General features: G+C 37.2%; 3 protein-coding genes, 1 long non-coding RNA gene and 6 pseudogenes across 5 annotated transcripts; 4 read left to right on the plus strand and 6 right to left on the minus strand.

The window, feature by feature from the left end:
* Window positions 1-13006: 13006 nt before the first annotated feature.
* On the minus strand, window positions 13007-14157 carry LOC122341466 (annotated as a pseudogene).
* Window positions 14158-22973: 8816 nt separating this feature from the next.
* On the plus strand, window positions 22974-26331 carry LOC122341468 (annotated as a pseudogene).
* A 685-nt stretch (window positions 26332-27016) lies between these two features.
* On the minus strand, window positions 27017-29832 carry LOC122341459 (annotated as a pseudogene).
* A 1710-nt stretch (window positions 29833-31542) lies between these two features.
* LOC122333903 lies at window positions 31543-35143 on the plus strand (annotated as a pseudogene).
* Window positions 35144-36619: 1476 nt separating this feature from the next.
* LOC122341455 lies at window positions 36620-37543 on the minus strand (annotated as a pseudogene).
* A 1888-nt stretch (window positions 37544-39431) lies between these two features.
* On the minus strand, window positions 39432-40850 carry LOC122341457 (annotated as a pseudogene).
* A 1730-nt stretch (window positions 40851-42580) lies between these two features.
* Window positions 42581-47777, plus strand: fbxw9 (F-box and WD repeat domain containing 9). Its single transcript, XM_043234865.1, is given in 12 exon segments — window positions 42581-42645; window positions 42879-43030; window positions 43171-43318; window positions 44202-44223; window positions 44226-44261; window positions 44264-44787; window positions 44789-44942; window positions 46097-46245; window positions 46328-46376; window positions 46379-46527; window positions 46603-46671; window positions 47694-47777. Coding segments are annotated over 11 exon segments (1494 nt in total). The 5' UTR covers window positions 42581-42645; window positions 42879-42920.
* On the minus strand, window positions 47432-50072 carry gng14 (G protein subunit gamma 14). 2 transcript variants are annotated; one of them, XM_043234859.1, is made up of 3 exons: window positions 49724-50072; window positions 49514-49640; window positions 47432-48397 (listed from the first exon to the last, which is right to left on the minus strand). In XM_043234859.1, exons 1-3 carry the CDS (start codon window positions 49837-49839, stop codon window positions 48272-48274), a joined length of 369 nt encoding a protein of 122 aa, XP_043090794.1. In that variant the 5' UTR covers window positions 49840-50072; the 3' UTR covers window positions 47432-48271. The 2 variants fall into 2 exon arrangements, with proteins under 2 accessions (XP_043090794.1, XP_043090795.1); XM_043234860.1 differs by having other exon boundaries at window positions 49514-49629; window positions 49724-49766.
* Window positions 50073-50583: 511 nt separating this feature from the next.
* On the plus strand, window positions 50584-54490 carry dhps (deoxyhypusine synthase). Its single transcript, XM_043234867.1, has 10 exons — window positions 50584-50715; window positions 50995-51209; window positions 52107-52264; window positions 52381-52502; window positions 52654-52762; window positions 53386-53472; window positions 53538-53643; window positions 53724-53827; window positions 53906-54031; window positions 54106-54490. Exons 2-10 carry the CDS (start codon window positions 51005-51007, stop codon window positions 54199-54201), a joined length of 1113 nt encoding a protein of 370 aa, XP_043090802.1. The 5' UTR covers window positions 50584-50715; window positions 50995-51004; the 3' UTR covers window positions 54202-54490.
* Window positions 54491-59887: 5397 nt separating this feature from the next.
* On the minus strand, window positions 59888-65788 carry LOC122341478. Its single transcript, XR_006250466.1, has 2 exons — window positions 61023-65788; window positions 59888-60218 (listed from the first exon to the last, which is right to left on the minus strand). It is a non-coding gene; the product is annotated as an uncharacterized LOC122341478 (long non-coding RNA).
* Between the last annotated feature and the right edge of the window lie 6301 nt (window positions 65789-72089).

The raw sequence follows: 72089 nt of genomic DNA on the forward strand, positions 1-72089 counted from the left end.
CAGTCCATACGATGATGCATCTGCGGATACTTTGATTGGCTTATTTGCATCGTACAGAGTCAGTACTGGTGCAGATGACAAGTCTTTTTTCAGATCTTGAAAAGCTTTGACTTGCGCTTCCCCCCAGAACCAACTGTTTTTCTTGGACAGAAGATCCCTGAGGGGTTTATCTTTTTCAGCCAGATGGGGGATAAATTTTCCCAGCTGGTTGACCATCCCAAGAAAGCTCCTGAGCTCGCTGATGTTTGATGACTCAGGCATCTTTTGAACGGCAACAGTCTTAGCTGGGTCTGGTTGCACTCCTGAGTCTGAGATAATATGTCCGAGAAACTTGACTTCATGCTGTGATAAGGCACTTTTGTCTAAGTTGAGGGTAACGCCAGCATTTTCCATCTTTTGCTGCACCACGTGAAGGCGTGTATCATGCTCCTCTTGAGAATGCCCCCACACGAGTACATCGTCCATGTGACAAACCACTCCATCCAGACCCTCAGTGACTTCAGTTACCATACTATTTTGGAAGTGTTCAGGTGCCGATGCGATACCAAAGGGCAGTCGATTGAAGTAAGTACCGCCCAAGCGGTGTTATGAAAGTTGTCAGCTTATGGACTGCTCAGCTAGAGGATTTGCCAAAATCCCATGTTTGCATCGAGCTTACTAAAAACTAGTCCGAGGGTCTGTTCAACAGAGGGAAGAATGTATTTTTCCCTTCGCACCGATTCATTTAGCTTTGTTAAGTCGACGCAGATTCGTGGGTCGCCGGACTTTTTAGGCACTACAACAATACCTGCACACCACTCAGTCGGTTCTTCAACCCTGCTTATGACCCCCAAACTCTCCATGCGTTGTAGTTCCTTTTTAACTTTTGGCATGAGTGGAAGAGGATGCGCCGTGGAGTTTTGAGCGAATATGGGACAGCTCCAGGGCTCAGTTTAATAGTGTACGGTCTCTGTAACAGTCCTAGGCCACTGCACAACTTTGGATAACGTTCTTGCAAAGTGTGTATGCTTATGTCATCAACACGTGTGACAAGTCCCAGTTTGGTGATGGCAGGTCTGCTTAGCAGTGCTGAATGCAGACTCTTAACAACATACACTTCCTCTAGTGTATGCTTGTCACCTTTCTGAAGTAGCATGTTTGAAACTCCAATCACATTAAGCGGTGCACACCCAGGTCCAAGTAGGGGCTTAGTCACTCTCTGGAGTGCAGGTTTCTTGCCGTCCTTGAAAATGTCACAGAACATGTGGTCTGGCATAACAGTGACATCAGCACCTGTGTCAATTTTGAACTGCACCTCACAATCTTTAATTTTGATATCAATTAGCCAGGGGTCCCCTTCCGTGATCACAGTGCCTAAAAATATGCCAGGGTCCTGTTCTTGGATCTCTGTTCACCTTTCTGGATGAAACACAAACTGTTTGGTAGTGACCCTTTTCCCACAGGCATGACACAGTACTGTATTTGCAGGGCAATGTGCTTTTTAAGGTGAAATGGGCTTTTCCACACTTATGGCATCTGTGACTGTTTACAGCGGCTCCATGGCCGCTTTTAACTCTTTGCCTGTTGTGAGATGGTTTGTTTCTGCTTATGATTCTGTCTACAGAGCCATGTGTTTTAGCAGCACATTCACCACGCAGGTTACTCTGCTGCTTCGGTCTGTCTTGCCATGTCAATAGCTTTTTCCAGCGTTAGATCTTTATCTAGCTGCATTCGCTCTGACAGACGTAAATCATTCAAACCAACGACTAACCTGTCCCTGATGAGTTCGTCGTGCAATGGTCCATATTTGCAGTGCTCTGCCAAGGAAAACAATGCAGTCACGAAAGAGTCGACCGACTCGTTTTCCCCTTGTTTTCTCATATTAATGTGTGCTCTTTCGTAGATGACATTTTTCTTTACAACAAAGAATGCGTGAAACCCCTCCTTCACTGTGTCGTATTGCTGCATGTGTTCGTTTGTCAAATTTAATCCTTTTAAAATATCATCCGCTTCATCGCCCGTACAGTACATGAGAGTATTTATTTGATTGTCTTGCGAGGAAGTGTGAAAATTGCTGGCCTGACAGAAACGTTCAAACCGTCTAATCCATTTTTCCCATTCGTGGGGTTTGGAGAAGTTGAATGGCTCAGGTGGCTGGATGCTAAATGTAGCACACGGGCCCGGCGCGGGCAGCTCTCTCCTCCCGGCTGTTGCATCACCTGGAGCTTGTTGACTTCTTGCCGCTTGTTTCATGACTTCGCGACTTCACTTACAACATATAAACTTCACCAGCGCTTCAAAAAACCTGCAAGCCTCTTAGAGTATCCCACTCTGACACCATGTTGTGTTATCTAGTGTATAACGTGAGTAAAACAGCACACAAACTCTTCATGACTTTCAACTTAGCCCTCCTTTATTGTTCTCCCCCCCAGTGCCCCCTGCTGGACCGAAACAGTATCTTGGACTCCAACTGTGGAACATTAATATGTAGCTTCACTACATAGATTATCCCACAGGAGCTGCACTCAAAAAAAATTAAACACTGCTAATGTACTTCTCAGAAATATACATAAATTTTCATTTGGACAACTCAGTCTTTGTGGTGTTGATCGACTCGACATCTAACTTATGTTTTGATTATCATTGTAAATCCAACTCAGCCATTTGTTGCCCACATTCAAGTGTTAAAAATGCATTAAGCTAAAAAAATGTTTTTGATGGTATGTATGTTTAAATATTCCTAAGAAAATATATAAAATATTAAAGGGTTACTCTATAAAAAAAAATGTCTTTAATAACCCCCATGTTGTTCTAAAGCAGTAAAGCTTTGCTCGACTCTGGTCTTCAGAACACAATTTAAGATATTTCAGATTAAAAAAACCGGGATGTTTTGGTGCCAAATTGTCAGATTACATACAAAAAGTCTCGTAGCTTCATAACATTACTGTTGAAGCACGGATGGCAGATGAACTATTCTGACGATCTCTCTCATAATTTTCTACACCTTGAAGCTTTTAGCACGCAGAATTATAATTATAACACTGCAAAAACGATAAAGAGCTTGAATGGTCGTGTCTGGTGTTTAATAAGACGCTTGTATTAATTCACAGCACAAAATACACGACGACATTAGACCGTTTTTACTTGTAAACAGCTTAAATTTCCGTGAAATAATAGCAAAGTATTTATTGACCAAACAGACAGCATGTTATGATAATTTCCTAAATAATAGTTTTATTTCTGCTCCTCCTAAAAGCACTTTAAAGGACTAGCGCTGAGTTTCGCTGTGTAGAAGCCCCGCCCACGGCGCAAAACGGACCAATCACGTGGCAGCTCTGCAACGGCTCCCCAGCAGCGGTGGAACGTTGATTCGATTGTGACGTCGCAGTTAGAATTGTCCCTCGATTCTTTGCTAAATCACTGGCAGTTAGTTGCTCGTTTTGGTCTTTCTAACTTTGCTCGTGTTGCTGTCTAAGATAGTCCGTCGTTTAAAATGTTGTTTACCGTGCTTGGAGTAATTGCTTTAGTTCTGAGAGAAAGGAGAAAAGTCAACAACATCGACTCAGGTGAAGATGGAGAAGTGGAGAACAGTGATGTTCCTCCTGTGAGGAGTCCTGATGGTAAATCAGCTGTCACTTTTTCTGGAGAAACAGCTCATCAGTTCAGTTTTATAAAGTCTGTAAAGTTGCAGCTTAAAGTTACAGAATCAGAAAATGTAAAATTCACAAAATATTAATAAAGTGACACAATAACCTAGAAGTTTACCAAGCAGCTAATATTCACATGACTCAAGCACCAAGACATGCTTTTAACAGTTAAACCGACACTTAAACACTACTTAAACACACAATGCTCAAACTAACTGAAAGCAAATAAATAAACGTTGAAGTAAGAATGTGTCTGGTGTGAATGCTGGCCAAAGTAAACTTCATCATTTAGATTGAACTTAAATGCAGTAATATGAGTATTTATTAATACTGCTGTGTGTATGTCATTATCCTCCTTAGGTCAGACTTCTGAACATATCAGCAGTGACCCTGCAGTCCTCTCCTCTGCTGATGAACCACTGACCGGTCACCCTGAGGTCGATGAAGAGCGGATAGACCAGTCGCTGGTCCAAGATCACAACGGTGTCGTGCGTGAATGTGATGTTGACCCGCTCTGGATTGTCCCTGACTTGGTTGTGGACGTCCCGACTTCAGAGGAGCCTATCGCTAGTGACCCTGAAGTCAGCATTATTCTGGATTATTCTGAAGCCCTTCCGTCAGAGCTGCAGGATCAGCCCTCGGAGGACGAGGACACTGAGACTAATTCAGAGGTTCCTGAAGTCCCCGTCCCTCCTGACGACCCTCCAGAGGCTCTCAACGCTGTCCTCTTAGGCCTTTCCCAGAGATGGAGGAACTGCTGTGTGAAGGGGGTCCTCGCTCTGGCTATGATCCTCGGCGTCTTCTGCAGCATTTATCTGGGTCCCATGGCCCTGATGACGATCGTGCTGTGCGTTCAGATCAAGAGCTTCACTGAGATGATGACAATCGGTTACCTCTGGCACCACCTCCCATGGTTCAGCACGTTAAGCTGGTACATCCTGATGTACTTGGGCTGTTTCCTCTCTGGAGAAACTCTCTCGGATAACTTCTTCAGTCTGGTGCAGAAGGAGGAGCCTATGCGCCTGCTCGGCCAATCCCAAGGCTTCATTCCCTTAGCCCTGTACCTCGCTGGGTTCTGCGTGTTTGCTCTGAGTCTGCTGAAGAGACGCCGCCGTCTCCTGAAGCTCTACATGCTCGGCTGGACTCTAATGATTTTGGCGACTCTCTCAATTAGTCATTCGTAACCTATTTGACGGCATGATCTGGTTCATAGTGCCCGTATCTTGCTTTATTTATAAAGGCTTACGAGTTTGGTTTCTTTTTTGGTCGCACCCCTCTCTTCAAGTCGTCTTTTAAGAAGACATGGGAGTGCAGTATATTTTATCTACTCGGCTGTGTTAAAATGACACCACTTTTATTTTAATTGTTTAATTGTTAATTGTTCTATTTAAGTTTCATTTCAAGTGTTTATGCCATGTGAGAGCAATGTCTTAAATAAAGTGCAAAATAAAAATCCAAAAAAACTTGGTTCAGTGCAATTTAATCAAATCAAATATACATTTGTGTGCTTCACATTTTTTTGTGTGTGTACGTTAAAACGTGTCGAAGTGAATAACATGCTTTTTTAATTCAAAGTGCATGTCTGATAATTATTGAATGTCACCGTCTTCATTCTTCGAGAGGAGGCTCACTTTTTTGAGCAGGACTCGTTGAACCACTGAATCAGCGTTAAAGGAACACTCACACTTTTTTGGAAATAGGATCATTCTGCAAACCAGAGTTAATAAGTAGAGTTTTACTGTTTTGAATCCATTCAACAGATCTCTGGGTCTGGTGATAGCATTTGTAGCATAGCTTAGCATAGATCATTGAATCAAATTAGACCAGTAGCATCGCGTTCAAAACAATCAAAGAGTTTCGATATTTTTCCTATTTAAAATCGGACTCTTCTGTAGTTAAACAGTGTACTACGATCGCTTAAAAATTAAACGTTGTAATTTTTAGGCCGAACTGTACTCTTACTCCAGTGTAATAAATCCTTGAAAGAATGAGAGCATAGATCCTAATCATATATACAGATATACAGAAGAGTCAAGTTTTAAATAGGAAAAATATAAAAACTCTTTGGTCGTTTTTTTGAACGCGATGTTACTGGTCTAATTAGATCTAATGATCTATGCTGAGCTATGCTAAAAGTCCTATCACCAGACCCAGAGATTGTCTGAACGGATTCCAAAAGTGAATGTGGAGTGTTCTTTTAAAAAGAGTTTTTTCAATGCTAACTGAATCAACATCACTATTCCACCCACAATTAACGTTAAAATAATGTTGAAACTTCAACAAACCACCATTATTGTAATCAGTGTTTGCTTTGGTTAACTACAAACTAGCGTAGTATTTTAATGTTGGGTTTTAGTTATCACTTGCAACAATATGCTAAAAAGTGGAAAAAATGGAAGCTAAGATCTATTGGGATGAGGTGATGGTGAAAAATAGTTTGTTAAACCGTGGAATCATTTGGACATCAAGAAACAGCATATAAAACTCAATATTATGATATTATTTACTTTATTACAGCTGGACACCCATCACAAAATGTAGTCTACTTCAAAAGAACCTTAACATCTCTCTTTGTTATTGATGCGTAAATGTTTCTGTTGAAACACGACTGCAAGCACTCCAAGAAAATTAACTGAATGAAAAGCAATAGTCGAGAGCCCTTAATATATTGATTCAGTGAATGGGTGCCGCCAGAATGAGAGTCCAAACAGCTCATAAAGACATCACAATAATCACACCACTCTCCAGTCCATCAGTTAACATCTTGAGAATACAGAAGCAGTTTTTCTGTAAGAAGCAAAGACATAATTTGGATGTTTTTATTTGTTTTCATCTAGAATATGAGTCCATAATCCATAAAAACGCTTTCCTCCAGGAAGAAAAAAAAAAATCAGTTGTCTCTCACATTAAAATCTGCACATTTGTTTGTTTTGGTTAGTAAATCTTTTTTTTTTTTTAACTGCCCTCACAAAAGAAATATGTTTAAGTTTGTTGATATCTCTTTTAAACTCTAGGGAAGTACACTCTCAAAAAACGAAACATTGCTGTTGTTGGTTCAACGAATATAAATAAATTCAAATGATGTAATGCACTTAAGTTTGTGCTTAAAAATAAGACATTTCTTTAGACAAAATTATAAAAAGTTATTTTAAATTGACACAATTCACTTATGTTAAATGAACAAAATAAAGTTGTGTTTCTTCTGCAGTACCGCAGTTATGGATCAGGTATGTTCTCTAAACTCATCACTTTAATTCTTCAACATTTCTTTTCTTTATTCAGTTATAATACACTCAGCCTCATGTTACTGCATGTCATTTTCTCAGCAGCTGCCACACGTTTCCTTTCTTTAACGCACTGCCCAGAATCAAACATTTGCAACTCTATTTTCTCTGAAGTCGTGGTCGCTGCTCAAACCCAAACTATCCAGCACCAGAAACATACAGATATTTTAGTCTTTACAACAACGTGGAAAACTGGCAATTAGTAGAGAAAAAAACAACAGTCAGCGTATTCAATTTAATGTGTTCTGTTTAAATAAGTTGTAGTTTAATATGTATTCAATCATCTACACACCCAAGCTTACAAAGGCTATTGCTTTGTTGCACATAATCTGTATATTATATGCTAAATATTGTATATTATAACTAAAGGTCTGCATGAGCTACTGTGATGGATACCCCTTTTTCTCTTCTCAAGTATTATATTATTAATAAATAATAATAAAAATCAACACTCAACACAGTTATCTCCTCTTCTGTCTTTACTTTAGTGATGGCCTCACCTGTTGTGTTCATCCTGAAGCATCAGAAAGAAAATAAATCTTGATGTACACACGAAGATGGGCGAACCTGAACTGACAGTAAAAGAGAGGAGGAGAAAGACAGATGTGGCGGAAGAGACCGAAGGAAGGAGTAACGCAGAAAAACATCAAATGTAAAAAAGGAGAAGTGAGAAGTAAACATGCGGTAAACACCATCCTCACATGTGCATAACTGTTCTCACAAACTTAGTGGTTCTCAGTCTATTTTAACCATAATGACAGCATCAGAGGTGTCATATGATGACTTTGTATTTGGTGTAATGCAATGTTTTTATGCGGTTGAAGGTTCAAAAAACATTGTACGTTATTGTTACTCCACTTCTGAAACGGGCCAATTTGTACAAAACTCATCTTTCTGGGAAGCGAGGTGTGCTCTGATTGGCCGGGTATCCAGTGCGTTGTGATTGGCTGAATATCTCACGTGTGTGACGAAAATTTTATGCCCCTTACCATATTCGTATTGTTGTGTCCTGGTGCTATGACTCAAAAACAATAAAAATAAATAAAAATTTAAAATAAAATAACTATTCAGCTGCAGCTCTGCCGGGTTCAAAAATGATACGGTTTTATTGTTGCCAGCCACTTTAATATCGTAAATACACAGTTTGAATATTAACACAGCACAGTGCTTGCATACAGGTGAATGAAAACCTAAATAATGCTTGATCAGAATGTGTTGTACTGTGCTGGAGCTGCACTCAAAAAAATGAAACACTGCTAATGTTGGTTCAACGAATGTACTTCTCAGAAATATACATAAACTTTCATTTGGACAACCCAGTCTTTGTGGTGTTGATCGACTCAACATCTAACTTATGTTTTGATTATCATTGTAAATCCAACTCAGCCATTTGTTGCCCACATTCAAGTGTTAAAAATGCATTAAGCTAAAAAAAATGTTTTTGATGGTATGTATGTTTAAATATTCCTAACAAAATATATAAAATATTAAAGGGTTACTCTATAAAAAAAAATGTCTTTAATAACCCCCATGTTGTTCTAAAGCAGTAAAGCTTTGCTCGACTCTGGTCTTCAGAACACAATTTAAGATATTTCAGATTAAAAACCGGGATGTTTTGGTGCCAAATTGTCAGATTACATACAAAAAGTCTCGTAGCTTCATAACGTTACTGTTGAAGCACGGATGGCAGATGAACTATTCTGACGATCTCTCTCATAATTTTCTACACCTTGAAGCTTTTAGCACGCAGAATTATAATTATAACACTGCAAAAACGATAAAGAGCTTGAATGGTCGTATCTGGTGTTTAATAAGACGCTTGTATTAATTCACAGCAAAAAATACACGACGACGTTAGACCGTTTTTACTTGTAAACAGCTTAAATTTCCTTGAAATAATAGCAAAGTATTTATTGACCAAATAGACAGCATGTTATGATAATTTCCTAAATAATAGTTTTATTTCTGCTCCGTCAAAACGCACTTTAAAGGATTAGCGCTGTGAGTTTCGCGGCGTGGAAGCCCCGCCCACGGTGCAAAACGGACCAATCACGTAGCAGCTCTGCAACGGCTCCCCAGCAGCGGTGGAACGTTGATTCGATTGTGACGTCGCAGTTAGAATTGTCCCTCGATTCTTTGCTAAATCACTTGCAGTTAGTTGCTCGTTTTGGTCTTTCTAACTTTGCTCGTGTTGCTGTCTAAGATAGTCCATCGTTTAAAATGTTGTTTACCGTGCTCGGAGTAATTGCTTTAGTTCTGAAAGAAAGGAGAAAAGTCAAGAACATCGACTCAGGTGAAGATGGAGAAGTGGAGAACAGTGATGTTCCTCCTGTGAGGAGTCCTGATGGTAAATCAGCTGTCACTTTTTCTGGAGAAACAGCTTATCAGTTCAGTTTTATAAAGTCTGTAAAGTTGCAGCTTAAAGTTACAGAGTCAGAAAATGTAAAATTCACAAAATATTAATGAAGTGACACGATAACCTAGAAGTTTACCAAGCAGCTAATATTCACATGACTCAAGCACCAAGACATGCTTTTGACAGTTAAACCGACACTTAAACACCACTTAAACACACAATGCTCAAACTAACTGAAAGCAAATGAATAAACGTTGAAGTAAGAATGTGTCTGGTGAATGCTGGCCAAAGTAAACTTCATCATTTAGATTGCACTTAAATGCAGTAATATGAGTATTTATTAATACTGCTGTGTGTATGTCATTATCCTCTTTAGGTCAGACTTCTGAACATATCAGCAGTGACCCTGCAGTCCTCTCCTCTGCTGATGAACCACTGACCGGTCACCCTGAGGTCGATGAAGAGCGGATAGACCAGTCGCTGGTCCAAGATCACAACGGTGTCGTGCGCGAATGTGATGTTGACCCGCTCTGGATTGTCCCTGAATTGGTTGTGGACGTTCCGACTTCAGAGGAGCCTATCGCTAGTGTCCCTGAAGTCAGCATTCCCGAAGCTTCGGAGGGTCCAGCGGAGGACACTGTGGCCCCTCAGTCCAGCCAGCTGGAGGACGAGGCAACAGCTTTGGGTCAGTTTCTACCATAAACACACGTTCGACACGAGTACAAATATCCCATGTAGTATCTCAAACAATATATGAATCGCATTTCAGAACAGCTCTTATTTTTCTTGAAACAGCCACTATTTCCTGCGGCGAAAAGGGCTTTGAGCTGAACGATGGAGGCTTTGGATGCGGCCATGGAGAGATTGGCACGGATGATCAGGTTGCAATGAATTTTCCCTCCAAAAATGATTTCAAATATATCTGCTTTGTAAGTGACTTTATTTGTGAAACGGTCTAACCATCATTTGATCATCTTTGTTCTAGGAGGATTATTCTGAAGCCCTTCCGTCAGAGCTGCAGGATCAGCCCTCGGAGGACGAGGACACTGAGACTAATTCAGAGGTTCCTGAAGTCCCGTCCTCCTGACGACCCTCCAGAGGCTCTCAACGCTGTCCTCTCAGGCCTTTCCCAGAGATGGAGGAACCGCTGTGTGAAGGGGGTCCTCGCTCTGGCTATGATCCTCGGCGTCTTCTGCAGCATTTATCTGGGTCCCATGGCCCTGATGACGATCGTGCTGTGCGCTCAGATCAAGAGCTTCACTGAGATGATGACAATCGGTTACCTCTGGCACCACCTGCCATGGTTCAGCACGTTAAGCTGGTACATCCTGATGTACTTGGGCTGTTTCCTCTCTGGTGAAACTCTCTCGGATAACTTCTTCTGGTCTGGTGCAGAAGGAGGAGCCTCAATCCCAAGGCTTCATTCCCTTAGCCCTGTACCTCGCTGGGTTCTGCGTGTTTGCTCTGAGTCTGCTGAAGAAGAGACGCCGTCTCCTGAAGCTCTACATGCTCGGCTGGACTCTAATGATTTTGGCGACTCTCTCTCAATTAGTCATTCGTAACCTATTTGACGGCATGATCTGGTTTATAGTGCCCATATCTTGCTTTATTTATAATGGCTTACGAGTTTGGTTTCTTTTTTGGTCGCACCTCTCTTCAAGTCGTCTTTTAAGAAGACATGGGAGTGCAGTATATTTTATCTACTCGGCTGTGTTAAAATGACGCCACTTTTAATTTAATTGTTAGTTGTTCTATTTAAGTTTCATTTCAAATGTTTATGCCATGTGAGAGCAATGTCTTGTGCATGAAATAAAGTGCAAAATAAAAATGCAAAAAAAAACTTGGTTCAGTGCAATTCAATCAAATCAAATATACATATTAAATATACATTTGTTGTGTGCTTCACATTTTTGTGTGTGTACGCTAAAACGTGTCAAGTAAATAGCATGCTTTTTTTAAATTTAAAAACATCACAATAATCACACCACTCTCCAGTCCATCTGTTAACATCTTGAGAATACAGAAGCAGTTTTTCTGTAAGAAGCAAAGACATAATTTGGATGTTTTTATTTGATTTCATCTAGAATATGAGTCAATAATCCATAATAACGCTTCCTCCAGGAAAAAAAAATCAGTTGTCTCTCACATTAAAATCTGCACATTTGTTTGTTTTGGTTAGTAAATCTTTTTTTTTTTTTTTTTTTTTTTTTTTTTACTGCCCTCACAAAAGAAATATGTTTAAGTTTGTTGATATCTCTTTTAAACTCTAGGGAAGTACACTCAAAAAAACGAAACAGTGCTGTTGTTGGTTCAACGAATGTAAATAAATGCAAATGATGTAACGCACTTAAGTTTATGCTTAAAAAATAAGACATTTCTTCAGACAAAATTCTCAAAAGTTATTTTGAATTGACACAATTCACTTATGTTAAATGAACAAAATAAAGTTGTGTTGCTTCTGCAGTACCGCAGTTATGGATCAGGTATGTTCTCCAAACTCATCACTTTAATTCTTCAACATTTCTTTTTCTTTATTCAGTTATAATGCACTCAGCTTCATGTTATGAAACCATAACTCCAAAGGTAATATAAATGAATGATTTTTTTACTCTGAAAAGCATCTAAAGCCTGACATGTATTGGAGTTCAAATGCAAAGCACTTTATAAGTCACCTTAGTCAAAAGAAGGTGCATTTAGAGAGCATTGCATCTGAATTCTTCAAAAAAATTGGGATTTATGCATCTACAATTAGAACAAATATTGCAATTGTGAATAATAATAATTATAAAGCAAACTGCTAATAATGGCTTCTTTGTCAGCATGTCCCTGTCGAAAAAGACGTGAATGCATTCTAAAATCTTTTATGTGAGTGAACCTTGTGAAGGAGTACATGGCAATTTAAGTCATCATTGGCATCATTGTTGAAGGCATCAAGATACTTGAAAACCTACTGTACTTAAATTTTAAAGAAGAAACTTTACTCAAAGATTAAATTAAAATGTGATGTTTTAACACTAGCTTTTATTTAATTTAGTGGTTCCCCTGCAACCACTAGAGGGATCCTGAGTATCACTAGTAGTACTCATTTCTGCTCTTTGAAGTAAGAAATTGTTTCACGACGCCAGTCTTTTGTCTGCGACAGCCGGAAATCGTGCAGTGTGTTTCTGGCTTTAAAACAGAACTATTTTTTTAAAAAGTATACACGGTACATTGACGACTTTAAGAGATTAATCACAATTAAACGATTTCTTCTTGTCATTCCAGGCAGACTAATGATGAGACCAGATCTCTGCTTGGAGAATTAACTAGAACTAAGTCTATTCGTTTATTTAGCTGGTAGAAATATGATGTTCTAATAATGTTGGCCACCAGTAGACACACACACATACACACACATATATGCACACACACATACACACAGACACACGTATACACACACACACACACACACACACACACACACACACACACACACACACACACACACACACACACACACATACACACACACACACACACACATACACATACACACACACACATACATACACACACACACACATACACACACACACTCACACACACACATACACACACACACACACACATAAGATTATATACCCATTAGAATGTTAAAAATTATTAGTAAATAAAAGGAAAAGGGATCATGAAATTTGCATGTTATTGCTTATTTAATACTGTCTTCAAGCTATTTCAAGTATATATATATCCTCAGAAAATAGAAAATTCCTCCAGCTCTTGTACATTCTTTGTTTTTCCAGCATCTTCTGCACATTTCCAAAGGTGACTACATGACACTGAGACCCATCTTTTCACACGGAGGACAGTCGAGATACTCATTACGAGATCGATGAGAGCACTGAATACAGAATAATGATTTAGAGAAGATTATTAACATTTGGCATATTCTGCAAGTGGCGTGCATGAACACAACTGCATATAGCCACAACAATTCAAACGCTCAGCTCAGTGAAGTCATCTGTACTTTTATTGTGTTTTTCTTTCCTCTTCATGCTCCACACAGCAACTTCATTTAAGACAGCATACAGTAAAAGAACACACAATCACGGGCGTGTCCCTCCCTCCGTAAAGTCCGCCGGTCACCTTCTCAAAGTTATAAGGGTGTGTGAAAGGAACAAGTCCTGTAAAGTCATGCCCAGACGTAAAGAGATGACGCTATAGGCACGCACAGCCGCACTGTGAGATCACCGGGTAGCGCGCGCGGATCCACGAGCAGCGCCTGAGCGCGCGCGAGCCCTGCCGGCAGCGCCACCGGAGGAGCGTGACGCTCACAGACCGCACCGGCTTACAAAACATGCCCTCCGGTAAAGAGCACGAGCGTTCGGCTGAGCATTGCCCCTCTTTGACGTATCGCGGCCAGAAACGCACGCCCAGATCTTTCCACGCCGAGAGCACCGGGCACCGGGTGTACGACCACAGCCACCGGCGCACTCTGCGCCCGTTTTCGCCGCCGCTCTGAGACCGGTGAAATCCAGCAGGCGGAACGCTTCGTCGAGACCCGCGTCGTCCTCTCGCGTGATTTCCGAACCGTTACCGGGATTCGGTGGACCGACCGACGAGAAGACGGGGTCGAAGCTGCTGCCGAGCTTACGCCGCAGCGACCGAGGGGACAAATCCTTCTCTCCCGGTTCCAGCGCCGGGTCGGGGTCCTCGCGCAGGTCCGGTACCGGCAGGTGGTCGCTAGATGACGGGCGCACGCGCAGCTGAAGCTGAGCGAGCGCGAGGTGAACTGTAACGGTCACGCAAAGCACGAGCGCAGGAGACGCCTTCATTTCCATTCAAGTCGAGAAAAGTTCACCCAAAAGTCCGATTTGTTGAAGAAAATATAACCTGGGTAAAGATTAAGAAAGAAAACCTGTGGGAATCGCGGTTCTTGCGAAATGCTTTTCTGAGAAACGAATCGCCCGAAACAGTAAGATAGACGCTCCCTGTATCCTTTAAACCGCATGCCAGTGACAGGTGATTTAGCACAGGCTAGAGGTTTTTAATGTGAGGCAGTGTGCCGTTCTTTGCTAACTGAAGCCGGTCCGCTGATGAACGGAGGTTTTCTCTGGAGACGCCGAACGCGTCACGAGCGTCGCCCCGGGCTTCGGCTGACGCGTGTCACCCGGTACAACTAACACCGGACACCCCTCAACACAAAACATGGCGATTTTAGTGCTAACTAGCCACTGTTCTCTCTCAAAGTCTAATTGAACAAATAGCTTTTATGTGCATGCGTGTAAATTGCCAATAAACACGCAAGCGCTGGAGGACATAAACATAATACACACATTACACTCAATTTAAATTCATTCCATGGTAATACTGTATTTTATATATATATATATTATTTATTATCTTCATTTTTTTTCCTTTTTTTTTTGCTTTGAGGCGGAGAGAAGAGGAGGTGCACATATATTAAATAAACCTTTTTAGCTTTTCAACTAAATAGGATGCCAGAAATATACAGGAATAGATATACTCCTAAAAATAAAGGTGCTGCACAATGCCATAGAAGAACCTTTTTGTCTAAATGGTTCCATAGAAGAACCATAATATCTGAAGAAGCTTTTTTTTTTTTTTTTTTTTTTTTTTTTTTTTTTTTTTTTTTTTACAAAAGGTGAAAGAAGGTTCTTCAGATTATAAAAACGGTAAAGTTAACTTTAACTGAATGGTTCTTTGTGGAACCAAATAAGGTTCATCTGTGGCATCATTGGGAAGAACCTCTTGATGTAACTCTCTCAAAATAATATATATTATACAAAAAATAAATGGCAATTCATAATTTAGGCATGAAAGGGTAATATGCGTTAATGAGCAGGTTTAGCTCTTTAATAAATTACCTTTTAATGATTAATTAATAATGTTAATATTTAATAGTAATCATTTAATATATAATATTAAATCATTTAATATATATTTATTATAGGAACATATTTTATTGTTTAATTATAGTATTGTTTAAAGCATTTTATGTATAATAAATGTAAACAATTATAGACCTATACATATATTATTCACTATTTTATAAATTACTTTTATTTTAGTTTAATTTAAGTTATTTTTTATATTTAATTTATTTATTAATTTAAATGTCAAAAATAGTCCTTTTAATATTTTTGTTATATTTCTGTTCAGGCTGAATTTTTATTTCATTTTTGGTTTTATTTCCTTTTTCCAGTCACTTCCACTTAAGTTTATTTCATTTAGCTGCAAAGCCAAACATTGCGAACTAAAGCAGACAGCGGGACATTTATGAAATTTTACAGTAGCATACTATAAAAGGTACATTCGGTTTTTCTGCTTATAGTTCCATTGAAATAACTACATTATCAGTTATGCATCAGGGGTTTATCTGACGTCTTATGTTGCTATAGAACCTTCATAGCATTTTTCTATATGCTTAAATGTAAATTTATTGTAAATTTCGACGCTCAATGAATCACATTTAGTTTATGGCCGATGTTAAACGGGACTGGCTCAAACACCTTAGGTTCCCTGTAATATCCGGGGCCCTGAGATGCTGAAGGTTTGAATGTCGGCCGCCTCTGTGACAGATACACAGCCTTCAATGTGACACTGGCCACGCGTTGAATGAATGACGATTTTATCACTTTAAATTAATCAATTAGCTCACTTCTCAACCTCTGACCTATAACGAGCTCTGACTTTACGCCTTGAGGATCTACGTCACTGACACCCCCTTAAGACATCCGCTCACACACACACACACACACACACACACACACCTCACCCACGCGTTTTATAAATCTAATCATCAGGTCAAGCATGCTGGAGCGGCCTTCGGTGAGGTGATGCTTGAGCAAAACAACACACATGCAGAAATACACCAATCTAAATATACAAAAGACCATTAACAATATCCGGTCATTAACATTTTAAGGAAATTTATTTTCTTTGATTGTAATATGAGTAATAGTTTTTAGGACGCTATATTTGAACTTTAGAAAAGTTAATTAACAATACATTTATAATGCAATCATTTTGGTTTATTATTGTTATTATCGATGCTGTTGTAATTGATACGATTTATTATTACTTAATTTTGTTCGATAATTTTATTCCCAAAGAACCTTTCAGCGAGCCGTTTTTATCAGTGTAAAGAATATTTAAAAAAAAATACATGCATAAATTTCCACTGTAAAATAAAGCATTTTCTGCAATGAAAAAAATCAAGGGATGCTGAAGGTTTGCAAAAATGCAAATATAAAATGTAAAACTAAATATTTTGATGGTGTTTTTAATGTTCTGTTAATAATGGTCTTTTACATCTTGCCATAAAGTACCTTAAGTGTAATTTTCCTTAAGATCGCCCCTCAGGTTTCCTTTACAGCGTAAAAATATCCCTTAAATAACTCTTAAGAGTTTCTTTCGTGAAACGTCATAAACCCTTTGAATTCTCGCCTTAAAGCCCTTAATCTTTCTAAATATAATATAAGGTATGAAAAATGTCACTTTAAGTGTTGCACAGCGAGCAGATTAAATCCAAAGGTCTTCTACAAGACATTTTAATTTATATTCACATGAATCAAATTACACGTGTGTGATGCGAGAACACATTTATATTCTATAATGTTTTATTTCTGCATTTTCCTGCATAATACATACGGCATGAAAGCACACGCATAAACCATATACTGTTGCAATCGTCTGTTTATTGAGTTTGCATTTTCAGCTTTTGCTGCTGCTGTGTTTCATCATAAGATGCTTCAGAGTCCAGATTGGGTATGAATGGATACAAATAAAATCTCTTTGCATTTAAATATAGATTTATTCACATAAGCCTCTGAAAATGAGAACGTAAATATAACGTACATACAATGTAAATATTTTCTAATTAAATAGTGTATATGTGTGTCTTTATATATACATAATAAATACACTCACACACACACACACTGTTTATATATATGTATATATATATCATTTTTACATCATTATATTTTAACCCTTGATTATCTGTTTCACTGTTTCACTCTTAGTTTTTAGTTTTAACCTCGGTTAATTTCAGCACTTTGGTTATTAAGAGTATCACAATGCTTAAAAATGTAGTTGCGTTTACCAATAATGCATACCAATGCACTTGTTAGCAAAATGTATTTCATTTGAACGAACTTCAACCACGGCAGCGTAACCTCAGAGGCTCTGCCGTGTTGTTTTAGTAATGAAGAGAGTTTGTTTGCTCTGTTTTTCTTAATGTGTGATGTTGTGAATGTGAGAGGCCCGCTGTCTGACACAGGTTAGAGGTTGGCGGGAAATGACGGCGCTTGTTTGGCCTGCAGGGCTGTTCCTAGCAGTAATGACGTGGATGCGAGGGGTTTGCGTCTGACGGTGAAGCCAGCAGCTCACGCCCGCCCTTTGACGTTAATGTGCACCGAGAACAATGTGTAGCCTCGCCGCACATGCACAGAGCGTCTGAGATAAAGTAACCTGTGCTTGACATTATTAGTGTCAGTGGCTTACCGACACACACGAGTGAACGAACGGCACTCTTGTCATTTTGGATCAGGTTTCCACACTACATTTGGCTTGTATTTTACGTATACTGTGTGTTTGTGTGAGTGTGTGCGTATTTATATATATAGAAACATTATATATGATTATATATATATATATAATGAAATAAAATTATGTATGAAACTAATATATCAAATATATTATATATATTTAAAACAAAAACAAAAACAAAAAAAATATATATATATACTGAAATAAAATTATGTTTGAAACTAATATATATAAACTTATATATGACACTGTAATGCAATAGATTTTTTGGCTTTAATGATTTTATACAACTACAAATACAGCCAGGGGTACATTAGCATAGACAATAACACATGAATAATAATAATAATAATAATATCAAATATATTATTTAAAACAAAAAACAAACAAAAATATATACATACTGAAATAAAATTATGTATGAAACTAATATATATAAACTTATATATGACACTATAATGCAATAGATTTTTTTGGTTTTAATGGTTTCATACAACTACAAATACAGCCAGGGGGTATATTAGCATAGACAATAACACATGAATAATAATAATAATAATAATAATAATAATAATAATAATAATAATAATAATAATAATAATATCAAAGGATATTATTTAAAACAAAAATGTTTACAAATAATAAAATTTATTTTAAAACATTTATTTTAGCTTTTCTTTTAAAAATAAATTTATTTATATATGAATATTGATTCTTATTATTATTCTCGTCTTTCTGCTTTAAGCACGATCAGAGCGCGTGTTTTGGCCACGCCTCCCATCAGCTGACAGCGCGCGTGACTCAGTGCCGTTCTGACTTCCTAGAGAACACCAGCGAGCGGAGCATCAGAGTAAAAGCATGTGAATTAACGGTAAGGGCGTTTATTAAACTACAGCCGGTGATCGTGCCCCTATCATGATCCGGTATCTGTGAGACGAGTCAACGAAGAGTTTGATCAGGACTTCCGGTGTTTTTGTTTACCTTCTGCTTTAACAGTAAAAGCACTCTTGTTGTTTTAAAAACGGTGCCATTATGTGCTGAATAAAAAAGACCGGTAATGATAATGCTGCAGATGTTGACAGATCTGGTTTGTTCGTTTGCACGGCAGTTTTTTTTGTTTGGAAAGTATGCTTGACAGTACAAAGTTAAATACTGTGCCATAAAAAGCGATAAAATGTGTTCAAAAGGGCAATGATTGTTTGGCCATTGTATTTTTATGGATATCAAGTCAGTTTATAAGCAGTTTTAATAAAACATATATATATATATATATATATAAAATATATAAATGCAAATTGCTGAAGTCATAATTATATATAAAGCTAAAGAATGGACCTTCAAAATGTGTGCATCATGCAAGTTTTTATTATTATTAATATTATTTTATGGAAGTACTTTCTGTTTTGCATGCGTTCTGTTTGGGTTTGGAATGTCCAGTTAATAAATTAAATCAAAATGTTCCTTCGAAGACCGTGGCATTACATTATTTAAGTTGTCACAATGCATAACAGTCACTAAATTAGTTTTATTATGGAAGTGTTTTTTCTATTTTCATGTGGTTTGTGTGTGTTCGATCACACCAAACCAAGACGATCCACTAGGAAGACTTGTTAGTTCTGCTTTCTCTTTACAGAGTGCTTTTAGGTGTCGGGGTGGGATTTCGGAGATGCCATCCAATAAGAGTGTCTCGGATGCCCGATCACACAGTTTGTGAACTGCAGGATACTGAAAGATCACAAGCTGCAATGGTAATATATAATAACACACCTCTGATTTCTTTACAGTTACGATTATAGTAATATATCGATTTCTTAACATAAGAAGAAGAAGACACATATTAGACTGGCTTTTACATTGTTTGATGAAGTAAATATTAAATGTTAATGACTACTTGTTCCATGCGAAAAAGATGGTTTGAAATATTAAGAGCTTTAATTGACTTCAATCATTTCAACATTCGTTCTGAAGGAAATCTTTGTGATTGTAGGGAAGACCTGTGGGTTCGCGAGGGCAAGATTTTGAACCCGGAGAAGCTGTTCTTCGATGAGGAGGGTTTGGTGGATCACAGAGTTGACTGCAAGAAAAATAATTGCGCCTGGCTTCATAGACGCATACAGCTAAACGGTAAACAAGGCCGGCATAAAACTAATGTAGAAGTGCACAGCGAGTTGACATTGTTACAAGCCTCTGTGTTCTTACTGATGTCTTGTAATGCTAAGCTCCTGCCTCTCTCTCTCGTTTATAGGGGATATGGCATTGACTTCTCCCAGGCCAGCAGTGACATCAGAGGAGGCGTGGCTCTGGTAATAAAAAGATTCTAGAACACGGTGTCACTTCCTTCTGCCCGACCCTCGTCACGCCTCCCAGACATATACCATAAGGTACAATGCATATATAACCACTAACCACTCTGCATTGTCTCTTGGATGCACACATAAATACATCTCTGCAATGTTTCCTTGAGATTTTATAGTATTTGAGACCGCATCCAGGATTATAATGGCGATAATTATGCTTTTGTGCTCGTAAGCTTATCAAGACTGCAGTTATTTGATCAAAAATACAGTAAAAGTAATTGTATTATGACTGCGTTATTTGATCAGAAGTACAGTAAAAGTAGTTGTATTATGACTGCGTTATTTATTCAGAAGTACAGTAAAAATAGTTGCATTATGAGTGCATTATTTGATCAGAAGTACAGTAAAAATAGTAATAGTGTAGCCACGGCAGCGTTATTTGATCAGAAGTACAGTAAAAATAGCAATATTATTATAAAGGTTGCATTTATTTGTATTAAAAGTACATAAGATATAGTAATATGATGACCAAGCTGCATTTCTTTGATCAGAAATACAGTAAAAATAATTATATTTTTGGTCAGAGCGGCATTTATTTGATCGATAGTACAGTACAGTAAAATTTTTTATATTGTAATATATTTTTATTGTAATATTTATTTAATTTGTTAAACAAAATACAGTAACAATAGTAGCATTTTTGCTCAAAGCTGTATTTATTTGATTGAATATACAGTAAAACAGTAATATTAGAAGCGAGGCTGCATTTTTGATCAGAAATACAATGAAAATAATTATTTTGTGCTCAAGGCATTTATTTAATCAAAAATACAATAAAAACAGCTTTTTCAAAGTACTGTTTCTATTCCAGTGTGATGTTAAAGCTGAATTTTTAGCATTACTTCAGTCTTCAGTGTCACATGATCCTTCAGGCATCAGTCGAATACGCTGATCTTCTGCTGTTGCTCAGTGCTTAATATTATCAGTGTTGCAAAAAGTTGTATTGCTTGATCTTTCAACGCGCCAGTAATGTTGCTGTGTTTCGTCACAGGTCATTCCTGAGCTCAAAGTTCAGGATGGAGGACCTGAAGGGCAGGTGTTTTAGGTAAGATGCACACAGACATAGTGTGCACTGTGCACACCAAATAAATAGACTTTAATTTATTTATTCAAATGTATGTTGGACGGGATTATTAAACTAAGATTATAAATAAAATTAACCTTAACTGAATTAAAGTACCATATCAAAACATTTCTTATTTTATTTAGTTTAAATTGATTTACCAAAATAGTAAATTAAAATAAGATAGATATATAAAAATCTAATAAAATGACTAGAACTAGATATACAGAAAATATAAAAATTAGTCCTGTCAAATGATTAATCTAAACATTTTTGATTACATATTATATGTGTGTTTGTGTGTAATGTGGATATTTATTATGTATATATAAATACGCACAAGTACTATACATATTTAGAAAAATATTTGCATGTATATATTTATAAAATGTTATATGTAAATATATTTCATTTATAAATGTAGCATATGTGTCTTAAACATATAACTGCATGTGTGTTGTATTTACAAATACTCTAATAAATATACACAGTATATACACATATACTATGCAAACAAAAACCTTTATTTTGGATGCGATTAATCGCTTGACAGCACTAAAATGTACATTTATGAAAAAACTCAATTTGGACCTCAATTATAATTTCTCAGCTGAAGACATGATGACATGTCTTTAGCTGTGTTGATATGTTATTTCACGTATTTAATGAGATTTTCTGCTAAATAAATTTTTTTATGATTTACCGTTTGTGGTATTCATCTGGAGGGGCCATTCATCAGTGAAGAGAAGAGAGGCGCTCACCCTCCGAAGTTCCTCCGCACCTTTAAAGCAGGCGGCGTGGCCGACCTGATGGAGACTTATGGGCTCCTGGAAAATGTCGCCATGGTAACCCTCGCCTCCAGAACTAGCCAATAGCGCAGCAATCCGCGAACTGTCAGGAAGAGGCATAGCGGTGTCACTCAAAAGCGCATTTCTTAAAGTATTATTTCAATCCCACTTTTTGTTAGGTGGCCTTAATTACTATGTACTTACATTTAAATTGATCATTTCGTCCAATGCACTTACTGTGTCCATACATGTTTTACATTGTACTTAAAATACCTATATGCAATTACATCATATCACCAAACCTCTCCCTAACTTTACCAGTATCCCTCCTCAATAGCAGCAACACAAAATGAACACAATTAATACATTGTGCGCATGTTTGGATGCAAATACATAGCAGTTAAGGTCAACTAATATGAAGTGGTCATTGTTTCTTATTATTTTCTCAACTGGCCGAGCATTTCTGAAGTGTTTCTCTGTCCAGGTCACTCTATGGCTGATCTCTCTCAGGCAGAAGAGGCTGTGCAGAATGGAGCCACGTTCATTACACACTTATTTAACGCCATGTTGCCTGTTAGTATCACACACACACATTAACGGGAAGGCATGCACACACCGATGCACGTTCAGTAATTAATTGCATTAGATCACATTTTTGTGAATGTACCTGCCTGTTTAAAATAACATCATATTCCTAGTACGCTGAAATACACATGAAAAATGAATCAGTTTGAAAACACGAATATGCATAACGTGAACGAGCGCACGCTATTTTGTTTTGCTGTAGTTTCACCATCGGGACCCAGGCATTGTGGGATTGCTCACGAGAGCGATCGTGTTCCAGCAGGTCGGACGGTTTACTACGGGATGATCGCAGACGGGATACACACACACCTGCAGCGCCGCGCATCGCACACAGAGCTCATCCATGAGTCTTCACACACACACACACACACACACACACACAAATACTACAAACCTGTTTGTAATACTGGCTAAATATGATAATATAAAATATATGAAAGAAAAGCATGTCAGGTTTTCACTGTATTAAAGTGAGTGTAAGAGTAGTGTGTGTGTGTGTGTGTGTGTGTGTGTGTGCAGGGTTGGTGTTGGTCACTGATGCTGTGGACGGCGATGGGTCTTCCTCCTGGTCGATTACACACACTGACAGCAGCAGATAGACATCCAGGGGCTTCATGCTTACGTCGCAGGTCAGCCCTCAGTGTGCTGGAAATGAACCCAGATGCATCTTATGTTTGGTGACAAAGAAGTGTCGAGTTGGACGGTTTCTTTTCTTCTTTTAGATAAATTCTATTTAGAAAGTGAAAGGCATTTCAAACCATACATATATTATATTATTTAAACGACTGAATAACAAGTTAAAACAGATATAAGTTTGGGGTATATTCATAAAGAATTATTTTAAATGTAATTTATTCCTGTGATGCAGGATTATGGCAGTCTTCAGTGTCAAAAGATCATTTGCTGCTTAAAATTAAAAAAATTTTTCAGGAGATAAATTTTGTCTCATTATAAATGTCTTTATCGTCCGCTTTGTTCAATTGAATGCACGTCCTTTCTCAGTTTAAAGTATTAATTTATTTAAAAAAAAAACTTGCTGACCCCAAACTTTAAATGTTAGTGTATTGTATGATTTTATCATGCATTTCTATTGTGTTATTTTGCTGTCAAATGCTTTGTGTGGTATTATTATTTATTTAAATGATGACTTTGAGTGTTTTGTTTCAGTAGATTTCAACTGCTATAATACAAGTAAAGATTTCTTTTTAAATTCATTCATTCTTGATTTCAGGCACTACAACTTTAAGTGGCAGCATCGCAACCATGGACATGTGTGTGAGACACTTTAGAGAGGCGTCAGGTCAGTGTAGGAATCCCGAGGAACTGGCTATTGTCTGTTATAGAGGTTTTATACTGATGTGTGTGTGTGTGTGTGTGTGTAGGCTGCACAGTAGAAGCTGCATTAGAAGCTGCATCGCTGCATCCCTGCTCAGCTGCTGGGCATCAGTCACAGGAAGGAACGCTGGAGTACGGCACAGATGCAGGTATCGGCGTGTCTTTTGAGGCTCATTTGATTTATTTTAAAATGTACCTACTTGTTTATAAAAGGATTGTGTGTTGAAATCTGCTCGCCTTCAGGCCATCCAAGATGTACAGGTGCATCTCAATAATTCAACTCAAACTCAGTGTATTAAATAAATTCAGTGCACACAGACTGAAGTAGTTTAAGTCTTTGGTTTTTTTATTGTGATGATTTTGGCTCACATTTGGGAAAAAACCCACTAATTCACCATTCAATCTCAACAAATTATGCTTCCAAAAATGTTTTTAGTAAATTGTTGGCCTTCTGGAAAGTATGTTCATTTACTGTACATGTACCCGATACATGGTAGGAGCTCGTTTTGCTTTAATTACTTGCATGGAGGTGATCAGTTTGTGGCACCGTGCCAGTGCAGTGTGGGCAGGTGCCAAATCCTGCTGAAAAGGAAATCAGCATCTTTAAAAATCTGGTCAGTGCTCCAAAGTTTCTTGATAAATGGTTGCAGTGATGTTTGTTTTCAAAAATCACATTGGACCAACACCAGCAGACATCGCATCTCAGACTGTGGATTAATGCTGGACTTCAAGCAACTTGGGCTATGAGCTTCTCCACTTTTCCTCCAGACTGAAATTTCCAAATGAAATACAGAACTTTTCTTGACAGTCGTCATAAGGGTGCTTTATTCTTTTCTTATTCATAAGGGTTGTGCATCTTTTTCTTCCACACTCCTTCCTTCCACTCAACTTTCTGTTAACATGTTTGGATATAGCACTCTGAACAGTCAGCTTCTTTGGCAATGACTTTTTGTGGCTCACCCTCCTTGTGAAGGGTGTCAATGATTGCCTTCTGGACAACTCTCAGACCAGCAGTCCTCCCCATGATTGTGTAGCATAGTGAACCAAACTTAAGAGACCATTTTGAAGGCTCAGAAACCTTTGCAGGTGTTTTGAGTTGATTAGCTGATTGGCATGTCACCATATTCTAATATACTTATTAGGCCAAAATCATCACAATTAAAAGAACCAAAGACTTAAACTACTTCAAATATGTCGCATTAGCCCTAACTGAAATGAATAAACTTTTCCACAACATTTTAATTTATTGAGATGCGCCTGTAGTAGAGCTTTTTTCTCTGTCAGAACAGATTTGGACAAATAGGTAGGTACCTACCTTATTGATCCCAAAGGAAATTTCAGTATCCAGCAGCTTACACCATACAGGTAACTCTTACACAAAAATACTATCTAAAGTGAAATATAAAACTAAGACTAAGTAGTTACAGATGCCACATGGATAATAGGATACAAGATAATAAAAACAGGAGGTAAATAAATATATACCTATATAAGAATACTGGTTTACAATGATAAATTATCCTCCTGAATTAATTACATCTATAGAATGATATCTATCATAGCAGTAGTAGTGTGGTAGTTAGTGGAGGTAGCAGGTTAAGTAGATGACAAAGCAATGCTATTTCTGTTTTTGGAAAATGCAATAGCAGCCTGCATGCATAATTACATTAGTTGCTCACCAATAAATCCTCTGCAGTGAATGGGTGCCGTCAGAATGAGAGTCCAAACATGCCCTAATTACTGTGTGTGTGTAGATTACTTGTGGGTTATTGTGATTATTTGTGGATTATTTGATCAGCTGTTTGGACTCTCATTCTGACGGCACCCATTCACTGCAGAAGGTTCACTGGGCAGCGATGCTAAGTTTTTCCCCAAAACCCATTTACATCTTGGATGATGTGAGGCTGAGTAAATATTCATTTTTGGTGAATTACTGGCGCACAATATTCAAAAATATCCTATGCACATTTAATGTTTTGATTGCATATCACAGCATTGCCACTCTTGTTTTTTTTATTTCCTTGCCATCACTTTTTTTGAGAAGAATATACTACATATATGAAGATCTAACTGCACATTTATAGCAGTTAAATACATATATATTTAAAATAACTATTTTGTATTTTGGTGTATTTTAAAATCAATTTACATGTTTTAAAAAGGTAAACGTTTTTTTCTCTTATTTATTATTAGCGCTTAAGGTATTATTGTGTTTTGATATGAAATGCATAGTTATACGTGTTGTTTTGTAGATTTTGTAGTACTTGATGACACACTGACCATCAGGGAAACCTACATTGCTGGACAGCAGGTCTGGAGGAAGTGACATCATCTGGAGGACAGTCTTCTGCTGGGATCATTAGAGTTTTTTGATTAGAATTTCTTTTTCGTATCACTAAAAGATGCGTTACTGCAAAAACATGTTATTCTCATTAAATCGAATTCTATTGATTAATTTCTGAATATCTCTTTATGCTCATGTACTGTAATGCATCTTGAGGCATTTAAAAGAGCCAGAATGATTTTTATCACATACTGCATGAATGGATTTCTAACGCAGATCGAACTTGTTCATATGTGAAAGACAAGAAAATCTTAAGGGTTCAGTTATTTCAGTAATAACCTACATAATTCAGTGTTCCCAATCTGATGTGAAAAGTGGAGAGTTTAACTAACTGATTTCAATAATGTTTCTATTCTATTCTTTTATTTGTTAGCCTTAAGGTTTTATCCTCTTTTTAGTCTAACTTTCTTTTATTGATAAAAATGTATTTTGTGAGTCTGAATGAGAAAGATGCTTATATAGTGGACGTATTAAAGATATCCAGCTTACTTGAATTGATTATCTATTTAGTTCATTGCAACATAAAAAAAACCCGATATAAATCACAAACAAAGCATTATTCAAATCATGTTTCGCAATACAACTTCATTAAAAACTACCTCAATCTCACAATAAATGCAGCTTCTATTAAAAAAACATTGTTCAAGTTAATGGATGAATGGCTTGACTTTCTCTTTGACCCTGGAAAACAAAACCAGTCTTAAGTGTAACTTTTTCAAATTAAGAATTATATATTATATAAATAAGTTACTATAGGACAATATTTGTCCGAGATACAACTATTTGAAAATCTGAAAATATAATATTAAAAAAAAATCACTAAGAAGTCTATAGCAGTGCATATTACTGAGCAAAAATTTAAATATCATGGAACACGATGTTTAACATCACAATAATTTTGACCCATACAATGTATTTTTTGGCCATTGCTTCAAATATACCCGTGCTACTTATGTCTGGTTTTCTGCTCCAGGGTCACATTTGGTCCTCTGAACATTGAATCCTTGCTCGCAATCGCACTCGGTGTGTGTCCACCACGTCAGTCTTCACCCCAGAAAAGTCGAAATGAAGACGCTGGCGTCCAGATTTAGAGTGGCATGCCACCAACGATCTGGAAAATACAGCACCTGCGCGAAGACGTGCTGTTTTATCTCTGAAATACAGGACTTGGACTATTTTTACGTGTGTAAATGGGTTAAACCTCACCTCTCCGGGGCGTATGGTGCACTCCAGGGGCCTCTGGTGGAGCTCCAGGTTTGGGTAGGACAGAGAGACCCAGGAGAGAGTGGTGTGGTTGGGATGGAACTCGGGCGCCTCATCAGGGGGGTAAAGAAACCATCGCTGGGAAACACGAGCACATCAGTATGCAGACACGAAAAATTACACCTGTACTGAAGCTGTAAATAACACATTTGTGTGAGTTTGGCGATGCACAGACCTTTCTGCCATAAACAACTTCAGAGTAGCCGGGACCGTGCCAGTGAAACGGGACGCCAGTACCTGGTCCTGCAAGAGAGAGATTCTGGTTTTAAAGGAATAGTTTGCCCGGAGACGACAACTTGCCAACAATGTACTCATCCGCAGGCCATCCAGGAAGTAGATTAGCTTGATCCTTCATCGGAAGAGAAGCCTCAGATCACTTGCTTACCAATGGATCCTGTGCAGTGAATGGGTGCCATCAGAATGAGAGTCTAAACTGTTTATAAAAACATCCATTAAGTAACGCCTTGTGAAATTAAAAGTTGCGTGTTTATAAGAAGTCACTGGAGAGCCTTTAACTGATGGCCTGGAGTGGTGTGGATGACTTTATTGTGTTTTTAAATCAGCTGTTCTGACGGCACCCATTCACTGCAGAGGATCCACTGGTTACTGATGTGATGCTGAATTCTTCCACATCTCTTCCGATGAAGAAACAAACATTACAACTATTAGATGGCTTAACGATGAATACATTTTTAGGCTTAACTATTCCTTTAATGGGTGAAAATGCGTGTATGTGCGCTCCAAAAACGAATTAGCTGGATCAGAGAGTACGTATTTGTACATACCGGCAATCCCAAAGCTATAGGCAGGATGCATGAGTGGAAGAGAAAAAGGTGGCGCTTTATACTCCTCAAACAGAGAATGCCACTCCGTGAAGTTATTGTCCCCAAAGAAGTACAGAGTATCTGAAATAAAAAAGCGCACACATTGTGAAACGATCAAAAAGCTTGTAGGAGGAGTAGATTTGGGGTCTGTGTGTGTGTGTGTGTGTGTGTGTGTGCATGTATGTGCGTGTGTGTGCATGTGTGTGCGTGTGTGTGTGTGAGTGTGTGCAACAGAGAGAGAGCTAACCACTGCCCAGTGTGTCTTTAGGCTGAGGGGTCAACAGGAACTTCACAAACTCTTCAAACAGCACATCCACTGTTAAAGAACAGAGCAGATGTAAATAGAGAAATACGAACACTTACATTAACGTCGAAAGGTCTGGGGTCAGTATGATTTCAGTCTACCTTTCCTGTATGAGTGTGTATTGGCTGTGCTGAGACGGACTGTTCCCTCCAGATTTCTCGCAGCAGATTGGACTTGGAACACAGGAAACGGAACTTCTGAAACAACCAATCACAACACAGCACTGTTAGAAACAGAACCAGCAAGAGCTTGCAGCGATAAACACCCGATATATACGGTATAACCACAACTCTTACCGCGTTATCTGTAAGTCCTCGGAGTATAACTGGTTTTGCATAAGCATACCTGTTGAATAGTAATAATAATAATAAAAAACATTAGGATGACATAAATACTTATGTTATACAATGGCATTTATATTCTTGCTGTTATTAAAAGTACACCCGCATTTTAAAAAATGCTCTAGTAAAGTATTTAATATGTGGTGGCAATTCTATAGTTGCTGTGATAATATAACAAGTACAGTAATAGAAAAATTATACTACAGTATATAATAGACTACAGTTTATATGCTGTAGCATTCATTAACAAAGTTATCAATTCTATAATAAATACTGTATAATACACTTTGCTATAGTATGAGTCAAAAACATTATTTACTATAATTACATTTTCTTATGGGCTTTTTAAAAATACTTGCTTTGAGGTTAAAAAAAGCAAACTAAAATGCACTGAAATTTTTTTTTTTTTTTTTTTTTGCATGACGGAAATGTCTTAATATTATCAACTAATGTTCTTACTCTTTAATGAATTGTGTGTGTTTATGGAGTTCACGTCTCTTATCTCAATGCTGCACTCGCCTTCATCCTCTATACTTGAACCCAGTGCCCTAAAAACACAACATAATTAACAGTGATCAACAGAAGGTTGTGTCCGTGTTTCAAAAAGAAAGTGAGTCGCTTGGTATTTCTCTCACCATCCTCCATCATCTCCGCTGAGCGCAGCTGTACAGTGAAATGAAGCCGGTAAGTGCGCTAAGAGGAGCATTAGCAGAGCTCTCACAAGCTGATCCATGTTTCTTCAACACCTGTCATTAAAACTCACACTCATCACGGTTTCACCGCGTTTCACCACCAACAGCTTTCAAAATCCCACGACCCTCACTTCCTGCTTTCCAAGCGAGTCACTGGCCAATCAGCGGAGGCCACACTAGGAAATGGGTGGGACCTCACTACTCGTACCTCAGACTTATTTTATTCAATAATTGTTAACTATTCTATGCATGCGTTTTGCATTATGTTATCAGTAAAAAAAAACTTTGTATTAATCTTGTAATCATCCAAGACTAATTGATGTGACTGTCATGAAAGATTGTATATATACATGGACATGGACATGAAAGTTATGTTATTACGCTTTTATTCATTTTTTTCTTTCCCAGAATAGAATTAGAATAGAGGGTCAACTAAAGATGGAATAGATGTGTTTTTAGCCAATTAATGAACATGGCTAATGACTCTATACTGTCTATTTACAATGCATTTTATTTATTTATTGTTTATTTTTTTATTATTTAATTTGCACCTGAGCTTTATGAGTATATATATATATATATATATATATATATATATATATATATATATATATATATATATATATATATATATATGTATGTATGTATGTATGTATGTATAAATTTTAAGATGAACTACCCACTTAACATTTTAAAAATCGAACAATTCTACAGATAATTAATTAAATGACTGTAATAATATGTATGCTTGTAACTACTTTTACACCTAATTGTAATTGAATTGTATTGTGGGTTTTATTTTAATAAATTATGTTAAAACGTTTTAAACGTTTATTAAATTAAATGGCAGTGCATTTAAACCGAAACAAAAGTAGTAAATATGAGTTTAAAATAGACTATATCACGGTAGGAACCAATGTGCTCGGAGTGGAATCAGACACGGTCAGTAAACACGGTCGAACCGTTCTGTCATTGGTCTCCAGTCATTGGTCTCCAGTCATTGGTGTCCAGCAGAGAAGAGCATGAGGAGGTGTCCTCTAACATCACACCGCTGCTATGCACTCATAAGAGAACAGCACAAATACATATTCTACAGAGGAGCCTGGTGCACACTAAAGTGCACTCCTAAAGGTATGTTAGCGTTTTCGCGCGTCTGTGTAACGTTAAAGCAGAGCAGCCCTGGGTGTGTCTCAAACCATAAGGAGCTGCCTACTGAGCAAGACAACATTGTGGGCATCATCGGCAGGCGAAAGTTTCTAAAGCTGCCCAGCTAAACACTCTCTAGACAGGCTGTTTTGAAATGTAGCTTTTCACTGCTGTTGAGTACATTTAACATGTTCCGAAAATACTCAATATAACTGTAGCACTTTATTTTAAAGGCGTGTTTGTTGTTACATGTACTTACTATTACAATAATAAAAGTGTGAATAATTATATAAAAGTAAGCCAAACCCTAATCCTAACCACATCGATAGTACATGCATTAAATAAATATTACTCAGTACTTAAACGTATAATTACACTGTAATAAGGAAACCTTAAAATTAAGTGTATCCAAAATAATCTTATATTTAGTTTGTATATTTTCATGTCTTTTAGTTCATTTATCTGTAGCTTTCATCCATGCACAACATAGATTTATTTTTTCGTTTTATAATATATATATATATATATATATATATATATATATATTATTATTTATTTATTTATTTGTTTGTTTGTTTGTTTGTTGTTTTGTTTTTATTTAATTCCCTGAATTGTCTTCTCCCAGAAACTGTGTTTGTGATCTGAGCAGGGATGGTGGGCTTATGATCCAGACTCCCCTGCATGCGCCTCTCTCCCCCTAGAGAAGCTGCTCTGGCCGGGTCGGGGCGGCGGGAATGGTCACCTGAGCCCTCATCAGCCCTCTAGACGCCATCAAAATCAGATTTCAGGTAAAAGGGCTGTGGAGTTTCTGCACAGAATAATGAAGTGAAAACATAAATATTAGCACGTTCAACCTAAGCTGTTTTCGCCTGTAGCCAACACAGCCCTCCAGTACATCTGATTCACATAATCATCATCGTGCCTAAAACATGAGTCACGCTTTCCTGTGGAACTTTAGCACCACTCCCAAGCCCACGGCTGCTCTGAGCACGCTCCGTTCAAAGAGGCCTGTTCTTCTGCTTTACACTGGTTATGAATGCGCACAGTAGATGCAGTCGAACGGCTGATTTGTGCCCGATATGGTTTGGTTTGAAGTTTCTCTTCCATAGCAAACGAGGGGCAGGCCTCAAGGTGGCAGTGTGTTGCACTTTTTAGGCGATTTCAGATCCTCGTGATGCTCATGTTCAGACCGCTCTTCATTGTGTCTCGCTGCAGTTGCAGATCGAGCAGGTGTCCTGGAGGAGGCGTCAGGGGAAGTACTGGGGCTTATGGCAGGCCACACGCTGTATTATGACTGAAGAAGGACTTCCTGCATTCTGGAAAGGTCACATTCCTGCCCAGCTGCTGTCTGTGTGTTATGGAGCAGTTCAGGTATTTGAAGATAAAAAAAAAAAAAAAAATATATATATATAATATTATTATTATTATATATTTTATATATATTATTTATTTTATATATATATATATATATATATATATATATATATATATATATATATATATTAAATGTAATTTTTCTGTTTTATTAAGCCATAAAAAAATCTGTTTTTAAACGGATAATGTGTAGACGCATTAATTATGACAAAATACTTAATGCAATTGCAAATCTTGCATTACTGTTTGCATTTTCCCTTTTGAGAGCGCATGAATGACTGCCACATTTCAAATGCGAAAAGCAAAGTCCATTTGCAACTGCATTTTTCATGTCTTACGAGCTGAGTCCGACTTATTTAAATAGCAATATTAATTGCCCCATCTGCATTTTCTTTTTCTCTGCTTCTAATGTAGCCTTCCAAACTTAAATGCAATCGCAATTTGTTTTATGCGTAGGTGAACTTGCGATGCCTACATCGATGCTGTCAATCAAAGCGAGGGGGGGCAGTGCCAGGGGTGTGTTTGTATTGTGAGGTGATGTCACTCGCTTTGATTAATACAGATAATCGATAAATACTTCCCTAAAAACAGCTGCTAATCTGTTCGTGAACGAATAGGCAACTTTCTTGGCACAAATACATATATTTTTTTAAATACCACATACAGCAATTATATCCTGCTTACAGTACACACAGTAGGTCAATATTCACATATGCAAATCTTGTCCTAGTTTATGCGTAGTTTCAAGCCTTGACAGAGCTGGTCCATAAGAAGATGAGCTATAACAGCCAGACCCCAGGAGTGCACTTCATCTGCGGCGGTTGGCCGCCTGCTCCGCCACCGCCGCTGCCAGCCGCTGGATACGCCCGTGACGCGCCGCTGCTCAGGGCGAACCCAAGGTCAGGGGTCACACCTCAGAAGCACGATGTGAACTGTTACTGCTGCTGTGCTGTGTCTGAATGCGCCTGAAAGCCTCACGCTTTTCTCATACGTACAGGTGTATCGTGAACTCAGACATGCCGTGGCCACAATGCCTCACGAGAGGGGCCCTTCACCTTCTACAGGGGCCTCACACCCACCCTAGTGGCCGTGTTTCCGCACGCAGGCCTGCAGTTTTTCTTTATAATGTTCTGAAAAACTTCTTGAGCCCCAAGACGCCAAATCTAAAGGTCAGAGCATGCTTAAAAAAAAAGTATGAAATTTTTTTTTTTTTTTATGAAATTTTTTGTATTATGATGTTTATTAAAATGTTAAGTTATTCATGAAGTTTAAATTTTTATTTTAGCTAAAAAGGTTTGGTGATTTCAATATGTATTTTTTTGTGCTGTCAAATTATTAATTGTGTTTAATTGTATTCAAAATACAAAAAGTTTCTATTTACATAATATATGTTTTATATTTATTTACATTTTATATCTATTTTTAAAATATCATATAATATATATATAAATATATAAAAAAAAATAAAAAATAAATATATATATATATATATATATATATATATATATATATACATATATATATATATATATATACATGTATGTGTGTATTAGCAATGTTTACACTGAGTGACATTTTAGTGGGTAAATTTAGAAAATAAGGGAAATGAGTGATATTTATCTTTGGCTAAAAAAACAAAAAAAAAATTGCAATTAATAATTTGACAGCACAAATGTTTTACATTAGAATTAAAATTAAAAATTTTTATTTTTTATTTAGCTTTCATTTTTAGTTTTAGTATTAGCATTTAGTAGCTTCCTTAACCTTTTTAGTACTTAATATTTCATTTAGCTGTCTGGGGAACATGTCCAATATATTTTTAAATGCACGTTTTTCTATGTATACCGTGATCATCTCAGCGCAAGCCTATTCTAATAGTTTTAGTTTACAACATCAACGCCGTTCTTAAAGCACAAATCTATGAATGAACACTGAGTGTAAAGCTCATGCGCAGGTGCTTTCTGTCCCGGCGCTGACGCTGCTGTGGTGTCTCTCGTGTTTTCAGGAGGTTTACACAGTCTGATCAGCGGTAGCTGTGCTGGGGTCATCAGTAAAACCATCACGCACTTCTTCGATCTGATCAAAAGAGACTTCAAGTGGGTGGGTTTGAAGAAGCCAGGATGAAGTTTGGACAGGTGGGTGGGATTCAGTGTCCCTATAATAACCTAATAACCATTTCTGCTTGCTACATTAACTTCACTATTATACTTGTTAATGTCTGATCCTTAAGCCTTCCACTTGTGATTCATGACTAAACTGTATGCTTTTCTGAGCTAAATACACTTATGTTGAAAATCTTGGGACATTTATAGTGTTACAGAAGCTACTGACAGCACAGCTGTTTTCAACATTGCAAAAAAAACTGAACAACAAATCAGTATATTAGAGTCATTTCTGAAGGACCATGACACTGAAGACTAGTGATAATGAAAATCCAGCTTCAGACCGAGGAATAAATACTGTTGTAATAATATTTAGCAATATTAAGAGTTTTACTGTGTTTTTGGTGAACATAATAAGTGACTTTTCTAAAACGCTTTGAACGTGGTGAATGTTCATCTGTTTTACAAACTAATGCTCATTTCTTGTATTTTCTATGCAGGTGCGGACGATCGCGCTTTGCCGACTGTGTGTCGAGGATCGGCAGAGAGGAAGGCCTCCGGGGTTTCTTTATGGTCTCTCTCCCAGTCTCTTGAAGGTCGCTTCTGTCCACGGGCTTCACCTTCTTCTGGTACGAGTTCTTCATCAACGCCATCGCCGGCCTCAAGAGCAGCTAGTGAGCAGTGACTCCACAGACGTCCTTCAGAGACATTTTAGATCCGCGTGTGTTTTATGGTGTTGATGTATTAGGGCGTGAAGCGAAGAGGGACCATTAGCTGCTCTCAAAAGAACAGGCACTGAGTCGGGAGTTTTTAATCACACAGGAAAAACATTTTGCGCTCCACTAAAGCCTTGAACTGAACAATCAGCTGAAACCCGCTCCTGTTTACATGAAACGGCGAACCCTACTCGACCGAGACTGGAAAACCATTGTTACACATGTTAAGATTTTAAGATTTTGATTTGCACCATGCTGTTAATATCTGTTTTATTGTTTGTATGCATGGCACTGGAAATCAGAGCGCTTTAACACATGTTTGGTGCAGTTTTACATTTCAACAACATTTAAAATACATGCTCAATACGATGCACGAAATATTCAGTCATCCGCTTTTAACATCGTAATATCAGGATTTATTTTGTGTGTGCGCAGCGCTTTACGCCATTGTTAAGATTTTAAATGGTGGACGGTTGAATATTTTATAGACAAAATTGAAAAAAATGTTATGTTCCATATTAATGGATGGATGAAGGTTGTTTGGAACAGTTTGAACCTCCATGTTTCCTGTTACTTTTATTTTGCCGATATTTATGTCTTTTTTTTATGTGCTTCCTCACTGACACACGCAGTAAAAACAAACTATCTTCCTGTTTTCATGTACAAAAAAACGCATAGCTTCAATATTACAAAAATGTACGGTAAGTAAATGGCGACATGTAAGATTAAGAAACAAACTATTTTTCTAATAAAAATATTTTATTTAGATTTTCTCTGTTGTCCTGTTCTGCTTTTATGTTTGGAGAATGAATTATTACTACAACAACAAAAAACTTTCTCAACTATTCTTTAATAACATTTAAAAAAAAAAAATGTCAATGTTAATGGACAAGGCTAATGTTAATAAAATTAACATGAAGTTATTAATATTAACAAAAAAAACAGAATCAATGTCATTTTTTTCCTTTTAGATTAAAATCAACTGGGTAAACAAACCATTTCTTCATTTTTTTTTTGTGGCAATGATTATGCTGGTTTTAGATTAAACGGCTACGAAATCACATAAACTTCTAATTCTTTTCTTTGAATGTTTCTCACATCATACAACCTTCCAGATTTTGAGAGTGTACGACAAACCAAAAATAAGACTGGCAACATGGTAACAAAAATAAAAATCACTGTACAAAGTTCATGTGTTACTGAGGAGTGACGTGAATATAGGGTTTCAAAATGAACCCATGAAACATGATCTACTATGAATAAATATTAACCGTGGTGCGACTTCCGGGAATTAGTAACTCATCTGTACTCAACCCTGACTCAGTCATAATTAGGGCGTGGCCACATTTACCTTTGTATTGCATAAATTTGCCGGGTGAATGCTATTTGGTTTTTCACGTGAGGTGAAATGCTTTCTCCAGCAAGTTCAGATATGTTTCAGATTTTCGCTTGAAACTGCTTTAGTTTGGAAATAGCCTCTCAGCATGCGATGCTTTATCTATATGCTCTGATATATTTGCCAAAAACGGACCTTTCTTGACAAATAAGTTTTCGCTCGGGATGTCTGTCTCCGTATACAATAACATCCTTACGCATACATACATTATTTTTTCATGTTTTCAAAGATGGCATGGGTTACTCCTGCCCGTGTGGTCGGCTAAAGAATACTATTTTAACAGAGTACGCCATATCCTCGATGTATACCAAAAGTTAATGACAGTCATGAAGGTCACCACCACCAGGTCATCCCAAGAACAGCGCCATAATCTGACGGACGTAAGTTATTGTCAAAGCATAGAGCGCCAGATGACAACAGCGGTTGCGCACATAGCCACGCCAGGACGTTGAAGCTAATGACCACTTTGTCGAACGAAAATGGAAAGACGGAAGATAGCTTGGCGATGGTGAGGAAAATGATCAGCAGTGAACAAATGAAGCATAAGGAGTAGACGGGCCACGCACCACTCCGCTCCCGGAGACATCCTGTATTCTGTGGGACTCAACGACGGAATATGATGCAGGCGATTTAATGTCTCCAGGATCTTGAGGAGACCAGGAATGGTGGTGAGAAAGCCGCTGGTTTCACCAGGTCTTTGTGGACCAACCAGACCTCGGCGGCGCACAGCCCAAAACACAACCAGGTCACGGCGGACGCCCCGATCTCCCTGGAGCAGGAGGAGCAGGCAAAGAACGTGGGGTAGATGATCGCAATGGTGACCATCATGAGCGTGGCCAACATAGCAAAAGCCATGGTGAAGTCTTCCCATGAAACGGGCACTTTGGTGTTCAGGTGGGTAACTCCAAATGATGACCAGGAGGGTCGTAAAACAGCAGATGCACCAGCAGAACATGCACCAAGCCCAATGACTTGGCTTCGGCGTCGATTCCCGCTGACGCCGCCAATGCAAAGCAGATGCACGTCAGAACCACCTCCACCAGCCGAACAATGCCAATAGGCAGAATCAGCGATCTGAAATCCACGCGCAACATGACGGAAACGGGTGTCGGGATCCCAAGGCCTTTGTTTTTGCAGATTTCCAATGCGTGGGTTGCTCAAAACTGCGTTAGATTCTTTCAAGCGCCACTGTGCAGTTTCACTGTGCCATAAACGCCAACAAATCCATATCAAACTCAGTCTGTCCTCACGTCGCCCTGCGGATTCTGTATTGCACAGGCAACCTTGAAAAATCAATAGCCAAAAGTTCCTCTTTGTGGTAAAACTTCTCTTCTTTCTCCGATGGCAGCAAACATGTTTGATCGTGTTGACAATAAACCATCAGTCGAAGCCGTTTTCTGAGCTTATCGCGCGATGACCCTGCTCCGGCTTCTCATTGGCTGCCGGTCTGCTGTTGTCCTATGAGCTGATTTCAAAACCCTGAACTCTGGTCTACCTTTGGTTTAATCACAGGAACGTTTAGTTTGGATTATTCTTTTACTTGTCCTGATAAGAGCATATAGGCAAAGAATGTTTTACAGATAAAGCAAACAATGTGAAAGCAACAGTGCTTTCTTTGTCTACGGGTGTTAAAGCTATTTACTTTTCTCTTTATTTTTCTTTTTATTGTCAAATAGTTTTATTTGCTACCGGATCCCATTAGAGTAATAATAACTAGCTGCTTTGGTAAAAAAAAAAATGTGACAAATTTATGAGATATAAAGTCATAGTTGTGATATAAAACCTAAATATTTATGCTATAAAACAATGCTATATGACAATTGTGACAGTCAATTTTTAATAATAAAAAGTGATGACATAAAAAGTTGAATTATGACATGAAAAGTCAAAATCATAAGATATATCATAATAAAAAAATAAAAATAAAATAAGATAAGATAGAAATCATAAGATAAGATAGAAATCATAAGATAGAAAAGTAATTAAATAATTATATATATATATATATATATATATATATATATATATATATATATATATATATATATATATATATATATATATATATTTATTTCAAATTTGACTTTTTATTTTATTTTATTTTATTTACTGTTTTTTTTTTAGATACTGTCTTATCAAAAGCCTTCAAATTAATAAATTTAGTTTTTTTTTACTAGCATCTGACAACCAGAAGGAGTCGCATTACATCTCATTTAACTCTATCTTTTAACTGTTGCTTCTGTCTGTGTTGTTTTAAATGGCAGCTGCTATTTTCATGTTGAAATCTAGGTTAAAATATGATAAATGATAAAACAACAACAATAGCAAATTATTTTCAAGATCAGGATGTTTAAAAACTCAAAAAACAACAACAAGAGCCACATCAAGAAATACTTATTAATACTAATTTAAGTGTTGGCAGTCCGCTGATCAAGACGAAGACTTGACTGTACATTGTTATGCCTATTAGTTTTGTGTTTAAATTGAAGTGTTATTGAAGAGTAAAATATACTTTCACTAGCTAGCAAATTTTAATCTGACAGAATTTGAAATAGAGCATATGACGGGTGATTTAATACAAAAAGTGCACATATTCATATTTTTATTCCTATATTGTAATGCATTTCTGAATTAAACCGTATTTCTCAAATACTTACTGTCATTTTTGTAACCTTTAGTACGTTAATAGTATCTGTAGGATCAAAGATCAATATTATACTGATATTGAATGTTACAGCTATGATGCCATAAAAGGAATATATAACGACGGAACGAACCGATGTGTCTTCTCTCTTTCGCTTTCTGCCGTTTTCACTTGTTGGTTTGTTTGCAAACAACAGCAGAAGTGATTTTTTTAATCTGAGATGTATATCATCTGAAGGCTGAATAAATACGCTTTCCATTGATGTATGTTTTTTTAGGAGATAAAACTATTTGAAAACTGAGTCTGAGGGTGCAAAAATATTAATAAATAAGTAACAATTAAGAAAATTGCCTTTAAATTTGTCCAAATGAAGTTCTTAGCAAATGCATATTACTGATCAAAGACAAAGTTTTGATAAGTTTACAATTTACAAATTTTTTTATGTATATATATTTTTTATGAAAATCACAAAATGTAGAACATGATCTTTACTCAATTATTTCTGGCATGAAAGAAAAATAGATCATTTTGAGCCATACAATTACACACATCAACGTTTTTTGTTTTTTTTTTGTGCTCCAGGGTCACATATGTAACATACAATGCACATATACACACATAATTAAATGATTATTACATATTTGTCATCCAAAATATTTGTAATAATCCTTAAAAAGTCAACTTTCTTCAGGATTATTATTTTTTTATTAATGTCAAGTATATTTAAAACTCCCTATATAACAACCGTGCTTCTCGTCCGAGCTGTTGCCTGGTTAAGCTTTCAGTAAATTTGACATTTCAAAGCTTACAAACGAGGAACATCTCAAGCACTTGATCAAGTTCTGTTTTCTAGGCAGGTGAAATAAACACCAAACGCACCGAGTAAACCGTATCCACGATGTAGACGATCAAATTGATGCAAGTCATGCAGGACACGACAAACCAGGCTGTCCCAGAAACAGTGATTGCAGGTTGGTGGTCTCGGATTGCGCCGGAAGCTGTAGAAAGGCCAAATCACCACAGCCGTGAGGTACATTAAAACCGCCAGTATGTTGTACCCCGTCAGGCATTTGTCCAGCGGGAAGGGTATCCGAGACAGCAACCTGCCGATGGTGAGGATGATGATGAGGAGTGCCACGATGAAGCAGATGGAGTAGACGGCCACGCACCACTGGAGCCCGGGGACCTGCTGTAAATGTTCGAATTCAGAGATGAAGATGATGCAGGCCACAAACGCCTCCAGGACCTTCAGCAGGCCCGCACGGTGGACAGGAACCCGCTGATCTCCCCGGGTCTGGCCCGGCTCAGTCCCACCTCGGCTGAATACAGGCTGAAGCCGACGCAGGACGTGACCGTGGCCGCGATCCTGACCGGCTGCGAGGAGTGTACGAAGAAAGTGGGGTAGATGACCGAAGCGGCCAGCAGCATCAGCGTGGACAGCATCGCGAAAGCCGTCGTAAAGTCGTCCCAAGAGATGGGCAGCTTGCCGTTGAGGCTGGTGAACTCCAGGGTAATGACGAGGAGGGTCATGAAACAGCAGAAGCACCAGGTGAACATGCACCAGGCCCAGAACGAAGAGCCATTGTGGCCTTCAGAAGCCACCAGGCTGAAGGTAATGAGCGTTAGTGCAAACTCAAAGAGCCGGATTATCCCCACCGGCACGGTGAGAGACTGAGTGTTCAAGGTTACCATGATTAGGCGCTCCTTAAACCTCGCTTAAATTGATGATTTGACGCCTTCAAAGTGTTGTCTTCTCATTGACGCCTCTTGGTCATATTCCAGAAAATGATTTGAGGTCGCTTAAGCCCGGCCGCCGTCCGTATGGACTCCAGGTTAGTCTGCACATAGTAACCTCACCCAGAACGTGAGCGGTCCAGGAGTGGCCACATCCTCTCATTACTCATTACCTTATCAGCAGCACCTCCGTAGACCGGCCCTGGTTTGCGAATGTCCGGTCAGTGTGAAGTTCAGATGAGCGGAATGTGGAGATAATGAAATTTCAGGGGCCCACCCGGTTTTGATAAGCATCTGAATGCTAAAGGTGGAGGGAAGACTTTATGGGATTGATTTATGTTCTGTATGTCCTACTAGAGCTCTCATTTGCGAAATGAGGCTATAAAAGATGGAGAGATATGCAACGGAGATGAGACTTTAAGGTCTTCTGATTCTGATTTTTGGTTATGAAATCCTGAAGAAATCGTGTTCAGCTTCTCACCCAAAACCTGTCAGCTGTACCATGCAAAGTTACACATGATCTGAGCTTTCTCATTGTACTGTTCAATATATTATTCTCATATATACCAAATGCATATTTTACGCAGATATGCTTTTCTGTCATTCTCTTTGCTTATTATTATTTTTCTGCTTTTTGCCCCCTAAACATTGTTTATATTTTGACCTTTCAGCTTATTTTGTGTGTGAAAGGTGGTATAGAAATAACATGTTTTGTTTTCCATGTTTGTGTTTGTTCATTTTAAAGTGTTGCTTATATTTTCTACCTAAATATTACTCATTATATCCTCATTTTACTTCACATGACCTAAAATCTCCTAAAATCAGCTTTGAGGTCCAAATATCCAACCAATCATTCATCATCTGCTGTTTCTAGATTTCTAAGCATTGGTAACATCACTGTAAAATACTTATCCCAGCGGTTAGGTCATAGTTTATAAACATTTCATTTGTAAAGCACGCTATCACCTCTGTGCCTTAGTTATTGTCTTATACAGAGAAGCGAATTTGAATACTGCGGTAGAAAAGCAAACAAATGAAGTTGTGAAATGGGGTTGTCTCTACAGGGATGTGTGGAAGAAACAGGCGAAATGTGCTGGACTTCGACCTTACTGTAATTGTTTAGAGTCAGATCACACCTATTGACACAGATATAAACTATTATAAATGGCTCTGTCTCATGTCAAATAAAGCAGCATGTTTTGTCTTCAGTAGCTAAATATTTGAGTATTGGGTAAACGCGTTTGCACTTGACTATATATTTCTAAATAATTGCACAAATCACCTATTATCTAATATTTTCATATATTTACATTTACTCCTCACAACTTCACATTTGCATCATTGCTGTTTCCTGTATTTTTAAATGCTGAACTGCAACTAGAGATGATATTTTTTTTCACAGGCACCGCAGAAATAAACTCCAATATAATTACAATCACGTTTAATTTGGAGATATTTTATCTTTTGCGTAAATTGTCGTCAGGGCGCGAGACACGGCGACGCCGATGACGCAAATAGCGTGCGCCGGAGAAGTGTAGTGTTGACAAGCGTCGCTTTGAGATCAATGTAACTGTAATCATATTTTCTCCGATGATCAAAAATACGTTTCGCGCTTCTATGATTTTCCTTTTACATTCTCTGCCTACTTTTAACAAGCGTGAGGAAAAACTTAAGTAAAGACACGGCGAACACAGATGATTTTGTGCAGTGTCATATCAAAATGATCAATAATTTATAACAAAAACAGTCGGATGAGAAATGTGGATTGTTTATTCTTTCAGTCTGTCTTTGAATACAAGGATTTTTTGAATAAATAAGGTATGTGCCAGCCATATGTTTATCTAAATTCCATTTATTGTTTATTTCATGTAGATCATGTATGTATTCTTAATTAATTAGATGTATACAGTAAGCTTCTGAGAATTAGACAACTGCCATCTATAGTATGGTTTCCTATTATATGTTGGTTGATAAGAACCTAATGTTGCCATGTTGGTTATTATTCAGCTTGGCGGTAATCAGGGAAACGCATGTTGTAATAATCCGCTTAGAGTTAATAGGTTTAATGTGAATATCAGAAAGTGATTCAGCCAATGTCGAGAACAAGCGTCGCTCTGGAGGATGAGGAGAAGCAGCAGAGATGCCCTGCTGATGCCGGTCCACCCGATTTCATCCCAGACACCCCACACTTCTTACCCGAGAGGTCTGCATTTGCTGTAATATGATATATTAAACTTTAATGTATGGTTTATTACTGACTGCAACGACTCTTGCCTTTCTTGAGTTCTGTGTGTTTGCAAACGTTGGCTGAAACTTTTCAACTTTCTGACCTTTCCCTCACAGATTGAATTTGGAAGCATCCGTCAGCGCTATGGAGACAAGCCCCTCCCCTTCCAGCAACGGAACCAACCTCCTGTCGTTGCCGTGGGAGATAGTTACCCAGATAGCCTCACATCTCCCAGCACAGTGTGTCATCAGTGTGCTGCCACAGGTGAACATTTTCAAAGCCATTTAGAAGCCAAAACGGACATTTTCTTCTATTTAGGCAAGTTTCTTCAGTAAATGGGTATGCAGTTTTGACTAATATTTAGTGCGGTCACGATTAACGATTAACCGCATGCGAAATAAGTTTTTGTTTACGCAATATGTGTACTGTGCATATTTTTTATTTCTAGATGTAAATACACACACATACACATTTTGAAAATATGCACATGTATAGAGTTTATATTCTTATATATGAACATTTTAATATATACATGCACGTGTGTATCTATATAAACATAGCAAATATACACATTATGCACGCATATTATGTAAAGTAATACTTTTATTTTGAATGTGATTAATCATGATTTGACAGCACCACTAATGTTAATATATATTTGTTATATATTATTAATAATAATAATGCTACATTTTAAGAAGTACTTTTATATGATTAATTATTATTCTATAAATCTTGAACCTTTTGGTTTGAAAGTTTTGGGTCAATAATACATATTTTTTTATTTTTGAAAAAAGGATGCATTTATTTGATTTAAAATATAGTACAAAAATGGTGAAATATTATTACAATTTAAAATAACTGTTATTTGACTATATTTTAAAATGTAATGTATTTCTATGGTGTAAATCAAATTTAAATTAATCTTTCTGTGTCACATGCTGCTTCAGAAATCCTTCTAATATGCTGATTTGCTGCAAATTTTTAATATCAGTGTTTAAAATGGTTGTGCAGTTTCATATTTTTCTTTTGGTGAATATAAAGTTCAAAAGAACACACCCTTTGTAACATTATAAATGTCTTTACTGTCACTTTTTGATTGAATGCATCAGCACCTGTTGAACTGTTGCTGTTCTCATGTGTTTAGGTATGTCAGACCCTGGGAAAGCTTATGAGGATCGCTTGGCGTGGCAGCTTCGGGCTCAAAACTCGGGCCCAAAGCATCTTTCCCAGCCGGGCCGAAGGAGGATTTCGACTGGTCCAAGGCATGTTTGGAAATGGAGCAGCTGATTGGCTGCTGGACGGGGCACGAGAATCATGCGGAGACACAGGACGAGGCAGCTGTCGGGGTGAACAGCGAAAACTTGGTGGAGATGCAGCTGGATGTCGAGGTAAACGCTGCAGCGCGGGCGGGAGAAGACGACGTACGAGTTCAGTCCCAGAGTGCCTCTGACGGTCCCCATCTGACCGAGTCATCCGGCACTTCTTCACCCCTGGAGCACATCGTCCTTCCCTCCGGCCACATTGCAGATGTGAATTGCGTCCTCCTGTTGGGCGGAGAAGAGGCGCTGTGTGCCTCCGGCTCGAGGGACCGAAACGTGAACCTGTGGGACCTCCGAGAGGGCCCCAGAGGCAAGCTGATGCACACTCTTGCGGGGCGCGGGACCATTAGCACCCACCGGGGCTGGGTGTGGTGCCTGGCGTCCAGCGGACCTCTGCTGGCGCCTGGCTCTGCTTGACAGCACCGTCAGGCTCTGGGATCTGGAAGCCGGAGGAGCAGAGCGGGGACTCATCCAGTGCAAAGCTGCTGTATTGTGTCTGTCCTGCGAGAGGGACACGGTGCTGGCTGGGTCACATGACCAGAAATTAAGCATCTTTGACACCCGAGGTGAGTTGAGGTTCGAGCTATTTTCTTAAAGCACATTCCTGGTTTTATTGTGAATGATTATTTGGTTGATTAGCTTTACATGTGAAACGTGTGGATTTAGTAATATTTACATGCTATTGTAGTATTTATTTATTTTTAGAATTAAGCTAGCTTTTATTTTTAATTTGTCAGTTTTCATTATTATAAATTTTATTATTTTAGTTTTAACAGATGTAGTACTTCAGCCTATTTGTTAAGCTTAAATATAGTCTAATAGTATGATATATAAGTATACAACTGTAATATATATTATATATGTGTGTGCATATGCTTGTAGCATTTAATACATTCTATCATAGTACCTAATATATTTAATATATAATATTTGCATTTAACTTAAATGCAGCTTTATTTTAATTACCAAAAATTATTTGTAATAGTTTTATATATTTTCATGTACTATTTAGTTGAATTTTGCCTGAAAATGTTTTAGAATTTTTTTGTTTATCATATATTAATGTAAAAAAAATCTTAATATATTATAACTGTTTAATATTAATGTAATAGAACTTAGTTAGATTGTTTGTTGGGTTTTATTGTATTTGTTATACAAGTATATGTTATAAAAATACATGACATGCCATTAAAAACTATATACTACTACTACTACTACTTTATAATACTACTTTAAAATGAATGTCAATCATTCAAATTTTTCACATTTTAGAGAAATATTTTAAATAATATCCGTATAGAAAATGTAGAGGTATATAACTGTTGCGACATGTAAAAAAGCATTTGCACAATTAAGCTTCAGTTAGAAATGTATAAATGTATGTGCATTTAATAACAAAATATCAAAGCTTTAGTGTTTTATACTGTCAAAATAACAAATAAAACTAACTAAGCAGTGCAAAAGGAGCACGTGACACTAAAAACTGGAGTAAAGTTGATGAAATTCAGCTTTGCACCAAAATTAAAATACATTTATTTTAAACTCTAAGCATCTTTACAATGTTACTGATTTCACTGTATTTCCTATCAACTAAAATGCAAAAGAGTCTTTTCAGAAACCATAACATCTTACCGTCCCTCAAACACACATGTTGTATAATCTTCTAAGATGTCCAGTCAGAGGCTAGCGGACACGTTTAACTGTGTTTGATGTGATACAGCCGCAGACCCATTGGTCAAGAGTCTCCGTCTTCACGGTGATGCTGTGTTGTGCCTGGCGTCTGATGACCAGTACATCCTGTCCGGCAGTAAAGACCATACCGTGGCTCTGTTCGACCGCAGGGCGGGAAAACTCCTGCAGAAAGTCCAGGTGTTCAAACACAAGCCAGAAAATAAAAGAATGAAGCGCGCGGTCCCGGCAAGCGTCTGTCTAACGCCCGTCTCGTCCGCAGCTGAGCTCGTACCTGCTGTCTCTGTCCTGCAGCGGCCGGGAGGTGTGGGCCGGGATAACCGTGGACTCGCGCACACCTTCTCCCTGCACGGCAGCTCCCTGGCGCCCGTGTCCCAGTTCAACATCCACCGCTCACTGGTCACCGGCGTTCACTACTCTACTGGAGCTCTCTACACGTGCTCCTCCGACCGCACCATCAAGGTAGCGCTGGTAAAAAAAGAGTTTAGCTGATATTTAGTCGAGGTTATTGGCGCTCACGTCTCTTACCGGATGCAGGTCCACCTTCCGTGTGCTCCACCCAAGACCCTGTGTACCCTTCACCATCAGGCAGGAGTTAACGGGTACGCTGACATTTTTACACGATTCATTTGATTTTATGTTCGACGATAGAATTGGGCGATATAAAGTTTTAATTTGGTTACATTTTATATAATTGTATTTTGTTGAGGAATTCATTATTTTTTTATAGAAAATATGCATTTATTGATCAAACACGACAGTAAAGGCTTTAATGCCGTCCTTTCAACTTTTGTATTAAACAGAGAATCTTTAAATAAACCTATCACAGTTTCCACAAAAATATTAAAGGTATAGTTCATGAAAAAATGAAAATAGCTTCATCGTTTACTCACACTCAAGTAGTTTCAAACTTTGATGAATTTTAGATTTGAAACTACTTGAGTAAATGATGACAAAATTTTCATTTTTGGGCAAACTATTACTTTAAGCAGCTGTTTTCAACATTGATACACTGAGAATATGGCTTTTTTCACATTTATTAAATACAAACTATTAAATACAAACATTAAAAAAATAAATAAAAATAAATAAATATATATATATATATATATATATATATATATATATATATATATATATATATATATATATAATAATACTTTTTAAAAAGTCTTTAAAATAACTCTATCTACAAATCCTATTGGTTGAGTAGTGCAGTTATACTTTCTCTTTGTTGATATAACTGTACTATTCAGGTGTGCCTGTACTTTTTCACCATTATTTATTACATAACCATGCGGTAGTGCCTAGTTTTGAAAACCCACAGAATTAAATATTTTTATCAAGCGATATGAAAGATACTTAATCTCATTTCATACTGTTTTTATTTGGAATATAATAGATGCAAACCAAAAACCTGTGATCGTTCAAAACACATGAATTGTCTGGAATCAGTGCAAAAAGAGCTTGAATTGAAAATAAAAGACTCAACAGCACGCAAATGTATTACAAGTCCGACTGGATAAGCCACATTCGAAGCCATTACTGCATGTCTCAAAAATACTTTTGCTGGATGATACCACAATAACTCTAATAAAACCATAAATAAACGATTTTTCTCTCCTCAGTTAAGTGTTGAAGGAGGAACGCTGGCCATCGCCTCCGGTGACATGAACGTGGAAGTCTGGAGGCCCGAGATGCTGAGGGTCTGAAAACGTCTGAAAGTTTCATTGAGTCTAGAAACAAAAATATCACATTCCTAGTTTTCCGTCTTTCTTCGCACTACGTGTGCAAAACATTTCAGTGCCTCGTCACACCTTTTGTGATTTATGTGATCATTTCGACACAACCGATGCTGATAATATACTGAAATCTGAAGCACATGCAGTATAATAGTACAAACAGCAGAGCAAGTTTTCAATATTTATCACTCTGTATAGTACACTAAGAGATCAGTTATTATAAAAGCGTGATTTAAGTTGGATGAGCATACCGTTTACAAACGAGGCGCAGTGCTTTAAAATGCGTGCCCTTCACAGGAGAGCAAACCACTAGATATCCTAATCGGAACGAATTGTTTTTATTTATGGATTATTTATAGTTTTTGCCGACCGCGCTGCCGTGTTGTTCTGTGACTCCCAAGCTTTATAAATGCACTTTTTGATAATTGAATGCGTGTGGTTCTCGGCGCCGCTGCGGACCCGGTTCAGAGCAGCACACAGGTCTTCTTGTCTTTGAAGGGGTTGGAGGAGGCGTTGATCCCGGTCAGCAGCGGGTCGGCTCTCCTGTGCTCCTGACAGTACTGAACAAGCTGCTCCGCGGCAGCCGAAATCTGACATGCACATGCCCACACGTATGTGACAGACATACATTACACACAGTGTGAGAATGTAAAAGAGAATTGCGATAAGATGTTGCGTTGGGGACCAGAATTGCGTAATGCAATTACAAGATGTATCTGTAATCAGTCGCTGAGGAAAATGTGCAATTAAAATTCATTTCTTTTACAAACTGCATCGACCGCTCTTAAATATAAGACGCCAGTTTCGCATTTTTCCAGTGTTTTCCAAAATGATTCGATTTCGAAAGCGGCGTCGAAGCCATTAAGCTGTCTTCTGGTCATGATTTTAAACCTGCATTTTATGATTTTACCTCGAAGTAAAGCTAAACTATTATTTGAGCGATAAACGATCATTTTAATTTAAGTGATGGAGGACTTTGAAAGTCTGACAGTAATTGGTGTTGAGTCTTACTGTACGGTCAATGCTTTTAAAATGATTGACGGTTGAAAACAAACATTTAGAAAAGTAATCAGGTGTAATCATTTACATTACTTTAATAAAGTACTCGACTACTAGTTACCGGATTTTAAAAAGGGCAACTATTAATCTGTAACCTATAACATTTGCAAAGTAACCTTCCCATGCACTTGAGAGGACATCATTGTACTATATTCACCCCTAAAATTTGATACATCTACTAATTTACTTTTTAGTACTTTAAAATTGGACCTACACACTAAGACCTAAAATGTGGTGTTTCCTAATGGGACGTTTCATGCAAGTTTGCAGTAAAATAAAGTTTTTCTAAGCGATAAAGGAAAAGAAATCGATCAAAATCAACAAATCGATGGGGTTCGACAGAAAGTAGACTAGCTACATCTGTTACTAACAACCACCAAAGAGACAGTTGATGAAATGTATGCTTATTTCCTTAAAACCTAAAATTAAAACATCGCTACCCTATTTTTTGCTAATTAGCAAGCAGCTGCCATTTTCTCTTTTTGTTTTTTAAGAACAATTGCATTTTTAAACGGTGTATATTCCATTCTGTTATTGTGCTCAGAAGGTTTTTTCCTTAATTTTTACGTCCATGTGCACAAATGAAATCATGAAGAACTCAAAAGCTAGACTCTTGTTTCTGTCTTGTCGTGGAGAGTGCATCTCACCTTGATTCTCTGCAGCTCTGTCTCTAGTCTGAGCTGCTCCACGGCTCTCCTGGCCTGAAGAACGTTATTACTGCAGTACACGTCCATCACGGCCGCGGCCACATTAGACTCGCGCCCTGAAAAACGTCTGGATATTGACCTTATCATTAATGACATCGCATGAAGTAATGAAGGAGTGTTAGGTCTGATAGATGATGACTGTAATTTTACCTCAAGAGTTCATCGGTCGTAGCCTGGAGCTCAAATGTTCTTGTTTCAGCGAGGAAAGAGCCGGTGTCCAGTTTTTGGAGGCTTTTATATCTCCATGGGATGTTAAATCCCTCCATCCCCCAACACACACACACACACACTGCTGGAAGCTTCAAAGCTCCTGTGATGTGCTGGAGTTTGTGGTCACATCAAGAGCGCCAGAAATGTCAGGAAAGTTCAGCAGTATTTGATTTCACCCGGGTGGTCGTGAAACCTCTCTTCAATTCGCTTGACCGTGTGCACAGATGTGTTATCGTCCTGCTCGGTGTTTCTTAGAAACTGCGTTATATCAGGTACTCTGTAATTTGCCACGCGGCTAAATAAGCATTTAAAAATGCTGCATATTCCAAATGTTTTAATTTATCTGTAGCAAAAATAAAGTTAAACATTTGAAAAGGTTTGAATAATAGACTTTATTTAGTCAAAATGGTCTAAAAATATTACTTTGAAGGTCTTACATCTTGTAATATTTTCCTGTTTAATGCATTAAAAATAATCATATACTAGTAATACTAGCAGGCTACACAGCCTTTGGGAAAAACAATTTAGTAAATAGCCAACATAATAATATGTAATTAAAATGTATTAATACGAGCAATTATTATATTATAAATTTATTATTTTTAAATAAAATATTATCGATGTATTGATATATTATGCTCTAACTGACGCTGCTTTGTAACTTTCTTTATATGCTGTTGTGTGTAATTTATACGCTTCTTTTATATACAACACCATTGGCATGATAGGGTGGATAGCATGCACATAGAATTTAAAAAAATGGAATAGAACAGAATAGAATAAAGGCGCTTCGCGTTTTGTATATTCAATTTGTACCTCCGCGCTTGCCGTAGATGTTTGAAACATGTGGATGATGAAGTGTGAAGCGCCGTAAAAAGGGGGTCGCTAAAAACATAAATAAACTACATTAACAAGCTTGTATTACACGCGGGGTGAGTGTAACATTGTTTTAAAAACACAAATACATAGAAATCAAGCACGTTTTTATATTTGCGTATTAGCTTATATAACCGTTCATCGATCATTGACGCTGAAGTGTTTGATCTCAGCACTGGAACCGCGTTAGTCTTTAAACCGCGTTTGCTCTATACCCTGATAAAACCGTAATCTTATCACTATTAAGTACCACGGTAACGTTAGGTGAATGTCATTCTCATTCTGTAGAGTATGAAGCTGGTAGGACTGTATTAAGGTGTATTGTGTCGCTGTAGTTGTGGGCTGATGGCCGATCGTCAGGCTCCCTCCGTGGCGAGGGACGCGGTGTTGAAGGAGAGCATCTCTCTGCCGGAGGACATGCCTCAGATCAGGGGCTATGACTTCAACCAGGGCGTGGAGCACAGAGCCCTGCTGCAGTCCTTCCTCTGCACCGGCTTCCAGGCCAGCAGCTTCGGCCTGGCCGTGCAGGAGATCAACAAGATGGTGAGGAGCACTCTGCTGGGGGGCTTAATGTTCTTTAACGTACCTTGCGTTCACCAAGACTGCATTTCATCAATAGTATGGTCGTTTTAAAAGAGCTATAATATTGTGAAGTGTGATTGCGACTTGGTGTGCATTTTAAAATATGAATATGAATTTTTAAGCATCATTACGCCAGTCTTCAGTGTGACATGATCCTTCAGAAATCATTATAATATGACGATGCTAAAGAAACAATTAGTGTTGAAAAAACTATTGTGCCGCATAATATTTTCTTTGAAATTGAGGCGAGAACAAAAATAAGAAACGAACACTTCGAAACGGCGAGGGTGCGTTAAATTGATAAAAGAAGGTTGCTGTAGAGACGCGTGTAATGTTACAGAAGATTTTTGTTTGTAATAAATGCTGTTCTTTTGACGTTTTACTTCAGCAGAGATTACTGAACAAACACAGAATTTCCACAAAAATAATAAAGTGCTTTAAAATGAACAAATTTTAATAATTGAGCATCAATAACATTGGTAAATCATTATATTAGCGTGATTTCTGAAGGATCGTGTGACACTGAGGACTGCTGCTGAGAATTCAGCTTTACATCACAAGAATAATTCTATTTTAAAATCTATTCATATTGAAAACATGAAACTAATAATACAATCACAATATTAGTTTTTTCTGTTAAACTAATTTATGAAATTAAAGTTAAATTAATGCAGCATTTATGAGCACTAGAGACTTTAACAAAAAAGCAAAAACATTTTCAGTGGTATAAATATATTTAATAATGTATGATTAAAAAACTAAAATGTGTAAGTATCACAGAAACGTGCAATTTGTGAGTGTGTTTTATTAGAAATGACTAATAAGTGTGCGTGTGTGTGTGTGTGTGTGTGTGTGCATGGAGTAGATAGAGAAGAGACTGGAGGCGGAGCCGAGCCGGAGGAGCACGAGGGCTGTGATTCACACACATCTGCTTCAGGATGCACCATTTTCTTGGGCTACACATCCAACCTGATCAGCTCCGGCGTGCGAGAGAGCATTCGCTACCTCGCACAGCACAGAATGGTGCGTTTCATGGCCTGTCTCAGCCGATAACGTCCGTCTAGGTCTGCCACTATCTGTTCTGTTCATATTAAATGAAAAGAGTCTATGTATGTTGAGTTATTGTGATGTTTCTGTAGGTCGATGTGATAGTGACCACAGCAGGAGGGATCGAGGAAGACTTTATCAAATGTTTAGCACCCACTTACCTCGGTGAGTTCAGTCTGAAAGGCAAAGAGCTACGGCAGCAAGGCATTAATAGGTAAGAAAAATCAGTTCCTCTGTGGAGCCCTGTGGTGTATATATATATATATATATATATATATATATATATATATATATATATATATATATATATATATATATATATGCATAAGTAATTATTAATACATGTAATTATCTTTATGTCATAGAATAGGTAATCTCTTGGTACCAAATGATAATTACTGTAAGTTTGAAGACTGGCTGATGCCTATTTTGGACCAAATGGTGCTGGAACAAAAACAGAGGTGCAAATTTTTGGTATTATTCTGTTTTACTTTGCTTTGTTTGATTCATTTGGGTGGTTAAATGTTTGTAAAAAGTCTAACTGTGGACAAAATTATTATTCTGAAACACAAACATTTCATTTATTTCGTTTTTTTACAATTGGGGTGGTAAACATGTCCACAAGTGTAAGGTAATTTAAAACAAATTAAATTAGAATATTACTTTAAAATACAATTAAGTTAAATTCATCAAATGTTATTACAAATATACATTAATATACATTATTGCTTTATTTTTTATTATTTTATTAAATTGTGGTGTAAATATTTGCAAAAATTCCTACTCTAAACTAAATGATGGTGAAATAATTTAAAAAAAAAAATACTTTTCATTTTATTTTTGAGTGAATATTTTGGACCAGATTTTTGGGGTGGTTAGAATTGTAAAATTGCCCACACAAAAGTGAAAAGTGCATGCATTTTTTTTTTTAAATTTTACATTTAATTTAATTCAATATATTGTCCAGTTGTTAATTATATTGTATTTTATTTTTAAATATTTGTAATTTTCAGTATTTAATTTTCTGCCTAAGATTCTACGAGTGTAATGCATTTAAATTTGTATTAATGATTTTAATTGTAATTTTTGTTAACCAGGGCACACACTGGACACCCTCCAAAATGATCCACAGACTAGGCAAAGAAATCAACAACCCAGACTCGGTGTACTACTGGGCTTATAAGGTAACATTTGATTCAAACGCCTTCACTTCAGTCTGAATTTCTCTGACCGTAAGGTTGTCTTTCAGAATGACATCCCAGTGTTTAGTCCCGCCCTCACTGACGGCTCATTGGGTGACATGATCTATTTCCACTCGTATAAGAATCCCGGCCTGGTGCTTGACATTGTGGAGGGTGAGTCTCTGGAGACGTGACGTGGGCTCAGCGTAGAGGTGATTTGACAGTGGCGTTCATGATAATTGTGCATGCTTCAGATATTCGGCGTTTGAACAGCAAGGCGGTGTTTGCCAAGACCACAGGGATGATCATTCTCGGAGGGGGCCTCGTCAAGCATCACATCTCCAACGCCAATCTCATGGTAATCGCACGGACCCCCCCAAAAAAAAGCCCGATGGCGCCGAGTCACAAAAATCAAACCTTCTCATCTGTTTTTCAGAGGAATGGAGCAGATTTTGCGGTGTTTGTCAACACTGGTCAGGAGTTTGACGGCTCCGACTCCGGCGCTCGTCCGGATGAAGCCGTTTCCTGGGGGAAGATCCGCATGGACGCCACACCTGTAAAGGTAAGCTCAGACCCCACGGATATGATGTTAGTAACGTGATCATCTGGTTAACTGTGCTGTCGTGTTTTGCACAGATCTACGCCGATGCTTCTATAGTCTTTCCCCTTTTAGTGGCTGAAACGTTTGCACACAACGCCAGCAGACTGATCAAGGAGAAGAAGAGCGATTGATGAATATAGAATTATCTGTGTATATATCTTAGTTTCTTATGGTCTTTGCGTGCTGATGTTTGGCATAATATGTTCGAAATCAACTTCACTAGTTTACCAGCTTTTATGTTTATTTTTGTACCTTTGTGAGATGGCACAGTGTGTGTTTTATGGCATTGCATCCTTCAGTGTTACTGCACAAAATCTTGTGCTCTGCTTGTGCATTTTATTTTGTCTGGATGTTTATAACCTACGTTATTTAATTATTATACTTGCATTGCGTGGATAATAAATGAATCATCAACATCTACTGGAATATTAAATAATGTATAACAGAATGTATAATAAATAAAAAATATATATATATATATTTTTATTAACACATTATACACACTGCCGCTCAAATGCTTGGGATCAGTGAGGTTTTAAATGTTTTAAAGGCATGTCTTAAGCTTATTAAATCTCCGCTTATTTGATCAAAAGTATAGAAAAGAAACAGTAATGTTATATATATATATATATATATATATATATATATATATATATATATATATATATATATTATATATGCTGTCAAGTGATAAAACCTGATTAATTGCATAAAAATGTTTTTATTTACATTATATGTGTGATGATAAATATATAAAATATATTTCTAATATAAATTTAGACATGTATGTTCAAGTTATATACTGTATGTTTGTGCATTTACATATATAGATAATAAATGTACACAGAAAACACATGCAAACAAAATACTTTGATGCGATTAATTGCGATTACTGTTTGACAGCACAAAAAAATATATATACACACACACCTTTAAAACTTTTTTTCAATTTAAATGTATCTATGTATGGTACATTTACTCATAATTTACATTACTGTTATGTAGCTAGTTAAAATGCATGGGCAGGAATGAATCGAATGAATTTAAATTAAAACACAATGCACGTTTTCATCTGTAAAAACATTATCGTTCTGTCGCTTTAAGGCCAGCAAGGGGCAGTCGTGTCTCACTCTCTGCAATCCAGCAGTCCCCTGATCCACTCCATTTCTGTTCTTCACAACAGACTTGATTTACTTCTCTTGGCCTGGCGTGCATAAACAGTTTATTTAATTACAGTGAGAAACTGTAGAGATTTATACAGTATTTAGCAGTTTGACTGAAAGCGGCGGTCAAGGGCATGTGCTGCGATAACATTTGCTCAGCTGTAGTAAGTGTGCAAATCAAGCGTTTTGACCTAATTGATATATTGATATATTATATATGTTGGTTTTGTTTTGTTAGCCTAGTTTCAAACTTCCTTTTGCACGTTTGAACTCACAGCGATAAAGCAATCTGTCTTGAACTGAACTGTCTTGAACCCCTGGAAACATGGCTTTTTCATCTCTCATTTAGCTTTGGATTTATCAAGATGAAATTTGCACATGTTTATTGGAAAAGCTAAGAGCAGATGCCAACCCGTGGCAGGATAAAAGCCTGGAAAGACATAAACTGACATTTTAATAGCTAGTGCTTTATATAAATTAGTGCTGTTTTAATACTGCACTTGGAAAATGAATATGAGCATAGCTGTATTAAATGAAGTGCTTCTTTTGTGTGTATTGTGTATATTTGTAATGAATATCTTGTATATAAAAAGTTTATAGACTTAATATATTTATACTGATATAAGTGCTTATAATAAATATTAATTTATTTATATAATTATTTAGTGTATGTTTCATATATATATATATATATATATATATAACCTTATATTATTGAAATTTTTAGTTTTGATATGGACGTGGACAAATTGTTATTGGTACATTTGTCAATGAAAGAAAAAGTCACAATGGTCATTTTAATATGGTTATCTGACAAAGTAATAATAAATAAATTATAAATGTTAACCAATGAAAGTCAGATATTGTTTTTATACCAAATGCAGAATTATTTAAAAAAATAAACTCTAAGTGTTTGCTTTACTGGCATGAATGTTTATTAAAGTCCTGCAGAAGATGAGTTGTCTACGTGTAACTGGAGACATGGCTTTTTGTTTTCTAACCCTATACAATTTATTATGGACGTGGAAGCAAAGGATTTATCAAGATGAAATTTACACACAGGCTGTGAATGGAAAAGTATGATGCACCAGCTGTATTAAATGAAGTCCAACTTTGCCCGCAAAGGAAAATTGTGTTTCTTAGAGATAAAAGCCTGCTGAAAGACTTAAACCTACTAGACTTAAACTGGCTCGAAAGAGTTAAAAACAACCAAATCTGTAAACTAATAATGATTCTAGAATTATTTCATTCTATTCATTTTCAACTGTATTTATATAAATTAGTGCTGTTTTATATCAAGGAACACTTGTGGAGGAGGCTTAACTGTCTTGAATCTCAAAATGAAAAAGTTTTTCTTTTTAGAGAGAAATGTACTGCCAGTGTATATTTCTCAGTAATCTTGAATATCACACCGCTAAATAAGAATGGCTAAGAGGAAAATATTTTGTAATATATTTATAGCTGATATAAGTGCTTATACATAATAAATATTGGAATTTATTTATATAATTATTTGCTCATGAGGAGTGGGCCAAAATACCTGCTGATGGTGCATATTGACAGTATGATTGCATATATAACAAAATATTATTATATATTTTTGTCCAGGTCTGTTTCATGAGTTTATTTTTTTTGATAATTCTGTTGAAGCATGGTTGAAAAACAATGTCTGACTTTCATTGGTTAACATTTATAGAATTTTATTTATTATTACTTTTGTCAGATTAAAGTTATTTCTGTGACCATTTTGAGTTTTTTTTCATTGACCAAATACCAACACACATATATATATATATATATATATATACACACACACACATATATATATATATATATATATACACACACACATATATATATATATATATATATATATATAGAAATATTTTATATTTTAAAGTTTTTAAGTATATATATATATATATATATATATATATATATATATTATTTTAATTTTTAGGCAAACTGTTTTAAAATATAAAATACTGAAATATGAACAATTTATATTTAGAAAAATAAATAAAATTAAAAGTTTGTTTTTAATTTAAGCCTAACTGAACATGTGTCATTTGGAGCAAATATTCAATCATCATCTCCATTTTGCACTTCCAGCTAATTATATCTGACCTGTGGGTGTGTGATGAACGGGCGGAAGGCGGGAAGGTGTCCGTGGGCGGCTGTATGTGCAGAGTCTTGTTGTGTTTGAACGCTGATCAGCCGCCCCACTTTCTTATCTCACTCTCTGTTTACCTGTTGTGTTGCCATGGTGACCCGCGCCGCCTCGCGCACGCGGAGGTGCGCGCGAGGGAGAGGCGCTGCCGAAGCGCGTTATTCAAGGTGAGAGCGCGTCGGAGAAGTTCACTCGAGAAACAACGAAAGAAGTTCCCCGCCGGTGATAATGTCGTCTGAGAAACAGGAAGCGCGATGATGTCAGCCCTAGCGCTGACGCAGCCATCCGCTCGCGCTGACGGATGGGTTTCTTCGTTGCCATGGAGACACGGCTTTAGCGCGAGCAAACATCCGGCGCTCTTGTTCTCCGCAGCAGGAATAGTAGTAGAAGAAGAGAAGTCCACACCTGATGGACTACATGCACACTCTCACACACACACACACACACACACACACACACACACACACACACACACACACACACCTCGCTCGGTCAGATATATTCAGTCATTAAACAGCGCCTAGTGTTATATTTCATATTGTATAATAGAATTCGTAACTGAAACATATATTCAACATATGTTTCCTTTTGATTACTGACATGTTTAAAAATATTGTTAAATATAATATTTTAAAATACGAAGAGGGTATAAATGTATATAGCATACATAAAACTATACACTGCATAAATTAAGCACATTTTAAAAAAATGGAATTATAAACAAATAATTTAATTTTATATATTTATCCAAATATTTTTTTTTATCTTCATTCTTAGAGTTACAAATGACATAAGAGAGGTTTATCTTCAATGTTAGGTTTATATAAATATATATATATATATATATATATATATATATATATATATATATATATATATATATATATATATATATATATATAAATGTAAATAAAAATGAATGTATAGATCATATATATGTGTGTACTGTTTATATTTATTATGTAGACACATTTTTATTTTATTTCAACAAAACGGCTCTTATAATTGGTTTATAACAAGATCATATGTGTATGTAAAAATGTTGATTTCATTTTAAAAGTTAATTGATAAATAAAAGTAATTATGACTTTTTCTGTCATACCATAGGACACAAAAATGCTAAATATTTCTATAAATACAAAAATGCTAAATACTTATATGCATTTAAAGAAATGTTATATATGTATATATGTATGTATATATATATATATATATATATATATATATATATATATATATATCATATATAGTAATAATCATTACAGTAAAAAAAGTTACAAATATATTAAAAAAAATAAAAGTAATGAATTAATAATACTAATAATAATACTTTATGTTCTAATTCATTATTAATTGATCTAATAACATATCATTACATTTTCTTTGAACATTTTTAAACATTCAGCTTCAGAGGAACATGGCTTTGCGGGCCGCTGTCTCTGTAAGGATCATTAGAAGTGATTTCCAAAGCGACTCAGATCACGGTTCCTCTTGCGGTTTGGAGATCAAATATTGAAATATCTGTATTTGTGTGTATCGTGTATGTCTTTGGGTTTCCATGGTCACTTGCTCTATTTTCCAGTTGTTTGGCTGGCGATGGCAGCTAGGAATAAAACGAAAGCTGTTGACACGTCTCTCCGTTTACCATTTGGGGAAATTCGCAGAGAACCGAACGTGACACAGGAGAAGAAAAACGATGGACAAACAGAGAGGACAGGTGGTGAACACTCACTGCATTACTTTCTAAGTATAGACCGAAAAGAAACTCGACGTTCTCCTCAATGCAAATAGAAAACGCTAGTTTCACAAACAGATGTCTGATTGCCTAAGCCCTCTGAAATGAAAAGAAACAGGTTACAAAACAGGGCCACAATTAGCGCAATTAGCGTAACGTTAGCCTAACATTGCCTAAATGTGTGTGTGTGTGTGTGTGTATAATATATAGTGGTGGCCAAAATAGTATTTTGAGCAGTTAAGAATGTTTTGAAGTCAGTTATTTCTATCTTTCGTTGTAGTGTGCAAGTAAGAAATAACAGTTTATAAGTTTGCATTTCCAAACATTCATTTTTAAATCCAGAAGAACTGTAGCAACGTCTCTAAGATGATTCAAGAAGTGCACCAAAAGCTGCTTTAAATGCAAACGATGTCGATATAACTGTTTATATCCTCATTTAACAGTGCCTAAAACTTTTAACAGTGCTGTAGCTTTGCATGGGGGTTTCTTGAAACATGTTGGAAGACGTTATTGTATCGCATTTTTCATTCCTTGGTAATTTCGTTAAAAAAAGAACGAAGTAAAGCTGAACCGTAGACGACAATAGATGCACATATTAATTGTAATAAATAGAAATGATAAATATGCAGTAGGTAACAAATATATGAACTATATATGTATATTAAATAAAATCAGTTTATTTTAATATGTTAAAATACCTACTTTTATTATTTCACACGCTGATAATAAATGGAAACGTATAGGTGAGGTGTTTTTGAAAGTGCTTTTATTTGGGTTAAAATTGACAATACATATTATCACACGATTGAATCCGTTTGAGTTGCTCAATAACACTAAACCGCTATTACATCTGTGCAAAATGTGACGGCGTCGTGAAAAATGAGATGTCATTTGTGTTTTCCTACCTGTGACTTACGGTGTTGAGCAGTGAGTCCTCTCTCTGTGTCTGAGTGTGTGTGCAGCAGAAGGCCACAGAGAGAAGACCAGACCCCTGTTCCTGCTGAACTGAGCCAGCTACAGCCATCCACTGATTATCAGCACAGCAGGCACAGGAGACCAGCCCAGAGACAGACAGAGACACTGACACAGAATGAAACCGGTATTTACAACTTAAAACACACACACACACACACACACACACACACACACACACACACACACATATATATATATATATATATAAAATAAAAAACATAAAATGCAATTATTTTTTATTTTATTTTACAGACTGTTTGTTTATTTAATTTATATATTTAATATTATTTTATGCAAACCGAAAATGATATGTCATGAAAATATTTTGGTACAGCCTTTAAATGATGTCTAGTCATATATATGAAGATATATTTTAATATATATTTTAATTTATATATATTTTAACTATTTTTTAAAAATCACATTTTCCGTTTGCTTTCTAATTGATCTCAAAGTTTGGTTGGGTTATTTTCATTAGGTACGAAATAACTGAAAAATACGACCTAACGAACACAATAAAAACATGAAAACATAATAAAAACATGATTTTTGGACATTTTTGCCAATAACAGAAAAAAAAAAACATAAAATAAATATATATATATATATATATATATATATATATATATATATATATATATATATATATATATATATATATATATATGCAGATGCCTTTATTAAATGATCTAATGATATCAAGACAACAGTAGTTTCAGCACATTCTTTGTGAGTGAAAGTAAAAGAGATGTGAATCTGTGTTCTTCAGAACTTTCTGTAAAAGTTCAGCGATGTTTTGGTTTGGCTTGCTTCTTTAACCTAAACTCAAGCCATGTACGGGAACATGACGCTAGAGCGGCGTCCGTGAACCCGGGGTCACAGTCACACACGATCCTGAGGACCAATTACCTGAGGGTTCGTGTGAGACCCGGGCCGTGTGCTCACAGATCCCCCGTCACGTTTCACATCTGTAGGGCTGCAGGCATCCTTTGGCTTTCTCGTAAGATAAACCTTGCAGGATGCAGGAAATACGGTAAAGCATGAGTCACTGGACCATTTTTTCCATTGTTTTGTGTTAATGCATGGTTTGGGCCTTGGTTACAAACAGTTTCTGAATGGCTGCCCTGCCATAAATTCAGCTTTTGTGTGGCGTCTATTTGAAGAGGTTTTGTTGAAGTTCACATTCGGTTCGGTCACTTAGCAACTGTCCCAAACATCCCTGTTGGCGGACTTTGACATCAAGTTTGTATTCGCTGTTTATGCCAATTTTTAAATTAATTTATTTATTTTTGAGGCGGTTTGAATTAAGGTACCAGCGATACGGCCTCTTTGCAGCTTTACTACTTGCCTGATTTCGCTGAGAACTCAAAGTTGATTTTCATATTTTTTTTAACTTTGCATACATTTTCTAGCATCACTAACAGGATTAATAGTTGCAAACTTACAAAAGACATATGCAATATCTTTTTTACGGTCTAAAAAACTGAAATTTGCATCACGTTTTGGGTTTCTGTGATATGGTTAAGACATGGGATTCACATCAACCAGTCATTTATTAATTTATGTAGTTAATGGTTAAGTTTAAATGAATTTCAGATATCCTGCTTGATTCAACGGTGGTCTAAAGGCCCCAAATAAATGACAAAATTATTGACATAAAGCACCAACGTTGAATTCATCAATATATAAATAAATATTTAACTAAATAAATCGTATATATAACAATCTTATTAAAAAAACTACTTTTAAATAATCTAAAATTATTTTTATTAATTAAAATAACTTTTTTCAGAGCCTCCTGGCCTTTAGCAATTTTCGCAAAACATTGTTTTGGCAGGAATTCGTTCCTGTACCAGCTAAAGATGTTTATCCTAGCATTATTATTATTTTCAGGCTATGGCCCGTTTGTTGTATATAGCGCTTAACACCTGAGATGAAGATTACTTCGGACGAGATAAAAAAACAGGCCTGTCACAACAGCGTAAGATTGACGACAACAAGAAGAGTCAAACCTAGAATTAGTCTCTAGTGCATCTTTAATGCAGTTTTTCAGGAACATTATGCAATGAGAATATCACCGTGTGCATGCATTCAGTTTAACGACAATATCGACTTTGCTTCTCCTTTTGTGATTTGGGTCCCAGGATGGCAGAACTTAACCACTGTGAACAAAGAAGTTTAATGCAGTGTTCACAAGTGGGTTAAGTCCTGACACCATACAGCCCGCATAGAAATGCAAGTGAATTGGTGTTTCTGTCACCACTAACTCATGTCTGCATTCCTCCAGGATTAGGCTCTCCCGTGTTCAGGTGTGTGTGTGTGTGTTTGCAATGCATACGGCGTGTCTGCAGTCTCCGAGTCGAGTCCCTCACACGAGCCATTGGAAATCCCTGGCAATGTGATTCAGTCATTAGGTTTAAAAATCACTCTGCCAGGAATTCCCCTGGCCGGCAGAAGAGGAGGGTCCGGGCTTAAGTCATTCTGTCTGAGGTGGGGTCCTACATTTCTATATCTGTCCTAACACATCATGCGCCGCGGCTCTGTGAGAACAGCAAACAACACAGCAGACAGATAGCAAACAGCCGGGAGAGAAAAAAAAAAAAAAAAAAAAAAAAAAAAGGGGGAGAGTTCAGCCCAAAATGAAAGTTTTGTCATCGTTCACTCACCCTTGTGTCATTACGAACCTGTAGGACTTTCTTCTGTAAAACAAGAAACATGTTTAGGAGAACGTCAGCGCTGCTCTTTTCCATACAGCGAACATTATACACTCTTAAAATACTGGCCGGGATTACATAAATACGTTCTACAGACATACAGTTCCCATCAGTCTTATTTCAGAATGTTCTCCGACTATTCAAAACATTTGAAAAGGTATGATATGAACGTACATTCCATTTTAGAACTTTGCAAACGTTACGGGAACTTCAACTTCTGAATACCCTTCATAGCGTTCTGAACGTATACACATATATTAAGTCAAAGGCCCAAATAAAACGTTTCAGAAATAAAATCAGATGAAAAGTGCACAGATAAAGCGCTAATGAAGACATTCGCCTGCTAACTCTGAACAAACTTTCTGTTAGCATTTGTTTATTTCTATCTTTGAGAAAACCATGTGAGCTAAGTGACTTGATTATGTTACTTTTGTGCAATTTTTAATATTGAGTGGCGCTAAAGATTATTCAGTTTTATCTTGTGAATCTTACGAGGTTTACAACATTGGTTTTAACATCCCCTGAGTGCTGCTAAGTGGTTGGTTGTTTTGTGTATTGCGGCAGGAAATACGTGTCGCGAGTGCCGTCAAAATGTTAATGCTGTATTTATGTGACTCCTCACATCTGAGAGCTGCGCGTTGCTCTATCAGGTGAGCTCCTGGGCAAGTTTACTTCGGGAAAGCCATGCATATGTTGCTGGTCACGTGAAGTAAATATCAAAATGAACATGGCCAAAGTGGTTTGAGCTCATGACACAGCATTGAGCGGTGAAATGTGTGAAAATAAATCCTTATAAATCAGTCTTCATAATTTGCGTGAAACAGAATAAAGGTTGTTGGTGTTTTACAGCAACTGGTGTTATTTTCAGCTGGAAATCGCGGCAAATAGTATGTAACAGTTTTGCCATATAATGGGAATTTTGTTTCTTCTTGCAGCGTGAACATCTTTTGTTTGGCTTTCATTAAAGAAAGAAAGTCCAACAGGTTTAAAAGTGAGTAAATGATGCCACATGTAAACTTGCCTGTGCTAATCTGTTTAACATGCAAAGTGCATGTGTGTGTCTTCAAGGGCACGAGATTTTTTCATCACGTTGTCCGTGGTCACTGCGGCCGGCCCCTCCTTCTGCTAGCGTCTGGGTGACTGGGCTTCCTGTGGACTTATAAAAATAGCTTTTCAATGACAGTTTGAAATGGGGTCAGAAAGACACGCAGTCCGCTCCGAGTGCCATAAAAAAAAAAAAAAAAAAAAAAAAAAAAAACTTAAGTATGTTGCTCTGTTCAAAACCCATGTCTCACTTGAAGTAACATTTTAAGAGCGACAAAAAACAGGCAGAACCTGTGAAGGATCTAGTATATCTTGCAGGACCGCTCATTCTCTCAGATAAAGTCCCAGGAGTCCGGACAGTTGGAAAGTTTTAGTATTTTAAGGGTTTACTTCCTTCCAACAAATTGCAAAGACAAAGTTTTCTCGCTATTATTGACACAGAGTAAGCTATAAAATGAATTGCATTCAATTTGGAGAAGATTACTGCTCTAGAAGAGACTAAGGCCTTTCTTAAGAAAATCGCTCTCCGTTTGCTCTTCGTTTCACCTCCATTACGGCAATCTTTCCTGCGACGACTCGTCGGTTTCCGAGTTTTTAAAGCAGAAACATATACTCCAGTTGTGACATGTCACTTCGCGTTCTCTTCCGACTGTTTTCCCTCTAAACATTCACGGAGGAACATTTACAGCATCGTAACCGGTCGACGGAACGGTTCCAGTTCCTCACAATTGTCAATACAAATGTCAGCATAAAAAAAAAAAAGACATGAACATGTCCAGATGCAGGGGAACTCCTAGCTTATGCAAACCAGGAGCGTTATGTTTATGTCTTTAAAATAAAATATCCCGGATAACGCTGCAAGACCTCTGTTACTTACAGAGCACTGACTGTTTGTGGTATGGTTCTTTTTTCAGGTTTTTCCCCGAACTGTGCAAGATGAGACTTTGCAGCTGAGTGTTACCGAGTCAGACAGACAAGTCATTTAGATGCTGATCAGAGGATGTGGCCCGTCAGTCTTACACGCACAGGCCCCAAAAAAAGAGACCGTAAAGCCGCGATAAAAAATGTCTGAACGTCATTTGATAACGAAATATCAAAGCAAGTGCTTGCGACCCGCTTTTCTTTCATTTTTAGTGGTTTTCTTTTAATGCTGTCCTCAAAATCGGTTCGCTAGAAGAGTTTAGTTCATCTATGGACTTATTTGGCATGTTTATTAATCAGTAATTCTAAAGAACATCTGTTGTTTGACTATATAAAATTTACGAAAACGTGAGATGCTTTGACCCGAAAAGTGCACTTCTTTTAACAAATGACACCCGGTTTGACGTTTAAGTATCAAATGCAAAGACATTCAGATCCCTTTTGATCTCACTTTGACGCCCAAGTCAGGATTTAACTCGAACGTCCAGTCATGAAAGGCTGCAAAAGAGTTTAAAGCGTTATGCATTTTCCGCAGGCAAAAACGCGCCTTTCCAAGTGAGTCTGCGACCGAAACGATGCATTAAGAGCGAATATTGCTTTTGAAGGGCGTCTGAACCATCCCAAGCGCTGTGATGTGTTTTCCCGATTCGCAAACGCTTGAAATCATCCACGCAATCTAGACTTGATGAAGTGACGCCTCACGAACAGGACGATCTCTGTCCATTAATATTTTCCATCAGATCTTTCCTTTCGGCTTTTTCCCCCTAAATTGAAGCTGCAGTTGTTCTTTTCGCCGGTGATCTCAGTCTTTCCTCTCACTAATGACAGCGTCTGGCATGATGCAGTCGATGCGGTTACACCTCACGGAGAAAAAGAGCAGGAAAGACTTTTTACGGCTCTCCTCATGATGAGAAGTCACACTTTCATCCTGCAGTGTTGCAGCTAATTTTAGCAATCGAACAAAATATACCCGTAATATCCCTTGCCAGATCCATAGAGTTGCCAACAAATTCGATTTTTTGATTATTCGCTGTAGGTAACCTGATACCTGATACTATTTTTAAAAAGTAGGCATAAGATTGGATGCACCAATTTAGGCCATTTAACACAGCATATATATATATATATATATATATATATATATATATATATATATATATATATATATATTAAACAGATGCAAAGTGACTTAGAAAAATTCTAATAATAATAAAAATAATGCAAGAAGCTTAAAATATATATATATATATATATATATATATATATATATATATATATATATATATATATATATATATATATATATATATATATATATATATATATATATATATATATATATAATAATATATATATATATATATATATATATATATATATATATATATAAACTACAAATATCCAAATATTCATACATAGACTAAAGCAATTTTGAATTTTTTCTTCATCTTGTTGCACATTATCAAGTTTCAGGCACCAGGGTTAATTGTTCGAAGAGAAATCTAACATTTCAGTGAAATTTAAACTGTTAAACCGTAGATGACTGAATGTAATTAATGACTCAGCAAAAATCATGACAGACGGCTTTTATAAGCATACAGTACTCCACCCTGCCCGTGGGAATATGCGTGTCTCGTTTGTTCGTGAGCTTCGTTTAACTCAAAACCAAAGTGACTGACACCAAATATAACTTCTGCAACAGCATTTGCAGCAGAGAAGAAGTCCCTCACGTGAGCACAAAGGCGCTCATTCCCTTTTAAACGGAGCATAAATTCACAGCTCGTGGGTTTCACGCTAATGTGCCTGTAACTTTACTCCAGATACTATTTCACCCAATCCTCCGCAGCAGCCATTAACTCCAGCATAGAGGCCTGAAGAAAACACTCAGCAGCAAATACAGGAATCCATCACACCGTCTCCTGATCTCTGTACCAGTCCTGAGGACTCCTCTTCATCTCCGAAAAGTGGGACGGGCCTGTTTCCAGAACCGTGAACCTTCTCTCAGTCTCAGTTGCTAATTTTTGTAGGCCTGGAGAGTACTTCGTGAGATGAATAATAACGATTGTGGCTTCCTTTACTATGGCACACACTGTACTATAGTACTGCGCTTAATATAACAATATTTCACACACTTCACAATTCTACACAACTCACTATATTTTACAGTACAGCACACTTCACTATAATATACACTATAAACTATAATATACTTGTCTTTTTTTACTAATATACTAAACACGTTATTACACTACACACTATTGAATATCGTACTAAATGTATAATAAAGTGTATAATATTACTTCGCAATACACTTCACTATAGTGCACACTATATGCTACAAATACTTTTTTTAGTATACTGTGCTGCACACTTTACTGTACTGTGCTATGCATTTTATCGTACTACACACTTGTAATGTACACTACAAAATACCATACTAAGCAATTTGCTGTACTTCATGCTTCAACATATTATATACTACGCTATACTACAGTAATACTATTTTATACACTTAATACTATACAATTGACTAAATACCACATAGTATACAGTGCATAGTATACAGTATATGTAATATACTGTACTACACACTTGTACGCCACACAATATCATACTAAACACTTTGCTAGAGCACACACTATACTACAGTAAATAATGTAACACTATTTCATACACTTAACAATACTACACAATTGACTAAACATCGCAAAGTATACTAATATACAGTATATAATATACTGTACTACACTCTTGTACGTTACAAATATAATATTAAACATTTCAATATAGTATACACTATACTATACTATACTATACTATACTATACTATACTAATATTACAATATTTGAACAATACTGCACAATTGACTATATACTACATAGTATACTAATATACAGTACTACACACTTGCTGCAAAATATCACACCAAACACTTCAATATAGTATTAACTATACCATACCACTGTATATAATGTAACACTATTTTATACATTTCACAATAATTTACTACAGAGTACACACTTTTTTGTTACTATAGTATACTGTACTACACTTTACCCACGCTCATATTGCGAACTTCAGTATATAGTAGATCTACTGTATTTAACACTTCAATATATTGCACACTGCACTATGCTACACGATTATCAGCTATGCATTTAGTTGAGGTAAAGAGACTAAACTGTCAGGGTTTCTCATTCTTACTCCAAAAGAGCACAAGATGAATAATCACCTCAGGTTGCTTTCGCTCTCGCGCTTCTGCTCGGACACCTCGTCTAACACTCCCGGCTCGGCCTTTCCGTTTTTGCCACACTTTTCTTTTTTTTTTTTTCCCCCCCTCCTCCTTCCTCTGAAAGTTGTTTTGGCTGTGCAGCGTCTGGCACGGTCTTCCGAGACTCGAGAACAATGAGAAGAATGTTTGAGCGTTTCTCCACAGCCTCATCCTCGCTCTCCTTGTTTTGAGAGCGTTTTTTTATGACCTCCGCTTCACGCCCGCCCCGAACTCATGTCTGGCTGACAGATGTCGCGCGGTCGCTCGGACGGCCCATTCAAAGAAACTATTTACGGATGACCTTTCCTCTGGACGCTCAAGTGGATCACTTGTCTGGCTGAGCTCGAAAAAGTCAGTCCCACCGTCACCCGACTGCACCGCAAACCTCCAAAGTGCTGAACAAGCCGTGCTTTTTAAAAGCAAAGCGCCTCGCAAAAACTTCAAGAGCAATAGAGAAACCGCATGAAGATGCTATTGAAAGTTCTGAAGAGTGACTCTGGCCTCTTACCTGGATGGTCGCGCCGCTTTCTCTCTCTTTGTATCTCCTCCGCTCGGAGCGTGAGAGGAACCTTATAGCAGCTGTGTCTCAGAGGGAGTGTCCGACTCCTGTATAGACGCTATGAGTGTTTATATAGGAGAGAGAGAGAGAGAGACAGAGAGTGAGAGAGAGAGAGAGAGAGAGAGAGAGAGAGAGAGAGAGAGAGAGAGAGAGAGAGAGAGTTCGTCTGGGGGCCAGACGGGGTGAAAGTGAATGAGAGCGGAGCGAGAGAGACCAGCGAAGGGAATTCCTATTTGTATAACGTCAGAAGTTCAGCCCTCCCCTCCATCAGCGTGGATCACAGGAAGAGGCAGGGAGCAATTATACAGCAGAAGAGCTCATAAAAGAGAGACACTGTTTCCCTCTACACACGCACACACACACGCACACACACACACACAGCTCATGCTAGTCGCCTTTCTGCTATCTGATCTCTTCCAATCACTGTTTCACCTGCATCTGTTGAGTTTCATTTACTACGGCAGCATGTGATCGCTCTCTTTCTAATTCTTTTACTATATTGCATATAACACTTTTTTTTTCTTTACTTCAATACTACGCCTCTGCACTGGACTACACCATACTACACAATATTTCACTCCTACAAACAGCATTATAAACTACTAATCACTCTGTGTAACAGCACACAGGTGTTTAATCTAAAACAGCACTCTACTAGTAGCATAGAGCATGTTTAAAACATAACTGCATGCATCAACAAATATCATACTCTACTATTATGCTACATTACACTTGCTTCACTTTACTGAACTAGCAACAGTTTTAGCACAGTATGCAACAAAAATACCATATTACTGTGAAATGTTTTCTAAATAGTACATATTATGCATACAAATTATATTCTATAACATTTCTACATTTATCATTTTACATCTTTCTTTGTATATTAAACACCTATACTTTATATGCTACAATATACAATATCTTAGAACAGTTGTGCAGTTATATAAAAATATAGCTCTATATTATAATATTTTTTTATTATCTGTAGTACGGTACAATACACATTATACATTTTCTTTATAATAATTATATACTGTGATGCATTTTATATGGTATTTATAAATTTTTTTCTAAACAGTTAACAATTGGATACAGTGTGTGTACACACACACACACACACATATATATATATATATATATATATATATATATATATATATATATATATAAAAACATTCGTTTACTTTCAGACACTTCATTCATACTGGTGCTTCGTTTTAAACATCTGAAGGGCGTCTACAGCACGTCAACACTTGTATTAGGTCAGAAGGACACAAAGAGGGTCACACCTGCGCAGTGTTTACAGGACAGACACACACTGACAAACACTAACCGAGACATGTGTTTACTCCGCGCTCGTACACACTTTACGGCTGTCCCTCCACCAGACCCAGGCCGGAGAACAGGGCCCGGACGACTGCGCACGGTCTGGACATCACACATTCCTCACACACACTTACACACCAGAGAAATGCTGCTGTAAGCTCACCTCATCCAGCACACGACGGTTACGAGCGGCTTCCATCCAGGTTTTGCCACACATATCTTTTTATATGCATTACTCTTCTGCGTGTTTTACAGCCAGCGGTCGTAGTGTCAAATAACCCATGGAGGGGTTGAATTTGTCATCCACTGAATCAGAAAGTTTGCCCGTTATTATATTTGGCACAGAAGCTTGAGAAGGACAGTTTTTCCATTCGTCATTCTCTGTACTGCTGCACAGGTTAGAGCATGCGAATTATTATACTTTTTCTTTTTTGACCCCTAATGCAAAAAAAAAAGGTGAATTATATGATCTACCAGAGTTTTCAAAGTTCATAGTTTACAATCCAAGGTTGCTGTACATAGACATTCACGAACGCTGCGATAAGGGTTCATGCGTGTCTTATCTAAAAGTCAGTGTGTGTGTGTGTGTGTGTGTGTGAGTCGCAGACACTGACTCAGGTTTCTATAACTGAACTAGTCTCGGCCCCCTTAAAATCAAGTTTGGTTGTCATGACAGCGGGGATCTAATTATACAAGCATTCCTCAGAGGAAACACAAGCTCGTCTTCCAGACACAACGCTCTTTCACTCGCACATCAACACACAATAAACTAAACTGTTAGGAAGTGTAATGCAGTACTGTACTCATACAATCAGTGGAAAAGACTCAAATCATGTAAAAGTAACACAACAACTAAACAGAAAAGAGTGTATGATAAAACATTTAATTTAATCACTCTTATACACAAGTAATTTGATTCTTTCATATTACCAAAAGTATTTAATCATGTTTAATTACACTTTTATTTCATTTTATTTTTTCTTTTATGGCTTTAATTATTTTTTTTTATTTCAGTTTTAGTTTTAGGCAGTAACTTGCCATTTCTCATTTTCATTTAAGTACTCTGTTAAATATTAGCATTTTATTTTAGTTCAGCTTTGTTTAAAGTACAAAAAACCCCCCAAATCAATACTTTCGGTTAACGATAACTGGTGTAATCATCCACCGACACCCTAGCAACCACCCAGATCGCCCTAGCAACCACATAGTAATGCATTAAATCCGCTCAAAACAGCACAACAACTGTGTAGCTGTGCCCTAGCAACCACAGAAAACGGCAACAACCAGTCAAAACACCTTAACAACCGAATAGCAATGCCCTAGCAACCACCGAGAACACACTAGCAGCCACATAGCGATACAGTTAAAAAATCACTCGAGCGTTTTAGGGACTACACTGCGACTGCAGTGTCCAAGTAACTACAGAACGCGTGAACAATCAGTCAAAACACATTAGCAACAAAATAAGAGTGGCCTAGCAACTACAGAACACAACAGCAACCTATCAAAACACCTTAGCAACCACAAGAGGAAGTGAATTTTGCAGAAAATTAAAACTTTTCCTAAAAACGAGACAATCTAGAAAGTGTACGATACATATGTAACAATACGGTACTATAATATAAAAAATTGTTCCAGGTAAACAATATTATTGGCAAATGTGCTCTACTCGACACGTTTGGCCAGGTTTTGTGCAACTGGTGTTTTATTAATTTACAAAATGTTTTTCCTAACCTTCAAAAAGTTCTGAATGTGCATGACATAAACTTTTGCATTTACATAATGTTACATATATTTACTGGAATTTGTTGGGACAGGCAGTAAAAGCCTATGGAAAGAGTAGGTATTATAGTGTTGCTTTAGGGGCCACTGTTAATCCACAACACACACACACACAGCAGTAAAGCCCTGTCTGGATGCATTTGCGTTTTCATTCCGGCTAGTCATAAGGGTTTGTCCTCGATTTCTCAGTTTCTCTCTCTCTTTTTTTTTCCTCTGGTATTTATGTGTTCAGGGTTGCCACGGCAACACGAAACACAAACACTGTGGCGGCAGACAGGAAGTGCGTTTTGAACCACAATGGCGTCACTGTGGCTGCTGCTGTGTAGCGCTCGGACTGCTCGCGTAGTCTTCATGA

Source organism: Puntigrus tetrazona, chromosome 3, assembly GCF_018831695.1.
Source record: "Puntigrus tetrazona isolate hp1 chromosome 3, ASM1883169v1, whole genome shotgun sequence".
Classification (NCBI taxonomy): domain Eukaryota; kingdom Metazoa; phylum Chordata; class Actinopteri; order Cypriniformes; family Cyprinidae; genus Puntigrus; species Puntigrus tetrazona.

Bases quoted from the DNA above. Each gene is read 5' to 3' on its own strand.
- dhps (XM_043234867.1), top strand. From the start codon at position 51,005: ATGGCCGATCGTCAGGCTCCCTCCGTGGCGAGGGACGCGGTGTTGAAG. The intron at 52,763-53,385 runs GTATTATTCTGT...TTTGTTAACCAG, and splicing joins AACAGAGGTGCAAATTTTTG to GGCACACACTGGACACCCTC. The intron at 53,644-53,723 runs GTGAGTCTCTGG...TGCATGCTTCAG, and splicing joins GGTGCTTGACATTGTGGAGG to ATATTCGGCGTTTGAACAGC.
- gng14 (XM_043234859.1), bottom strand. From the start codon at position 49,839: ATGGAGGGATTTAACATCCCATGGAGATATAAAAGCCTCCAAAAACTG. The intron at 49,641-49,723 runs GTAAAATTACAG...GTCAATATCCAG, and splicing joins ACGACCGATGAACTCTTGAG to ACGTTTTTCAGGGCGCGAGT. The intron at 48,398-49,513 runs GTGAGATGCACT...TGTGCATGTCAG, and splicing joins CAGAGCTGCAGAGAATCAAG to ATTTCGGCTGCCGCGGAGCA.